The sequence below is a fragment of the Mytilus trossulus genome, chromosome 9 (assembly GCF_036588685.1).
Source record: "Mytilus trossulus isolate FHL-02 chromosome 9, PNRI_Mtr1.1.1.hap1, whole genome shotgun sequence".
NCBI lineage: Eukaryota > Metazoa > Mollusca > Bivalvia > Mytilida > Mytilidae > Mytilus > Mytilus trossulus.
Window position 1 is genome coordinate 41,751,292 of NC_086381.1, and position 72,089 is coordinate 41,823,380.

Genomic DNA, 72,089 nt, shown 5'->3' on the forward strand with positions numbered 1-72,089 from the left:
TTTTCAATAGAGACCTGTCCGTATTATTTGGTTTATATTCATAGTTTTGTTATAAATCAGTTCGTTGTTGGTAGTTTTAATAGTTTCAATTAATGTAATATCGTGAATCTTTACAGCTGAATATACGTTATGTATTTGATCGAAGTTGTAGTTCTTATTGTGATCTAAAATTGCTTTAATTCGTTTCATTTACATATAACAGTTGTTATAAACACGATTATCTAATGCGGACACCTGTATGGCTGTGCAGAATTCATAAACACATTGTACGCAGCCACTTCCGATTCGGATGGACATGTTGAATCTGAAGGCAAAACAACGTTTACCTTTGCAACAATTATAATAAGGGTTTTCAGGAATCCTGTTGCAATGCAAAGTTTCTGTCCCTATATATAAATATATATATTTTTTTGTGTAATTTATTAGTAATTTTCTTTCCGTCCCCCATCTCAGACAACCCTTGCTTTACAAGATTAACCGATTTTATAAATTGTAAATTTGTCCCAATTATCAATGAACTTTGTCACATGGGCATTAAGTAAACAACAATCAATCACTCATATTAAACAGATTCTGGTGAAAAATTCTGCATATTATCCTATAAATCTGTTTCTAAGAATTTTTAGAGTGCAGATTGAGAACATGTTTTATGGTTGGAACATATCCGAATGGAAGACTATTTCTTAAAAAAATCTAAAGTATAAAGCGGCCAAGAGGTCGTTCCGTGTTACTTTTGTTTGACAATGTATTTATATGCCTTTAAATTCGTTTTTTAAAATAGGAAAACTCTTAGTATGTTCTCTCATAACGTCAATTTTGTAACAATCAATACTTATCCAAAGCTCTGAAAACTATCAATTATATTCAATTTAAAATCTGGCTTTTTCTACAAAAACGGCCGGTAGCCATAAAAAATAAAAAAAAAATTGTTTGCGTTACGGAAGGCTTACTTTCAAAAGACACGTAAACCAAATAGTGTAAATACTCATGTTCTTCAATTCAAGTAGCTTCTTATCTAAATAAAACTCAAATCGACGATAAAAAGTCTAGTTTTTGGTCACACAAGATCGTTCTTTAAGATACAAAAAAGTTCAATATAAAATGAATGAATCCAAACTTAACTCGTGAAGTGTAGTCAAAATATTTGTGCAGTAAGCATGATAATTCGTGGTATATAATTATTCTTCACTTATTAGACACGACGGGTGCCATGGTCATGTGAAGGAGAATCTGATTACTATTCTAGAGTTCTTGTTGCTCAGTCTACGGTTTGTATTTTTTCGTTGTGTATATATATTTTTTGTCGTTTTTCTTTTCTCTCCTTAACGTTATCGTAAAAATGAAATTAAGAAAGGAAATGGAGAATGTGTCAAAGCGACAACAACACGACCATAGAGCAGACAACAGTCGAAGGCCACCAATCGTGTTTGATGAAAGTCAAATAATTAACGTGAGATGTTCGTACCAAATGCATATCATAGATCAGATGTTGCATTAGTTAACTGTTATTTTGTGTGGTGGCAGAACTACATATATGCACTGCATTTAATATAATACTCGACTGTTTTAATTTTTCTTAGGATAGCTGGTTTTCATTTTGCATGTCATTATTATTTTGGAACAAAATGAACTTTCATAAAAAATCACTTAACCCGATCTATTAGCTTGTTTTATGTCTTTATATACCACTTCCTTTGAAATATAAAGAACAACTCACATGTAGCGTGTTGGGTAGTCACTGTTGAATTTGCTCAAAGATTGACTACTTTCTGGATTATTTCAAAACAAAACCTTCGACAGTCTCAGCCGTATTTGGCACAACTTTTTGGAATTTCGGATCATCAATGCTCTTCAACTTCGTACTTGTTTGGCTTTTTAAATATTTTGATACGAGCGTCACTAATGAGTCTTAGGTAGACGAAACGCGCGTCTGGCGTACTTAATTATATTCCTGGTACCTTTGATTACTATCAATATTATCAAAACTCATTTGTTTGTAAAAAAGTATAATTGTTTAATTTTTTTAAATCATTTTATTACTCATTATAAAATCAACAATTAACTCATGCATATATATCAACTAGCTAATAAAATCAAAAAAGTATCACAGAATTTATGAAAGGACGGTCACGGCATTAAAGTTTGTTATTCATGTATTTATAATTTGACAGCAGCATTTAACACTGATGTCATTCCATTTGCTGAAACACATCGGACAGATATATATCCAGTCAAATCTCTCAGTGATTTGATCTTTTGAGGAAGTTGGAATTCTAGGAATGTGTTCTTTGTTTCTTGCCACTGTATAATATCAGCGCCACCTAGCGTTGTTCCTGCTGACACCTCATAATACAAAGGTTGATGAACTTTAAAGTGATCTTCCCAAGAGGACGTTATTGTACGGTTATCTAAAACCAGTTGTAAGTGCGGGTTCTCTGCAATTGTTATAATGTAAATAAGTAAACAAAAAATACTGTAGATGAAAATCAAAAGAACCGATACAAAACACATACTGTGAACAAGACACAAAGTAATTGTTCCATACTCTGTAGACTAAGTTGGATAATTTGTGTCGTTGAAAAAAACCTTATGACTGCATATTTGTTTTTTTTTTAATTATTTTACATTTTTGTTGGTACATACGTAGGTCTACTAATTGACACATTTGTTCAAATCTTTATAGAAAAAATTATAACTATGATGGCTGTATTTGACCAAAACACATGGTTCTCATTTCATGCTGTCGATCATATTTTGCACAATCAAATGAGATATACAGAACTTCGAATTGAACAGAATGAAAAATGATGTACATACATTAATTGAAACAGATGTAAGAAAATTAGAAAGTGTTTCTGCGAAATGTATCAAAAGAATATAGTTAAAATAAAGTTATCAATACTGTATTGCTAGTCTATAATACACAAACAAGGTCATGCTGGAATGTGTCATACTGTCTCATGATTGTATGATATATTGTATTCCCAAAATTTTGGTCCTAATACTTATAAATAAGACATTATTTTGTTTGCGTCAAATATCTTAGTATTATAATAGTTATTTTAAATGTTGATGTAAAACAAACTCATTGTAACATCTGAAAAAAATAATACTGTAAACAAGGCACAAAGTAATCGTTCCATACTCTGCAGATGAAGTTGAATCATTTGTGACACATTTGTTTCAACTAATAGATTTTAAGTGTACACACCTATCAATGCAGGAACTTTGGATGAAACTACGACATTTGAAGACACAGGTTTGCTCCTAAGATACATTTTGTTTACAGCTTTTATACTAGTGGTAAAGTTTCCAGTCCTAAGATCTAGTCCTTTTAACACACAAAAGGAGGTATCTTGCTCCTCGGCGATTATTGATTTAGAAATCACAGTTGTCTTATCTTGGCTGTGAAAAGTAAGCTGAAAAAGAAAAAAAGAAATTGTATTGTTTTTAAGCAATATTATATTTGTTTACATTTAAATATAATCAAATCAATATAAACGACATAAAAGTCAAACTGATGAAGGTCATTGCTTTTTCAAATAAATTTTGTTTGTTGTTTAAAATTGAAAAATAAAAAATAAATGCAATTATTCCATGAATAATGTCATTGTTTGGTATCCAAAAGCGTGAACATCATTTTATATACATATCTCAAACAATAAGATAATCTATGGTCACCTGGAAGATTTCTAATTTAACAATGTAGAAGAGAATAAAAATATGAAAATATGCACACTAGCTTATTATAAATATTTAAAAATGTTGAACTACGTGTATATGGGTTGCCGATTGACGGAGTGAATACAAGAAAAGGAACTTCCCAATGAAAACACTGGTTTTGTTTGACTGAATTTCAATTTTGAAAAATCGCAAATCACCCTAATCCACACATAAATATTCCTGACATTTATCATGCTTTAAGTTAGGTTGGTCATCTTTGTGACTCGACCAAAGCTTACTTCCATTCAATCAAGGTCAATATATTTCTTAACTACGACTTACAAGGTAGGAATCGACACCTGTCATATCCTCAAATCCTGTCCATTTTACTCTTACATATGATGTATCACCCTGATAATGATGTCTAGGGTTATACTCTGTTAATGTATGAGGTAGAATTTCTACTTCAGCAGTCGTTGTATTTGGTGGAAGATTTGATATTTTAACACCGTTTGTAGACTTGGAAGACATCAATCCGGCTTTACTTCTACATCGTAAGGTCACGTGGACCATTTGCATTGATATTTGGCTGCTGGGAAACACTTTTGATACCCTGTTTACTCCTTTAACTAATTCTTGAAATGTTTGAATTTCATTGCCGAACGGTTGGTAACCTACAATAAAAACATTGTTTCATTGATTTATTGGTGGTTGACTCGCGTTGCCTCAACACACAAAAAAGCTATATTATTTGAATTAAATGGAAAAGTAAAGTAAAAAATCATGAAGTAATACATTATCGTTTTGTTTTTAGTAAAAATGGACACCATGGTTTTCAGAAATTTCACAAGTTTTAGTTTCTATTAACAAATTGACAACACATTGCAAAATTAAAAGTCAGGACGAAAAGACAAACAACATGTTACAAAAAAAACCCAACAGAAAACTTTAGACTGAGCAACATAAACCACACATAAAAAATACCACCCCGAACTCAGATGTTCTAAAAAGACAAGATTTGTTTGGTTCATTCTATAAATTATGTCGTTATGTCGACATCTATATGTCTTCAATAATAAAATATTTAACAGCGCATGTCATATTGTATACATACACTATCTTTTATATATGTGTAAGTCTTTGTACCATTCGTACAAATACTCACCGACTGCCCATTCGCAGACATCAATCCCAGATTCAGAGTCATGTACCTCCCAATTAGCAGATACTTCATCGGTAGTTTGTGCGTCAATGTCAGATCCTAAAACATATAGAAAAATATGAGTTCTGTATATATTTCAGTTGATAAATCAATACGTGATTTGGTATCATGACTGTTCGTTTTGAGGCTCTCGCATGCTTATCTTCAGTTATGACATATTGAGATTACATCATCTATATTTTATTATTATTTTTACTTTTTTATATATGTCCTTCTACTCGGGATGGGAAACACATGACTTTAATGGTGAAATGATGTTGATTCGCATTGCAAGTAAAAATCAATTTTAAGGAGACGCAAATCCACCTTTTCTCTTCTTTACTCAAAATGACTGAATGGAATTATCCAATCAAATTTGATCAAAATCTTGCTTGTGCATACTTTTATATTAAAATGTCTTGCGTTATTCTTTTTATTTTATTTTGAAGTCGACGTATTTTGATTTAAACACAAATCAAATACATCAAATATTTTACAAAGATCAAGATCTGAATCTATTTTGTTCATTTACAAACCTATTCCATCATTTATAAAATCTATATACGGTGGCGTTAGGTCAACAAGCAAGTCTTCGGCATGCACCTCGTGTCTCAATCCTGCAGCATTTGTAGCGATGACAGTGATATGAATAACTGACGTATGGGCTAAGCTGACGTTGTAGTTGTAAGCAAAATTATTCAGACCGACACTTGTGAATCCTTGGACTTCTGTGCTTCCCTCTGTATAGCCTACAAATACATATAATTTCTTAAATGTGTAAGTGCATTGTATAATGAATAAAATCATTCCTGATTTAGCATTTGTTTTCGGAAATATAGTTTACGTAGCTACAATGCCACCTTGGACAGTTGGTGTCAACATTTTCAGGTTTTATTTTTATCTCTATAAATTTAAAAAAAACCAAATGATTTCAATGAAATTACACATGATATTTTTCAGTGTGTGAAATTTTAAATTCTATGATTTCTATTTACCAATAGCCCACATGTAATCTATGATCGGACTCTCTGGATCAACAAAATTCCAAGATGCATGAATCGACGACCATTGATGCAAGGCAACCACATGTGCGTGAATATGTTTGCCATTTTCATTTTCATCACTGTGATGATGAAAGATGGTCCTCTGAACTTTCAAACCATCGAACAAAATGCCGGTATGACCAGTCATACTTCCAATACTAATTGTTTCTCCGAAAGTAGAGGCACGGAAATAGAATGTGTGGTGATGCCAGTTTAATTCTTTAGAGGAACTACCGTGTTTGTCATGCTTTGTGTAGACCATGAAGACGTGTCTTTTATGTCCAATTTCTACATATCCTTCTTTATTAGCTAAAACAGCCCCAAGTATGGGTGGATGAGCGGTTACAAAAGTAACACGGAATAAATGTCCAGCTTTTAGATTACTTAATGTTTGTGATATTTGGCCTTCAACAAATACGAAGGACCTTCCGTCTATTGCTAGATTTTTATCGGACTTTAAGACACCCACGCAGCTCCCTATTGATGTATTCCATTCGGAGGCACGTACAATAGAATTGCATAAATTGATATTGGTTATATTATCCCAGTCAATAGGTACACCACCGTCTGTATCCTCAAATGAAGGATTTACAGCTTCATTATGATCTAAATGTTCCATTAATGTAGGTTCTGGATGAGTAGAGTCAATCACGATGCCATTTGATTTTACAGTTTTAGATTTATGTCCTATAACATCCATTGCATAAACAAGACTCTCGATTTCTGCATTAGAAAATAAATTGTTTATCATATATACATGTATATTGATCATGTTGAAATTTCTTTATAATTTCTTTATAATTTTTTTGAATCCCAATATAAAAATATACTTGAAATATTGTGAAATAGAACATTTTGTAATTAAATTTTTGTCAACTCAACATCGAATGCCTATTAATTTGCATGGTATTATACACATAGTTTCATTGTACTAGACTAACTTATAGAAACAAAACGTTGTTAATTCTTTATATTTAATCCGTGATTTTACATTAACATAATAAGAAATACGAATATGTGGTACGAGTGCCAACGAGACAACTCTCCATCCAAGTCACAAGTAAAACAGAATAATAGGTCAAAATACGGACTCCTGGCTCACGCTGAACAGCTAGCTATAAAGTGCCCAAAAATGACAAGGGTAAAAACAATTAAAAAACATAGTTAAATGGAGAACGGAAATAATTTGTTTACTGTATAGATGTGTGAACTGTTATAAAAAACCTACAAAACGCCGCCAAGTAGAGAAAAAAAACCCCAGGTAAATGGAGAACGGGAATAATTATTTTACCTGTATCAATGCGTGAGCTGTTAATAATTCTGGACACAGAATGATGAATGCCAACATTTTCCCAGTCTCTAACATCACATGTTGTAGTTTTAGATCTAGTTTGTACACACCACATGTAATGTGTTATTCCAGAATCTCGGTCAGAAAAGCCGTGCCATGAAGCCCCGGTAACATCTGAATTGTTCTGGTAATCAATGTCGTGTATACCTATTGGTGAAAGATAAAGCATAAATAGATATTTGTCCACAGCACACATATTGTCTACGAGATCAATATCATTTATGAATAATTCAAGAGTTAAGTACGTTTTATGGACTGTTTTTTTTTGTGTATTCCTTAATTCTCTCTGAAAGTCCCTTGATTTAGTTCGAAAGCTGCTGCTGAGATCTTCCAGACTAGCGTAGCCCAACAAGATAATGTACCCGTCGGAGACGTATAATGGATGTGGATGATGAATACTAAAAACAATAAATTTAGCCACCAAATTCTTTCAATATCATGTGGTACATGTGGTTAATAAAAACTAAAGATATACACTAAACCAACCTAAACACTGGGACAGATTGTCAACCATGATACAGTCTGATGGTGATTTTGTTTATGAGTTTTAATAATTGGATATAAGTATAAATATATCTATTGATATACATACCAACGTATATTTTCAAATATTTATTGCGTCTTATTGCCGTTCCTTCATGTTTAATTGAATGTATGTACATTATACTCACCTATACCATCGTAGACTGTACCAGTAACTGGTGGAAGTGAGTCTACCATGATACCGTCTGATGATTCAGTAGCATGGATACCAGAGTAGCTGTATCCTACAACATTACTGTAAAAAACTTTCCCTGGAGATAATGGCACTCGGCTGATGTTATGAGACGTAATTGATCCTGGAAGATCCAATTCCACTTCATGGATATCATGACCTTCAAAGATATTTTTGAATTTAATTTAATTAATTAACATTTATGCATACTGGTATTTTTAACTGATAACAATGTTTGAAGGAAAGTAAAATTAAAAGTCATAAGAAAAATAAAACGCCAGCATAAACAAAGGATGAACATTGATAACTTTAACTTTTGTCATTGTTTTTGAAAACTTTGGTTAACTTTTCTGACAATACTGATGAAATTTGTTTGGGTCATAATAGTGCCAATAATAACAAAGATATACCTCCTGGATATGTACTAAGATACACTTTAAACTTGTCAATAATCTTAGTATCATCCTTAAACACGTTTGTCCATCTGATTGTGAAAGGAGCTCCAGGTTTAATATAATCAATATCCTTCTTCCAATGACCGGGTATTTGCTCTACAATCTAAAATCATTAATATGAAAATAAAGTATTATCTCTGTGGTATCTTGTACTTGTCTTATAAATAAAAAAACTAATATTAAATACCAATAGCTAATATCATTAACCACCATTTACAAAATTTAGTTGTTTTAAGATAAATGAAATTTGAACATTGGTTAAACTATGGTAAGTTATTAGAAATAAACACATTTTTGTCATTTTGGTCTTTTGTGGATAGTTGTCCTATTGGCAATCATACCACATCTTCTTTTTTGTATAACAACAATACAATAATTGAACTAAAAATAAGTAAAAAAGCCAGTTATATAAAACATTTGCTGTTTATTTCTTTATGAAAACAAAATAGCTATATGTACTCTCCCTAGAAAGCTTTTTTTAATAATTAATATTAATAAAAGTATATGCTATACTTGTGACTACATATTAATAATAAATATGCTCTGTAATTTTATTCAAAAGTAATATACATAATTTCAAATGGCAGATACATTTCTGAACCGAAAATTTCGATCCAGGAATGTGAAATGAATCTCAGGCAAAGACATTTTCACATTTTATGTTTATTCATGATCACTTAATGCAACTCAAGATACATCTTTAAATAAGAAAATCACAATTGTCTCTTCTTGAGTTTTGTAACCATAGCATTACATTTTTATCACTGAAGTTTGCTTTTTAAATATCAAGATTTTAGTAATGTTGTTGAGAGGGAAAACTGAACAGTGTAAAACATATGTTTTCCCTAAAACAAGAAATGAAGTAAAAATGTACAAACCGCCGATCCTTTAATTTTTCGTTTTGGTAGAGGAGTGGACATAGCTAATATTCCATCTGTTTTAAAATCAGCAAATGTGTCGTCATCATACCATACTCTCACAAACATAGAATACGATACTGGTGATTCCTTTAACCGCTGACCTGTATTCCAATACATATGGCAAATTTAATAAAATGTAAACATAAATTGAAAATGATCACATAGTTGAACAAAGAATGAATTTTTACTATGCAGATTGATATGAGATCTTGGTTATAATATTGACGAGACACCAGTTCAAGATCTCGAGAAAAAAAACTAGTGAAAATAAATAATGGCATTCTTTTCGTTAGGTTTCGAAAAAATCGATTTAAGAAAGTATATTTTCTTTCCGCAGAATCTCATTCAAAGAGGAAAATTTACGAAGGGGGATGATTTCAACTTCACAGTTAAGAACTCTTGGTTTACTTGCTTCCTTGTGAGCAGCAATATACTGATGTTTTTAAGGACACTTATTAATATCCAGGATTTCCTCTTTGGTAAGTGTCGTGAGGGTATATGTTGAGTTTCCAAGTGAGTTGTCAATACCTAATTGGTTTATCAAGCAGTTAATGTAATGAGTTTTACACACAAAAACGATGTTATTTGGGGCTTTATCTGCGGGGACAAAAACGTATTTGTCATGGAGGTAAGATAAGTGTTTTGCAACATTTGGGTTTTCAAAGATTGACTTAGCATGCATATGGGCATTATAGACCTGTTCCGAACCATATGAGTATTTGGACCATACGCATATGGTCACGACCGGATTGGTATATACTGATATGGTCCGAACGTACGTGTATAATTGGGGTAATTTACACTCAGTTACAGTTTACTCTTAAAATTAATTCTTTTATTTGTCTTTTTTAATATTACTTTGAATGTTGAGGATGTTTTTTTAGATGTCCATTTGACGTAACTCTGTGATTATGTACCCCATCATACTATGAACGACAAAATTATTTTATGATGTGACTCTGCCCATATATATCTTGTCATACTTTGAATGACAAAATTATTTTATTTATTAATATTAATTTTAATGTAAAGTCTGGTTTTTAGATGTCCATTTGACGTAACTATGTGCTTATGTATCCCATCATACTTTGAACGACAAAATTATGTTATGATGTGACTCTGTACCTATGGATCTTGTCATACTTTGAATGACAAAATTATTTATTAATATTCCTTTAAGTGTAAAGTCTGTTTTTTGTGATATACATTTGACGTGACTATGTACTTATGTATCCCATCATACTTTGAACCACACATTATTATTACTTTTACTGTTAAGTCTGTTTTTGCTATATCTTTTTTACGTGACTTTATTTATGTATCCCATCATACTTTGAACGACAAAATTATTTTATGGCTACTTGTGCGAATTTCAAACGCGCAATTTTACATTAGTACTTAAAACCCTCCATCCTTTATGAGTGCATTTTACATAGATACAAAAAATCGTATAATATAAGCAAAATGAGGATGTTAAATTTGATGTATGTCTTTTTGTGCCTCTTCGTTACATTTGTTGTTTCTATAGTGATTAAGATGATTACACAATGTTGACTGCTGTGCACCTATTTTTGACATTTTTACCTATTGCGTTTTGTTTTGTTCAGACATGGGGTGCAATATAATTGAATTTGATGCGACTGTCATACAAGTGAGAGGTTTAGCAAGCTATAACACCAGGTTCAATCCATCATGTTTTTCATAAGAAAATGCCTGTACCAAGTCAGGAATAGGACAGTTGTTATCCATTCGTTTGATGTGTTTTCACTTTTGATTTTGCCATTTGATTTGGAACTATCCTTTTTGAACTTTCTTTGGAGCTCAGTATTGTTGTGACTCTACTTCTGACGGACTATCATCGTTACCGTAAGATCATATTCGCAAATGGTGTCAAGGGAAAACCGAAAATTCAGTCTCTGAAATTTTCTCTCCGGAGTCATAAATCATAAAATTTGGTGGTCAAATATCTAATTTTTATAAAATTAGGCAAATCATATCATAGAAAACATGTGTACTAAGTTTAAAGTAGCTTAAACTTTCACTTATCAATAACTACCTTGACCAAAATCTTTAAAATGAAGCGAGACAGACGACGAACGGACACACAGACCGTAAAGTGGGATGCCCCTATGTGGGAATTAAAAATGTGTTTTTCTTTTACTGAAATTCTAGAACATAAGTTCACCGATATAACTGCTGTCATAATGGGGGTACACAATGTTTCCGTCACTGCTTCCCTGTTAACCGGTCAATCCGTTTTTAATCACGTTTTGTGTCAGTTTAGTGCCTGAAACTTTCGTATTCTATATATTCTATGTGTACCATTGTGAATCTGTTTTCCTTTGGAAGTTACAATTTTGAGCCCCTAGTCGATAACATGCATTTTTAATGTTTGAAAGCCCACTCGATTTCTTGTCTCTGTCGGTTCGTCTTTCATATAGTCATTAACATTGTGATATTAATTAATGGTGATAATTATGGTATTGCATACTTTGTATCTAGATGAATTTTATACCATTACCTCTTTTAATGTTCAATATTGCCTGATTTGTTTGTCCTGCATGATGCCAGACATCTTCATTTAAATTGTCAAAGACTCCTTCCGGTTCTCCCTTATCTGAATATCCTGCTGTCCATTCATACCTTGAACAATTTGAATATTTTAAAAACATGTTTTCCTGAGTTGCTCCATCTCCTTTTTGTGAGCAGCTGGTATATTCGAAGATGAATTATTAAGATTTATCGAATTAGATTGCTTGTACTTTTAGAAGGCGAGAAAAGCTATATTCAGAAAACAATGTTATATAGCAAATCACTGAACAAATTATCAAAGGAATTTCAAAATAAACACTATGTATCCCTTTTTGCATATATAAGTTTTTTTATACCAATAAATTGCATTCGTGTACACTAAATTATACGTTTTTCTATAATAATTTATGATTTATTCGGTTCTGTTATTTTAAATTCGAAAATGATTTATGTTATATTTACCATAACGGTCTCAAGCCTTGAGCTTGTACTACATGCCATTTGGCAGCCAGGGCGACATTTGATGGTGTATACTTCACATCACTAAAGGGAGAGGATTCCTGAATATTTGTTGTATCATATATGCCTAACAAGTTGTTATTATTTGCTGAAATACAAATATACTAAGTGCAAACATATATATCAATATAGATTATATATTTTGAGGGCTAGTTGTTGCATTTAAACATATTTGGTCAATTTTCAATATAGTGCATGGAACATAGATATGTTTAACTAGCATCTACTTTAAAAAAAGTGTTTTATATTAAAGTATTACAAAGTGTGAAACTATAAGAACTTTGCAATATAACTTGAAAATGCAATCATATCTTTTAAGTTTGAAATTTTGTCAGTCCGCATCACTAGTTACAATGTTATAATGTCTATCCATTACGGTATTTGACGTCGAAGCCAAATTTACGATGTATGCAGTTTTTGAAAATGTGTCGACAACAACTAGTAGAAAAAATATCAAAATACACCAGGCTTTAAAATGTGTTAGACAGACGCGAGTTTATTCTAAAACTAAAGAAGCAAAGAAGCTAGAACTGAAATAAGTGCCCTGAGTAAAAATCTACAGCATCTCCCATTTAAAGAAACTAATCATTTGGATGCATATTGCGCATTCTTTGGTATAAAAAAAGATATATTTGTTATGAAATTGTAATACCTTTGGTCACATCATAACATGCTCGTTTTGAACAGCGTTGTCCTTGAGCAGCACAAACACAATGTCCTTGACACGTGACCGCTGAACATCTCCTTATCAATTCTAATGAACCTCCGGGTACAAGTTTAAATTGGGAATGTATCATTCTGCTTGGTAACCCAATCTGTAATAGCAAAATTCTTTAATGCAGAATAACCTAAGTTGCAATCATAAATTTAGAAATTCAGTTATACTGCTCAAAGTTCATATCAATTTGAAATATAATACATAACATTCGAGATAAAAACAAATTGGATAAAGAGTGTTGGGTAAATATATGGATGAACCCGTGGATAACAAAAGAAATATTAAATGCGTGTTTTGTTATACAGTCATGTATAACTTAATTTAAATTTAATCCTAAAAATAAGAAAAGTATAGATATAATTAAATTTCCAATTAAAACTTTATACTTTAAATGTCCGGCATCACAACATAACAACCACATATGAAGTGTCGTGTTCTATTCGAGATGTAGAGTTCTGTCTTATATGTTTTGTTTACCGTTAAATGTCTTGCTTTGTGCGGTATGGTGATTTGGGTCGATTATAGCGAAAGCGCAAACGCATAAACTTGTCACCAAAAATCGCAAAACAATTGTTTAAGATATGGTTAGGGAAACGTCTTTATCAACATTTTATTTTATGTCCTCGACTTGATGATGTTACTATAAACGTAATAAAACGCTATGTAACTTGTATAAAGGAGGTAAACACATATTACCTGGTTAACCGCCCAAACGCTTACAAACACATGCTCAAACTTTGCCAAGTTTTTAGTATCTACTTCAAATGTCTGAACATATCCCTCATCATACTTGTCGACTCCCGACTGGTTATGTAGAAATTCCTGTGGTGAACCAGATATCTAAAAAAGTGTTGATTTTCTTTATGCCATACCAAATAGACATAACAAGATGAACAATAAGCAAATTTCAACTTCAAAGTAGTATTGTCATTCTTGTTTACTTCTGCACTGATAAGATTATGCATTATTCTTTTATATATCAGTGACATGTGGTAAAGGAGAAGGTAAGGACCGATTTTGGCCTCAAATATCAGTTTCATCTGACGAAAGATTATGGACACTTTTTAAACACTTTATTTCGTTTGATTCAATTAGTTTCTGTAAAAGATTTTTACTGATTTAGTCAAAAACGCTCCGATTTAAGCTTAAATATGAAAAATCTATCAAAAATGCCAAAAAATTTCACTTTTCAGATAGGTTTTGTCAAAAATGAAAGTGGCCGCATCCGTGTTCATCCTTAACCTTTATATATGTTATTTATTGTCATTAAATACAACTTACATTTCAATATTAAGAATGGACACAAATGCGGCCACTTTCATTTAAGACGAAAACCGTCTGAAATTTAACTAAAATGATAAAATTGTGACGATTTCAGTCAAAATTAGCAAGACTTAATGATGCTAGTACCCGATATAGGTGCTTTGTATTGTCAAAAACAGACCATTTTTATGCAGCATTCCACTTTCCAATAAATGAACAAATAACTTAAAATAAACATTTCAACAATTAAGTAAACTGCTATATTTTTGGACCAAAAAGGGGCCTTACTGGACCTTTTCCTTTAACCTCAGAATATCTAAGTAGTATTGATGAACAATAAACGCTTTATTCTATCAATAGAAAAGAATATTATAAAAACATATGTTTTTTCAAATTTGTTGATGTTGATGATCCCTGAAGAACAATCAGAGGGTACGGGGGAATGGCAATGTTTTGGAATAAAGTTATGGAGAAACCAACAAATATAATACCATGATGATAATAATCGAATCATAGTGATTATAACCAATATTTGTCCAATGAAATCATGCATAGTCAATGTCCATATGTCATCCGCACAAGTAGCTGAAGATCTTGACTGTAAAGGAAAAAGGATCTGATCTCAGAACCAACCGAAAAGTACAAAGATGTTAACAAGACAAGTATTTGTGAGGACAAGAATGCTTTACGATTGAGAGGTAACAGCGTTGAACCTATATCAACATTTGGAGTGCTCCGATATATAACGAAGGAACATACATGTACAGAACAGAACAGTACAATACAATTTACCAAAATATTAGAATTTCACATTTACCTTATTGAAATCATCTGTCATATACTTGCTTCCAAGGGATACAAAGTACTTGTCTATTCCAGTATGAAGATCTGTGAATCCTAACCATGACAACCAAAGCTTATACCTTGACCAATTCATCCAGTCATCAACATGTCGATGAAGATTTGCTGCGTGATCAGTTTTAATTGCAAACATGCCTAGGAAACAAACAGTATATATGCCATTTACTTCACATTTCCTCTAGCTGATAATTGGAAAGAAATGAAAGTTGTGTTTATAATCTCTCACTATATATAGTATTGGCAAAATAAAAAATATAGTAATATATGAAGCTAAACAAAATCAAGCTGTTAGAGATTGAAATATTTTTCACATTTGTAGTAACATATCATCTTTGTACAATGTGAATTCGATAGCACAACTATGGCTTCAAATGTTGCAATCCTTCTGAGCTATAATTGCAATAGGGGAAACTCCATAGTCTTCAGTGCTTTACAGGAAAAAGAGTCACGCATGTTTTACATGTTTCACGCAATTTTTGCTGTGCACATGAAGTATCTCTATTATTAAATCTTTCGTCTTAAATGTATCCAAAACGAGATTTTAAGTTTACAATGAGGCAACAAAAACTCAAATTCAGAAAAATATGGAACCTTATTACAATTATTTAAATACAGACATGTGTTTAACATGTGTTAATACCTGAAGTTGGTGGAGAGCTGTCTATTACAATCCCTTTAGATTCGTCTTCAACGCATATTTTAGCGCCATTACAAACAATGAGTTTTACTGTATAATAACCGCCATCATGCAAATCAATTTGAGAAAATGTGTACTCTCTTACAATGCCATTTAACTACAAAATACAAGTGCAAGTTTAAAAAAAATATATTTACTTTTGATAAAATAGATGATTTGTGTAGTAAGTGGCAATGGAACAACTATTATTCCATGTCACAGTTTGTTAAAGTAAAACAACAACAGTCCGGTTTTGACTGCCAAAAAAAAATAAATCGTGTCAATATTTAGAAAGTGGTTTTATGGAACACTTGGTGGAGCCAGGAACATTAAGGATAATTCGATAACTTAGGTATGAAACACAGTGAAGGACGCTACACGTTCTTCTTCTTCGAATTAAAGTTCAAAAGAACATAGAAAAGACCGTGTTCTCTATGGTAAATGTCGTTAGAGTACATGTTGATCAGACAGTTAATGTTATGTAGCATAGGTGAAAACAATTCATTTGTCATGAAGGGAGTGTTTGAGAATGATTGGGGTATTTAAAGATGGATGTATCATGTTTATTCATACATTCACAAACCCTTCATTTTTCAAATTCTGACTTGAATCATCGACCTCACAGCTTTAAACTATTCGGTACTGATCTTTGCAATAGGAAGGTGTTTTAAGTGCACTGTTTAATGGAAAAAAAACATACTGCACATGCTGATGTCACCGATATATTTGATGACAATGGAAATTAAGTTTATTAAACGATTTTTCCACTCTTATTTGACATGAAAGATAATTCATTTTTTAATTTTAACGGTGGTGTGTTACAGTGATTACCAGTGAATTACAAAATTGAGTATCAAATGAGGTTTCGGAAAATCAAAGTTTAAGATGACTGTACACTTAAAAATACGCTTCTCTCAATTCTACTCATTACTTCTGTGGAAGATGCATTGAATTCGCCTCCTCTGTGCGATGCTATTGATAGATACTGGCGCTGTATAAAAGATTCTTTGTCTTCTACCTCCCAATGTATTCTAATTGTACTTCTGAATACTATAGAATTGTCTTTGATAGAACCTAATTCTGTAGACAAGTAGGGTTTAACCTTCATCAATGGTGGTGTGTCGTCTATGAAGAAACCGTTTGAATGAGCTTCTGTACCAAGTCCTATAAATCAATGAATTATCGTCATATGAATAAGCCTTAATAGAAATAACAAATTGTATATATAAACAAATTTGACAAACATTTAAAAAGAGTGGAAACTCATTAAAAGATATTGGATGTGTAAGTGAGTTCTTAGAGATATTTTCACACCAGCACTCTCTATAAAGTGATGCCCCTTTACACAGTATTATCTATCTTGAATGTATTATAGTATTTCTAGCTGGTGATAATCTATGACAAATGATAAAAACAAGGTGCAAAAAATTACATTTCTTATTTTCATTGCACGAACAATGTATGTATAAAATTTTAAAGAATCATGGCCTGAAATTTTTTGTAAAGCGGCGTTTATAAAGTGATGATTATGGTTACAAATCGGATAACTACTTATGATAATATGTTATATCATATTATCGTCTGAATTCAGTCGTAAACATTGATAACCATGTCCTACGTATCGGGAATGGACCATTGATGTATTATGCGATTCTACTGCAACATAATGAAGTCCTGCCTTGCTTTCATGGTTATTTTTTTTAAATTTCCAACAACAAATCACAGGATCTTGATAAGACTTTTGACAAATTGTCTATCAAGGACAGAATATAACGCTCATATATTTAAAACTTCTTGTAATTAAACGAACAATAAAATGTAAAAATACGTAATCAATTTTAAAAAGAGAAAAGCTAAAATGTCAAAAATACAAACAGATTTCAATTTATATTATATATTATTAACATAAAATTAAGATAGAAAATCTAAGTCAGTCTTTGAAGCACTATCACTTAAACTTTTGTGTAGTATAACAAAGCAGAAAGGTAGTATTAATCATGATTTAATAAATATGATATACATTAACAAAAGAAGATGTGGTATGATTGCCAATGAAACAACTCTCCACAAGAGACCAACATGAATAAGAAATTAACAACTATAGGTACTGTAAGGCCTTTAACATTGAGCAAAGTCAATACCACATAGTCAGCTATAAAAGGTCCCGAAATATCAATGTAAAACAATTCAATTCATTACCTGCTTTATTATATGCTTTTATTGTTACATAAATACGCTGTCCCTCGTGGTAGGTTATGTAGTAAATCTGGTTCCACCAATATATCTGAGCGAGGTAAATGTGTAGATTTAACAATATCATCTGATCCCGGTTGTGTTCCGACTCGCCATGTAAATCTGTCTATGCCGGACTGAGGATCTGTAAATCCATACCATTTAGCAGATATGTAATTTCTGTGCGAAATAAAAAAATAAATACAAGACAATCGTTGTAAAACTGATGCATACAACTTTATATATTGATGCATTGTCTGAACATTTATCTGATGGGTATTAGTCTAGATGCCACCTGTTAAGCTAATCGGAAACACATATCCACTAAAAATTGAATTTATTTTTAATTCACACTAACCTTAAGGACTGATATTCTATGTCATATACATCTACGCCATCTAACACTATTCCTTGTGTTGGCGGACTGTTGTCAATAATAACCCCATCTGACGTCACTGGTGTGCACATGTCAGCAGTATTACATGCTGTGATAGTAGTGAAGTATCGTATACCAGATCCCAAATGCATATGACAGAGGGTAAAATCTGCCGAAAATAAAACATTGTTAAAAGAACATCTGTACAATTCATCCTTAAGATATAGTGGTATGATTGCCAAATACATCAACTCTCTATTTAAGTCACAATTTATAAAAGAAACCATTATAGGTCTTCAAAACGGTCTTTAAAACGAAGCCTTGGCTCACACCGAATAGAAAGAACACTTTCTATCTGGTCATGAGCATAAGACGATGAAAGTTTATTGACAATCTAAATTTAGATTCGTCAAATTCAGACACCTACTGACTTTTTTCTTAAAACATTGTCAAATCATATCATATTTTTTAGATTATCATTTTAAATTAAGTTTTCGACATCGTGATTCAATGGATTAATAGCTGGTTGTGGATCGTATGCAAAATTAGAATTAAACTGTGAAATTCATTTTCAACGTTCCTCCCTCCATTCGACAGTTTAATGTATATATTAAAAGTTGAAAAAGTAAAATCATTAAAATTCCGAAAGCCGAGCCAAATTCAAAACAGAAAGTTTTTATTCAAAAGGTAAAATCGAAAGCTAAAACACATCAAAGAATGGATAACAACTATCATATTCCTGACTTGGTACGGCATTTTCTAATGTTGAAAATAGTGGATTACACATAGTTTAATAGCTAGCTAAACTTTTAACTTGTATGACAGTCATAAAATTACGAGGTGTGAACAGACAGACATAAAAGATAAAATGTCAAAAATTGGGATTCAGCAGTCAACATAGTTATAATCTTAATCACTATAAAAAAAAGAAGTAACAGAGAAACACAAAAAATAACAACTTGCAGACAATGCACATTAGTAAAGATGAAAGACAAGAAAACAAGAATTTACCATAACATATTAAAACAATGACGGGTTTTATCAGTTCAGAGCCTCGTCATATGCAACAAAGAAACTCAATGTAAGATTAAACGCCTTTTTGAAGGAACTTATTGGTGTATAAACTCGACTAATTCACTCACAAATGAAAAAAAAGTCAAAGGGACTTTTATTATATGTTTGTGAGAGACTTTGTCCAGTTCATACACCAATAAATTCCTTTAAAAAAGGAATATTTTTTTCTTTGAAATTGGAAATAGAGGATATATTTCGCCCCACTCGTTACCTCTATCACACGTAAATGATATATTTATATCATTGAATGGGCCTGGCGCATGAATATATTTGTTGTTTAACGCAAAATATGTACTCAATGAAATTTGCCATATGACAAAAAGTAAACGGCAAAAACCCTTATTATCATTCAAACGAATATTTTTGTGAACATGCATTATTTTATTTAACGATTAACGTGCAGTGAAACTAAATTTGTAACGTCAAAATCATATAAGAATCATAAGGACATATTTAAGAAGAACATAAGCAAAAAAGAAAAACAAGAATACAAAAAAATACCTAATCACAATAACACAAATATCGCATGCATCAGCACAAAGCTACGTCAAATAGTTACAACCAAAACAGAATACAAACTAAATGTAATATTTATAAAGACTATTATTCAAACAAATAAAAAAATATTATAACACGTTATTAAGATGATTAACAACGTCAGTAGCAAGAATCTATTCTTCAATATCTTTGTGTTTTATTTGTATTTGTAAAATTGATACGGAATATTTATCAGCAATGTCTTGATACCTCTTGATGAACTGTTTTATATAAAGGCCTACACGTTCCTTAACACACCCAATATTCCGGGATCATGATCTATCTACTCGGACACTATAAAAGCAAAAGAAACCCCAAAGAAACAATAAATACATTGTTTAAACCATACCAAATAATACTTACTATTAGATATTCCTATATCCTGATTGACTAATACATCTTCACATTCTGGACAGGTCCCAATGCTGACATAATATGCCTTAATGGTAGAATGTGGATCGTGAAATCCTTCCCAGTAGGCTGACAGGGTCTTAACATCTGTTTGGTAATCTATATCTTTCATATATGAAGTAGCTGTTTCTTGACTACCATCATACACATGTCCAGCAACTGGGGGTGACATGTCATATACGTAAGCCCAAGAGGAAGCAGTGCTTATTAAATTGGCTCTATTTATAGCCTACAAATATCAAAGGTTGTCGTTTACCATCAAACTCTATTTCTTGTCGCTCTAGAAAATGTGGATTCATTTCATAGACATGGGAACAAGAGTAAACAAAATAATTTTGATACAATCAATTATAAATCAGGCATATTCCTAAAAAAGGATACCATAACCGTATTAAAAGATTAGAAATATATGTGTTACTACATCTAACACAAACACTAACAGCCTTACATACAATGTAAGCTTTGATGTGTTTGTTACACAACATCTAAGCATTGAAAATTTACAAATTAAAAATAGCACTTTTCGCGCAAAAGTTTGTTTTCTTATAGACACTTATTATATACTACTTTTGGTTTTCTATACAATTACCAAAACTGTAGGATAATAACCCAAATTGTAATGTCAAGAAAATGACAGTTGTTTAGGTATTAAAGAGATTTGTAAATGTTACTCGACTTGAAAATATCAACATACAACATGAAGATACATGAAAGTGCTTGAGTAAAAAAAATAATGTTAAGTCACATTTACAAAGTAACTTATCACTCATAGCAATATCATGGTAATCTGAAAATTTGCAAAATGATGTATTCTGAAGTAAATTAAGTTAATTCAATGTTAGAAAAATCAAAATGGCTGCCACTTTGTGGCAATTGGTGGACCAGGGTGACATCCGCTAATGCTTGAAATGGCAATTCTAGTTTTTATTCCTTTTGATATTTGGTTTACCTTAACTGTGATGAAATAAGCATGGCCTTCGTGAATATTGATTGTTTTATCTTCAGCTGATACTCCACAATCTAGTGTTGTTTTTGTGAATGGGATGATATCGTCATGTCCAGGATGAGAACCAACAGACCACAGATAATGATCTATTCCACTCTCTTTGTCAATGAATACATCTCTCCAGCTATGAAGGACAAACCACTGCATTTAGACTATGTCATAAAACAGTGTGTATGGCCCAACTTTTTAACAATTCACATCAAAATGAATATGATTGCACTTTTGACAAAAAAAGAATAATTGGCAGTCGAATAAAAGTTAAAAATTTGAAACTTTCATCAAAAAATTTACAATAAGTTGGCTTGATTATTCTGAAAAGATACATCAAATTTATAAGATACAAATGTTTTAGTTATGATCAGTTAATATCTGTTAAAACGATCGTAAAATGCTGTTTTGTAACCCCTACATTCAATGATAATTTACAAAAACAACTCAAAGATTAGAGGTTATAACTTTCTATTAGATGTTCTTAATCTCATGTAAGGTCAATATACCAAGCATTTATTTCACTCAAATCTGACAAGTGTCGCCCCTTTATAGTTATTGGTTGGATAGTCTTCTCTGGTGGAGTGTTGTCAATCTTTACAGGGTGTGAATCGGCTGTCGAACTTCTTGTTGCAAAGTCCAGCCCTGTAAACAAGAAATTGATTTAGCAAGCATGACTGTTAACGTAAATGAAGTAAAGCATGTTTCATTCGTTTGAATACATTCAGCATTCATTGACGGGGAATAGCTTTCACCGAAGCACATTTTTAATATTGAACATTTTACACGTTAACCGGATTATATATTATGTGTATTTTGCATAAGAAAACAATAACTTAATGCCAGCCAGAAACAAATACATTTGTATTGAGGATACACTAGTTTTTCAATTTATTTAATAGAAGTGTCATTATCAAAAATGGAAATAAGTAAACATATACCATCAAGAAGAGAAATAATAAAATAAAATGAATGAATGAGAAATTATCAAAATGATATTATTAAGATTTCTAGAAACAGAATAAAAAGAAGCTTTAGAATTCATTGTCATAATACCTTTAACTGTAGCGTAATACTCGTGACCGTTCTGTAGCCGTAGTGTTCTTTGTGAATGTAGCCCATCTTGAAATGGTAGTTCGTGTATCGTGTAATGGTTAACAAGTCCTACTGATGTGAACGGAAATATATCTGTTCCGCCTTTTGTTGATCCTTAATAGTAAATACAACAGATAGTTATTTTTACTAATCAAATGTGTGTTTTATACATATCTTATTAAGGGCTGTATATCAGGTAAAAATTGAAGGTACTTTCCAAACATCTACAGTAACTTGTAGTCAATAATGATGAAAAATGTAAATATCTGCTTTGAGTAGATATTGAATGGTATGAGACTTTGTGTGAACAGATTGTATATATTATATTAAAATGTTCACTACATTATTCCGTTTATGGATGAGCAGGCCTAGGGCTCTTCAGGTTTATATGGTACTTTGGCGAAAATGGCTATGTTTAAAATAAAATTCTACTTTGCTTATAGACAATCCTAGGTATCTTTAAAATTATCAAATAAACACATTTCAAATGCATTTTGTTGTATGTATAAGAAAATTTAAAACTTAACTGAGTGTTCTATCAAAAAAATTCAAAATAAAGAAATTTCACAAAGAGGATTGAGAACTTTCCCACAGGTATTGTTTGAAGTAAGCTGCATTGATTGATATCGACAAAAGAGGTACATTGATACCTGTTCATTATTGGAAATTTAAACTGTTACACTGAATAGACCATCTAATGAAACTCAACTACGTGTAAGTTTTAAGTGACGTTTTCTAAAGCAAAAAAAAAAATCATCTTAATGCTATTGACCTAGTGCATGCCATGCCTCAAAAAAATTCCAGCTGCACAGGTTTGTCTGTAGTCAGCATTAATTTTGAGTTAAAAACGCATTCATTTAAGATATAGGGTCCACGTGAATAAATTGAGAAGGGAAATGGGAAAAGTGTCAAAGCGACAACAACCCGACCATAGAGCAGGCAACAACCGAAGGCCACTTATAGGTCTGCAATGTAGCGAGAAACTCCTGCACCCGGAGGCGTCCTCCAACTGGTCCCTTAAAAAATAGGTGTACTAGTTCAGTGATAATAGACGTCATACTAAACTCCGAATTATACACAAAAAACTAAAATTAAAAATAATACAAGACTAACAAAGGCCAGAGGCGGGGTTAAACATGTGAACCTTGTCTGAAACGCATTATTTCAATAATAAGTGTCGTTTTAAAGTCCGATATCAATTTGACTAAACCACGTCATTATTAACATAGACAAACGTAATAAAATGAACCCTTTAGTTGTCTGGAAACATAATAACAAAAACATTTTGTTATTTTTGTTATTTTAGATAAAGGTTCACTCGACTCCAATCTTAATTCACTGGGATTGTCAGTTTTCCTACGAAGGTAGATGGTTCTGTCCGTGCACACCGCTGCGTCCATCAATAATGGCCTTAACTAGAAGTGTCGTTAAACACTAATTAAGTAATCTTTCTAATTGCTGGAGGGTCAATGATATATTTATAGCGAAATAATTTAAATTAAATTCATAAAATAAATAGTGTAAGTCATTTACATGATACTTACCAATTCCAACTTGGTACTCTTTGATTCCCGAATTATGGACAGTCTTTTTATATTCTTCTACATCAGTAAATGAATCCCAACTTATGAAAATGTCTGACGATGAAGACTAAAATGTTATCAAAGGTACCAGGATTATTTACATTAATTTAACAGCTGATCAAATTTATAGATATTAGGGTTTGACCAACAGTATGTAGGTAAAATTTCTTTCTTTCAAGCTTGAAAGATCCACAAATATGAATATTATCCGCTTTGGCGAAGTTGTTGAACTTTATATAGCATATTTACCTGACGATATCAGGAAATAGGTATTTAGTAGGATCTAAACATGTACTTGTAATTTGTTTACAAACCAGTATTGATAAAAATAAACAAACAAATGTCGAAATGTTCAGGACTTATTTAAATCTGTATTTGGGTAAGATAATGCAAGCATATAATTTTTATTGCACTTTATCTTACACTTTGAGAAGCAAATAATCCTTAACTACTTTATCAAAGCATTGTGTAAAAACGTTAATCATGAGCTGTGAAAGTCAAGTGACTCGAGCATTTTTTTTTAGGAAGTTTTCAAAATAATGAACGAAATATGTTTTACAGTCGGTTAGCTTTCATTAGTTTTTACTTTTGGTTATATTTATAATTCAGAATCTTCATTGAAGGTGGATCACGAATGCACAGTCAATCAGTTACATTGATGTGCCATTTGTATGCAAGAGTGACATTCCTTCGTATTATATGCCGATTCGAAAAAAGTTATGCGAGTATTGTCTCCCTTTAACAGGTTCATTTTTTTATAATTAAGTATAGGTTTCTGATATAATTTTGAATAATTACAAAATGTATCAATTCAATATATATCAGTTTGTGTTATTTGTTAATAAAAAAAAAAATTAATGTACAAATATAATTTCATAAATTTGAAACGTTTAAAATGATTACATACCAATATGAAGAACCATTTATTATTTTTTAAAATGACTATAAATCAAGATACAATTATTTATCTCCCCTTCATGATAGATCGATTGAGGAATAAAGATAAAAAAGATTGGGAAATTAATAACAGAAAGGGACTAGCAAGCAATTTTAAATTGTAGTTTATTTAACTTTTAAACAAATTTGCAGTTTAAACGAATGTTACTTTATAAAAATATAAGGACTTTGTTAGCTAAATCTACAAATTTCATTAGATATTATGATTTTTTATTACAATCGATCAATATGCTACATTATAAACTACAAAAGGCTAATAATGCAGTAATAACATTTCTGTTTTTGAAGAATTACAAGCGCCAAATCAGCAAAGACGGTGAAAAACCATCGACACAGTACTGTAATACCTTTTCTTAACAACTACTAGATAACATTAAAATATCCATAAGAACGTCGACTACGATGACAAAACCTTTATGGAAAAGTTCACCGCGTGTCAACCACGGTACTGACGACAGCGTCATCAAATTAAAATAGCACTTCATATTACATTGCACTTAAAATAAGAAAATTTCTCCGTTTTTCCACAAACCTATTATTTTAATTCAAATTAACTATCCGAAATCAAATTTTTAAATGCATGACTATGCTTACTTCCAAATCAATAAATGCTGGATTTTTGAAACCTATATTGTATGTAAATACAATTTTACACGTTTTAAGTTGGCGATTTTTGCCATTTTTATTATTTTTTGTCTTGTTTTTATTTTATCACATATATCATTATGACACACACTCGATGAGTCATGTATGATTCGTGTAAAATTCGATACTTAACGCTTTTTTTTTTATAATATTGATATCTATACTATTAAACTAGAAGACCTCATTTTTGGTGTCGCTTCTCTTCTTTCCACAATAAATTAACCATCATGCCTCTGTGTCCTATGGGTACAGTGCATAATCGCATTTGTCATCCATTCATATGATTATTCAGATTGAGTTATTTTGGGTGAAAAACGAGAAAAAAGACGTCCGGATATGTTTCCGTCATTGGGCAAAATTTTAAGTCAGATAAGACTTCCGGTTTGCGTTTTTCTTTTTCAGACTACGAATAAAGTGTATTTTCTGTCTGATAACATTTTCAAGTTTACTATCCACAGCAGTCACAGGGTTTATTTAATAAAGAGGATCTGTATTATATATCAATGACCGCTGTGGATCAATTATTAAACTGAGAATTGACTGTAAAAAGAAAATACACTTTCGGGACGTCTGTAATGGGTGTTTTTAAGATCGAAATATCAGGATTGACCATTTCGGGATCCGGGATTTCATTTTTTGAATTTCGGGATGTCGAGATATTTAATTTGTATAATAAATTCAGAACCTCGGGATTTCATGTTTTTAAGCCCGGGATATTGGGATCAGGGCCCCTCCGCAGTGGCGGATCCAGAAATTTTCATACGCAGGGGCCCGTTGACTGCCTAAGAGGGACCCGCTCCGGTCATGCTTCAGTGATTCCCTATATATAAGCACATAATTATTTCCAGAAAAGGGGGGCGCGGACCCCCTTAATCCGACTCTGCCCCGACCCTCCCTTTAATGACTGTTCATAATATACAGATAAGCGCTAAAATCATTCATATGCCATTAAAATTAATAGAGAACAAACAAACAAAAAAGGATTTTTTTGTTGAAAAGGAGGAGCCGGGCTAGAAAAACAATTATCCTGTCCCAAATTACCTATGACTTTTGATACCTTTTCTGAAATTCTCAAGTCACTAAATGTTTTACAAAAAAAAGAAGATGTGGTATGAATGCCAATGAGACAGCTCTCCACAAGAGACCAAAATGACACTGATCGAAATTAACATTTAAAGGTCACATTACGGCCTTCAACGATAAGCAAAAGCCGATAATGCATAGTCTGCTATAAAAGGCCCCGAAATGACATTGTAAAACAAAACAAATGAGAAAACTAACAGCCTTATTTATGTACAAAAAATGAACGAAAAACAAATATCACTGAACCACTGGCTGGAATGTTCAAAATACATGTACACTAAATGTACGTTCATAATGAAATTAATAGAAAACTACAAAATGGGAATTTTGGAAATAAAGGAGGAGGGTTAAAAAATAAACATTTTCCTGTCCTCAAGTACCTATGACTTCTGATACTTTTCCTGAAATCCTCAAGTCATTAAATCTTTTACAAAATTCTTCCTACAACACTTAACATCCTTTCAAAACGCTCTGAATGCCCGCGATTTCGCGGGTGTGTTCTAGTATCTTTATATTCAAGCTAGCAACACAACGTTTGTTAATTATCAAATAAGCACAACGTTAGTGATTATGATAACTTTGTGTGCATTGTTGTGTAAAGACAGTTTACCCTTTTGTTATTGTAAGAACTTATGTCTATGTAATAAAAAAGAGTATTATTGATATTTATAACGTATTGTCAGAGTACGCACCTTTTAGGGATTTCAGCAAAGACCGAGTCGGCTTGGAGTCGGAATATTGTGCTCGAGTTAAATGATATGTTGTTCTGCGGACTGTTACCTTGTGAACTTACATTTTATACACTCAACGTGTCGGTCAATACAAAGCACTGTTGATGTGCATAAAACATTACTATTCTTGTCATGAATATGCATAATAATTTGACTCTAGAAGTGAAGCTGTCATCCATCACAAATCAGGAGGGCACATTATTTTCCCTCCTTTAGTTATTTTCGTATTTATATTTGTTCACAACATATTATTCTACATGCTATGAGTTGATCAGTCAAAGTGATCTTTTCATATATCATTCAAATATATTGAATCCAAATTTACAAAAAAAAACCAACAGTTATATAGATTCTCTCAAGGTTTATTTTGTATTCCTATTTTCAAAATGAGCGAACTTTTAATTCAAATTTAGGTATTTGAAGTGGCACTTAATATTACATTATATATAATTTATATAAAGAAAAAAGAGTAAAAATTTGAAAAAATGTTTTGTTATGCCGAATTGTTTGTCGTGTGATCTGTTTTTTTGTTCTGTTTATATGTGTTCAAGTAATGATTGCATCTCTTTATTTATCTATTTACCTAAAGAAAATGTATAACTTGTCCGTTAAAATTGCTACAGAAAGTTACATTAATACAGTAAAACGCCTGAATTAGTTTATAAAAAAGGAACAATAATATTATTATACAATATTTCTCCCAAACAAAGGAAAAGTAACACGTCGGCATTACACAACTGAAAATAGAGATTATGGGTCTTCAATGCAGCAGGGAACTCCCGCAGCCGGTCAATAAACAAAAATGTATACGGCATACTAATGTAGACATGTATTTATGAATAATGTAGAATACAACACATGTGTCTTACTTGGTATTGCCTTTTATGATCAATGCCAATCCAAACATGACCAGGCGTAGGTGGTGTTAGATCAACCGTTACTCCATCACTACAAATATTTGTTTCATATAAAACCTCTGTCCATTTCTCATATTCTACCTCTTTCCTTGGTGCATGGATACACACTATGTATCGCTTACCATGTTCTAGTTCGTCTTTAGTACTGAATATAGCGTTAATGTATTCTTTTTCTATAAAATGTTGGAATGCATAAGTTAACGGTGAGCTATATAATAATTTCCATAACGTTGCACGAATTGCTATTTAAGTCTTCTGATATTTGTCTTCAAACAAGCCTTTTGTAACTAATTATACTGCTATATCTGTACATTATAAATTTATGTCATTTTGTTCGTTTGTGGTTGAGTGTCGTCCGTATTTGATCACATACATTTTCTGTAACTGAATATTACAGTTTTTGTTCTGTGATAGGCACCAATGAGACACAACTGCTCTATGTTTGCTGAAGCGCTGTTATTACTTTAATGTTATTAACTTTAATTTGAGTCGTTAGTTGTTTCTTTTTGAAGTGTTGCTCTACAATGTTTCTAACTTACGGGGGATGTTAGCTTATTAAACCGTATTGAGTTTTCGTAATGTTCAAGTCAGTACATATACAATGTAATAACCTGTAGCTGTTTACGTCAATGTACGTTGGTCTTGTTTGATTATTGCCTTCTTGTATCACTTTTCGTTTTATTCGTATACTGTTTTTTAAATTAATTGATTTACAATATGGGTTCCTTTCCTCACATGAACACAGAAAATGTTACTACATGACTTGATTAACTCTTTGACATCTTTGATATAAATAAAAGGTCATAAATTATATTTGGTCAGCTAAATAGAATACAGAATAGTTATTCGGAAATTAGTTGAATTAGTTTGTACCTGTAAATCCACATTTAACAGAATCAGGGTGCGAACATGGATCCCTCAATTGAAGCTTTGCATCATCCTGGTAATAACTTGTGACATCTAAATTTTCTGAGTTGATCACAGCCCAAGTATAATTTTTGTGACGTAATAATGGCCATGTTGCAGAGATTATGTTTTTATAAGGTGAATAGTCAACGTCAGGTACCTCCCATCTACCGTTTTCCTCTAAGAAGATGTCATGTCCATATCCATCAAGTTTTTCACCGTCTAAAACATTCGACAGTTTTCACTTTAAATTTAAACATCACTTTACATAAGATACAACGTCATTGCGATGTTTAATGGTTGAAACTATTGATAAATTAATTAGAAATATTATTCCACTTGCATCTATCTATACATCTAAGGACACATTTGTCGATCTCTTAATTCAAACAAACTTAGCAAATATTTGTTATTTCATATTTGACCTCAAATTAAACTAAAGAGTACAACATATACAGTTAAGTGAGCTTCATATCTGATCTTACATTACAAATTGACAATGGGATAGGTGCAGAATACACATTAGTATCATTTAATAAGCTTGCATTTGGTGTCCTGTCATAATTTCCTATATGGTTGGTAAACAAATGATATTTGACTCGTATTTCGAAGTAATGATGACGCACGATGTATGTCAAATAACTTGTTATACAGCAAAAAGTGCAATAAATAATGTAAGAGTGTAACACAGAATTTTATCAACCATGAAATTGGAATGTTGTCTTCGTCTTCTGAGCACGTATGCATAAAACCACTGAAGTTAAGAAATCAAATCGTAGTACTAATTTATCGTTTGACATTTATAAAAATCTCTCCATTCGGAAAAAAATATGAACTTAAATAGCTTTATACATACGGGCCAAGAGTTTGAACCGCCATGCACAATATTTGTGAATAAATCTACATAGAGTGGACATTTTTGATACGGATTGTAAAACAAAATAGAAATAATAAGAAGATAAGGCTGCCGTTATTTAAGATGTATTAGGTTTTTTCTTATACTTGTTTCAGACCGATTGTATCCTGTTCCCGATTGTCATATCTTAAAATGTAGATTTGCATGGCGATGGAAACAGTGAAAACATAAGACGCCTACTCTGACGACAGCATTTTCAATCTTCCCAATTAGTTTTGTGATCATGATTTGTATTTTTTGAATCAATTTATGAGATTAAAACGTAGATAACATAGACAAATGATAGCTGGCTGTATAATCATTAAACAAGAAGAAAAAGTAAAAAGTACAAAACAACACTGTATTTATTAATGGAAATTTTCACTACATGCCAATATATATTAAATGAAGATTGGATATGGTTGCTAGTGAGACAACGTACTCTCCGCAACAGACCAAACTGACACAGAAATTAAAAACTATAGGTCACCGTACGGCCTTTAACAATGGGTAAAGTCCATACCGCATAGTCAGCTTTTAAAGGCCTCGAAATGATAATGTAAAACGATTCAAACGAGAAAACTAACGGCCTAATCTATATACAAAAAAAAAATTATAAAAACAACAATTTTAAATATGCTTTGATTAACATATAACTTTTAAACTAGCTGTTTCTGCCGATATAATTTGACAAAAAAAAAGTGTGATGTCAACACATGTACAATTAATGCTGAATCTATATACGTGTTGGCCAATTTCTTTTGTTGATGAATTCTCTTGTATTTATTTTCCGGTATGTAATAAATTAAAATGCTAATTTATATGTATAATTCGTTTTTTCCCAAATAAAGTTGTAAGTCAGAAAATAAATCTAGCATATTGAAATTCAATGATTGATTGGTTTGTGTTTACTATCATTTCAGCACTATTTAGTGGCACTTATATTTTATTGGTTTATTAAAGTGGAGTGTTCGAAAAAAACACTGATTTTCGACTGGCTTGATGCATTATTTATCACATTTTGTAATTCAGTAATTAGTTTTCTGTATATACCTCGGGTATTAGTTAAACACTCTTACAATTCAACTGAGGTTGTGTCTGGTACGAAATGTAAACATGCTTTTATAGTTATACATTCCGATGATATTGAAGATATGCTTTTTAAAGACACCTTATTTTTACTCAAATTATTCTACATTTTCCTCCCAAAAGTTTAGATTATCACGTAGCAATCGTTGTTACTAACTTTTGTAAATTATTATCAATGGTGGCCAAAAACCAATATATTATACACCCTTTTAATGCGAACAATGCCAGTAAATCACAACATGACTGCAACTTCTATTCAATGATATGAACGTACCCAGTGTTTTCTCTTGAATTCCGACAGCATCTATTACAATATTCGGTACAATCAGAGAATCGCCATCCTGGATTGTACACTTCTTAATCTCTTTTGAAATCATAGACCATACTCCAGCTTTATTGTAGCCTCTTATAAAAACCTTGCGGCATTTTGAGAAATCCAAACTGTTGTTTAAAGATATCACAAAACGTGCCTACAAAATAACCCAATACATATGTATAAAATGGTAAACTAAAATTGATGCAAGTCTAGGAGTGAAGTGATAGCAATTTGTATATTATATTAATTCGCATAATCTTGAGATCATATACAAATAGTTTATACAAGTGGTTGATGCAGCGCTAGCTTTAAAACCAAGTTAGATCCACCATTTTCATGCATGTTTTATGTCAGGAATATGACAGCGGCTATCAATTGATGTTTTAAACTTTTGATATTGCCATTGTAAAAGGGACTTTTCTTTTTGAACTTCCTCGGAGTGCAGTATTTTTTGTGGTTTTACTTTTTACTGATATAATAATAATCTAGTTTGAACTAGAAAAAAACATTATAATTAAGTTAAACGCTTTTGTAACATTGTTCATCTATTTATCTTCAAATTCTAAACGAAGTATAGATAGACTTTGACACACTTTCTTGTAATTTGTTTTGGTTTTCAATATTATTCGACTTCGATTTAGCTTGCTGACTATTTTTTGTGCGTTTAGTATCGTTGTTGACTTTTGTCAACATTAAATGCTTTAAATATATAAATCGAAAGATGAATACAAAATAATTACATGCTCCAAGTCTACTGCTGTTAAGTTGTCAATTTCATTCCAAACTGTATGTAATCCAACATTATCTCCTAATGCCCATTCATAAAATGTGACAACACCCTGCGCTTCTTTGTGGTCTTTGATATCAGGATCATACATCTTCTCAAATGTAACATAAAGCTGAAACAGTAAGGAAATACATAAATGTTTTTGTATATTCTTTGCTCTACAACAAAAATACGAAAACAAGATCAGTGTTAATCAGGTCGAGAACTCTAGATTTTCTGACGTCAGAATATATTTGCATGGCATTGAAAAACTGACCAATCGATTCAATGAACTACAATGCATTGTGGGCTACTACGAGTAAACTACTACTAAAAGCACGTGGAATTAGTGGGAAAACAGTCAACTAATATATTGTCTGGGACTCTCATTACCAAAGTTTTTTTTCTGCAAACATATTTAATGTAAAATATATAATGTAATCTTCAATTTGCATGCTCAGATTAAAAAAATATTGTTTATTGGCTTCACGATTCGACTTTCTTTTTCGCCTTGCAAAAGTAGTTGAACCGGTTTTGTGCATTGTAATGAATTGAACCTGCATTAATTTCACGACATGCCACAGTGAAATATCCAAAGAAGTGACCACTGTCCAGTAAGAAAATCATTTGAGCTCTTTTAAACCTGTATAATGTCATTCCAAAATCATTTCTGCCTAGAAAAACACGGCTTGAAAACTTTCATTGATACACTTCTTTCTGTACTAAATGTGTAATCTTTTTTTTATCAGGACCTAAACATATAGTAGGACATCATAATATTCAGTTAACTAAAAAAAAAAGTGTTATGAATGCGGCAGGGACGGATCCAGCCATTTTAAAAAGGGGGCCCTAACCCTAGACAAACGGGGAGGAGGGTTCCAACTACATGTCCCCATCCAAATGCACTGATCGTCCAAAAAAAGGGGGTCCATCACCGGAACCCCCGCCCCCTGGATCCGCCACTGAGCGGGTACGGTATATAGCTCAATACATTTTTTTATAGTTTCATCAATCGATAATATCCGTTTGTTGCTCATTTTATCACAAAATATACCTCGAAGGTTTTTATCGTTCGGCTGCTGTCCTGTTGACATATGTAAAATATCTCCAATGTTAAAAGTCTCTGGATCATAGTGGGTGCCATATTACCTATTATTTTTTTTTCCAAAACGTGCTTTGTATATAGAAATAAGAAGATGAGGTATGAGTGCCAAATGAGACATCTTTCCATCAAAGACAAAATTAAGTAAAGTAAGCTATTAATGACCCAAAAAATTACTTGTGTAAAACAATCCAAACAAAAAAACCAAAAAAAAAACCGGCCTAATTAAATATATAAAAGAACAAGAAATCTATCCTATCAAAACAAATTATATTGTAAAGGAACCTGTCTTTCAGTGATTGTCGTTTGTTTAGGTGTTACATATTTGTTTTTCGTTAATTTTTTTATATAATTTAGGCCGTTAGTTTTCTCGCTTGAATTATTACATTGTCATATCGGGTCCTTTTATAGCTGACTGGCCGGTATGGGCTTTGCTCATTGTTGAAGTCCGTACGATGGTCTATAAATGTTAATTTCTGTGTCATTTTGGTCTGTTGTAGACAGCGGTCTCATAGGAAATCATACCACATCTTCTTTTTTTTATTATAGATCCAACGCTGCAATTTTCACAAAACATATCAAATGTTCAACCTTGTCGCACATACATATAGATAAAATCATTACAGCTTATTTCCTAATGCATGTAGACCAAAACATTTGTTAGCTTGCTTGCTTTGTTTGTATATTGTACAAAATATAAAATATACAAGTTAAACTATGTCTATATATATATATATTGTTTAAAGATGTCAATCTTATTTTCAAAGCTTGTATAAACAACCATACAAACAAAGCAAGCAAGCCAACCAAAGTTTTACTTTGCAGGTACTAGTATAAGAAATCACCTGTAATGATTTTTTTCAGTTTTGCAAATGTCCGAGCCCGTTAAAAAACGAACAAATTGAAACTACAGTTGCTGACTTCACTACCTTCAAAGCAAAAGTAACAGTTTGGAAGTCCCATATACTGAAATGTTACAAAAAAAAATACTTATAGATTTTTTTAACATAGCCATGTATGTAAATATTTTTTCGCCTTTTACGAACACAAAATTCAAGGATCTTACATTTGCCTTTAATTATCTATACGAACATTGCTGTACTCGTGAATATCAGCACCGGCTGTTATCGACGGCTAACTTTACACTAGTAAGTTTGTCTCATGGGTAATTGTGTTTTTCGCTGTTGTTTTGTTGCGGTCTGGTGGACAAATACATGAAATCTCTGTGCCATCATCAAACATGTTAATGGCTATATATCGGGTAATTCAAACCCTTTTTTCTTCGCATAGAAACAACTCTTCGGTAATCTGAGCATGGCAGTAATACTTTATATCACGAACTATAAATGAGGATACACAAAATGGAAAACTAAGCGAAATTGTGAATCCCGCATTGCACGAAAAAATGTGTTGTATTTCAGTAAATAACACGTGTTCTTGGTTTATTGTAAACACGTAGTAGTCCATCATGCATTGTGACTCATTTAGTGGATTGGTCAAAAACCTAGGTAAAAATAAATTGTGTCACATGTAAATAAACAATTACATGTGCGAGAACATAAGTATGCTAATTTATGCATTTCCATATAAGGTAGTGGTCCCGACCTGTTAATGTAACGACAATTTTGCCAATAAGGATCAGCACCACATATGAACACTTCGTACACAAATTAGGCAATTTGTTTTCTCGTATACATGTTTAGACTATTACATTTCGTAAGTTAATGATACTTGTTTAACATACCTGATTCATATTTGTCATATTCACAAGTTGAAGGGTTATGTTACCGGTGGATGGAGGAGATATCAAAACTGTTACACCATTACCGTTCACAGGAGGAAAACATAAATTCTCAGCACATAATTTCACAACAGCTCTGTATGAATTTCCTGGTTTTAAGTCTAAATCACTCAACGTAGCATACTTGTGTCGACCAATATACTCGTAGTCTTTGAATACTTTCCAAATATCTGAAGATAAAAATAAGAATATCATAGCAGTACAAAACTATTGATTGTAGGATTTAAAAAAAAATTCTAACCGAAAGTTTTCCGCCATACACAGTTAGTAGTCATATCAACGTCAATTATTTTATTTAATAATGTTTTAAGGTAGGGTAAAGATATCAAATTCATATTTAAACACTAAAGTTATAAACAAAACAAAGAAAACCAAAGACTGAGCATCATGAGTTCAACCAACAAACCGGGTTTTTATGAATGTGCAACTTATTTTCATCGGGGTAAAACATTATATAGTAATCTGATAACAAAAATAGTCGAGTCCTTAAAATAAAATTAAAGGAGATTATACGATCTGAAATGTTCATGAAAAGTGGGTACTAGATAATAAAATTGAAGTCAATCAGACAAATAATACATTTTACTTGTCCACCATTGCTTCTCACAGTCTTTAACTGTATTTCATGTAGGGAAAAATAACCATGCAATGAAATGAAATATTTTAAACAAAATTAGAGCAGTATACCTCTGCCCATTAAACTATAATTCTGTCAACAAACTAAACCAAATAGTTGTTTAAAATATTTGTTAAGATTCAATTAACAACACGTCCTTCTCTAAAATTAGTTTTATTGATTTTGACAGTGAATTATGAGCAACATCATTTTCTTTTTCGAACGTTTGAAATATCAAGAGCTATTTTGATATTTAATTTAAAATTGTGCCAAATCACATGACATACTTTCCCTTATAAGATCATATCTTCGTTGTTTGGTTATTGCTTTTTTCGTATTGTATTCGTTTGTGAAATAATTACCACATATTTTGTAATAGAAGGTAGTAACTTACTTCCAACAAGTCTTTCTTCTACCTTGACAAAGGCATCTCTTATGTATGGATTGTAAACAGACAATACGTTCCAATACACACTTAAAGTTGTCGTTGAAGTTTGAAATTCATTGTTCTCATGACAAGATGGACGGGTGTCCTTCAAAAATAAAGACAAACAAAAATAAATCAAAGCTAGCTACATCTTTAGAATATATTTTCAAATTCATAATTATTTGCGCACTAAATATGAGGCATCCGTAGTTCAAATAAAATGTGTACATACCAGAGCGTGTCCCTTTGTCTGAAAGCAATTCATACAGGAGAAGCAGAAATAACTGTTTAGAAATTTTTAAGCCTTATTACGCCTTAAAATACATTTTTTGTTAAACGTTACCGGAACAGAATTGTAAAAAAACTTCCAATTAAATTAGCATGGCCTCTTGTCCATCATATTTAATCATTTTGGTCAATGTGGTTTATCATACTGGTAGTTTGTTGTATATTTTTTACTTCGGAATAGCATTATCATAAACAGCTACATGTCTCATATCTCAATATAGTTGAGATCATACCTTATCATTTCAGGTCAAACTGTTTGAAATTTAAAACATAATCATCTCATTTCAATATGCTGTAAAATTACTTAATTTGATTATATTTCTTGGTCATAATTGCTTATTTGTTGTAAAGAGTCCACTCATACTACAAAGTATTTCAGTATCATTTCATAATTTCAAATAAAATTCAACCTACCTGTTTATGATGACTTTGCTGAAGACCCGGAGCGTCTAACAAAAATAAATAAATCTAATGTATGTATCAATTTTGTCTGAATTAATAATGTAAAGCATTACTGTAAACTATTGTGACATTATGGTATTCAAATCCTTAAATGTAATACTATAAGAGCAGCTTTTCTATTCACATTAGCAATCTATTTTATTCTCGTTAATTTGAATATTTGAAGAAATGAGATTCTGAATGTGAAATATACCAGAGCAGTTATTGCCATTCCTCACTACAATCCCTGTAAGATGTTTGTTGATGTCCAGAACTCTGACGCCATCAGAGCTAACATTGACACTCCCTGCAGTAGTTCTTGCTTCTATAGTCACATAATACATCTACAATTCATTCATCAATATAAAATTAAACACATTTACTATTGTGTACATTTAGCATCAAATCTTTCAATAATAGAATAATTGAATGATCAATAGAAAAATTCATTTGAAACCATTTCTACAAAAATTAAACAAGGACTACTCAAAACTATATAGGTCGTCGAGTACAGCCGCTGAGAGATTTGCGACACGGAAGATAGAAGAGATAGATGTTTAAAAGAATAAAAGGTTTGATACCAAAAAACTAGTCAGAAAAGTTAATATCCTCAGGAAATTGATGAAAATCTAACTGCTCTGGTTTTATTATATACAATATATATGACGTCGAAGACTTTCGCCAAAAATTTACGAAATAAAATATCTTTAACACACATTTATAGTGTTTTTTAAACATATAAAAAAATATGATGATTACTGCGGATTCATAATTTTTCGTTGGACACCAATTTTTAAGGATTTCATTGATTAAGGTGAACAACGAATTGAAATATACAACGAATGACAAATTTTCTATTTTCGTTGCGTGAAGAGATTTTTTACACCATGAAATCAAATAGTTAAGAAAATTTAGTTTATCTTTATCCACAAAAATTAATATCAATATAAATACAATGAATCCACAGTTTGTTATTTGAATCAAATATGAACAGAGTTTTTTCCCCAAAGGAATGCAGTCTTTTCTCATTTGTCAAATCATATATCAATGAGAGAAACACTAGTAAGATAAGTAAAACATATAACGATACCTAAATTTTAATTCTGGTCATATACTCATAGAAAGGAAAGAAATGTACTATATTGAACAATATTTATTAGGCAGGCTTATTGTCTAAGCATTTGAAGAAAGAAAAAAAAACGTTCTTTCACCAAGATCGTAAGGTTTTAATATATACAATATTTAAAAACAAAATCATTATTGAGGGACCGGTAGTATTTCTGTCAGTATTTAAATGTGACATTCGATTCATCACTTTCTCATACATAATTTCTAATTATACATTGTAGCTTTGAAAAGAGTGACACTTATTACCTGAAAAGGATGTAGAGTTAAACCATTAAATATTTGGACATCAATTGTAGCTAACTTAGCCATTGATGATACATCACATATTTTGGGAACTGTCCCGATGCAAGCACTGAAATTAACAATTTGATGTGGATGTTCAAAGCCGGACCATGTTACTGCTAATGTTGATCTTTCTAAGGTAAAATCTATATCTTCGTTATCCTTAAAAGAAAAGGGAGAACATTTTGATTATTTACTTCATAACTTCCAGAAAGGATTTAAAAGAAAACAAATTAAGATATGTAGACTTAGATCTAATGAAATCGAAATCAGCAAGCCACATTGAAGTTATAATAAGTTAATTAAATATAACGTTCATAATGTTAAAAAAAATGTCTACTGTGAAATGAAAAATAAACTTTGAAATCTTTAAAACGACAACAACATGAGTGTAAACATTGCACTAATTTATATACATTATAAAAAAAGAAGATGTAATATGATTGCCAATGAGACAACTATCCACAAAACACCAAAATGACACAGACATTAACAACTATAGGTCACCGTACGGCCTTCAACAATGAACAAAGCCCATACCGCATAGTCAGCTATAAAAAAGCCCCGATAAGACAATGTAAAACAATTCAAACGAGAAAACTAAACATTGTTTATTAATACACATATAGGATTTACACAAACATAAACTGATTTTGTAAACCTCAATGTTAAAGTCAAATGATGAACTATGTGTACGCTCCTTGCTTTTGTTTTTTTTACCACCCCCGATGTTGGTATTACCTTTAGCTGTGTTCCAGTGTTATATGTAGGAAATACATCTACAACAACTCCTTCTGCAGGCAGCTGAACATCATGGATGTATCTCGCCGATGTCTTCGAAACTGACAGACCAGCTAAGTTTGTAGCTTTGATGGTAAAGTAGTAGGCATGGTGACCATGAAGAGTCCATTTTATGTTTATGATAGGTAACGCTGTGCAAGTTGGATGTTTAGTTTGATAACAAGGTCCAGCGAACTGTAAGTTTCTAAATGGCTGTATGTCGTACATGTCTGGTTTGTGACCTAATTAATCAAATTATACAGTTAAATATTCATTTAATATAATTTTCACAACTCTCAAACACTTAATGATGAAGCATAACACATAAATCTTGATGCATATATATGTACCAAACACATGAACTATCACCAAAAAATATGATTGACATCACATCTATATTGCATAAACAATATATTATATATATACGCACCACGACATCAATCAAAGTTAATAAAAAATGTTAATGTTTACCTCACTAGTAGCACGATTTCAGTCTGAAACGGTCATTTTGGTCTGATCACATCTTGATTGACTGGATTTACCGCTAGAGGAAATCGTCGAGACTTTTTAGACCGTTTAAGACTCCGTTACGATCGATAGTCACATCAGGTAAATCAGTCCGTTAAGGCATGTCAAGATTATCAAGACTGAATCTCCTAGCGAGCTGTTAAGATCCGTTACGACAGTGTCAGACCGAAACAGACCATGGATACAAAATTACGTTAAGATGTTGTCAGACCGTGTTTAGTCGTGTTCAGATTTTATTAATTTGGACAGAAAACGGGTAAAACTTTCCCAGTGTTTATCAGGGGTTGCTCCCCTTTTAAGAATAAAATTAAAAAGAAGACGGTTTATGTTAACTGAAAGTCTGCCATGTTTTAATTAAATAAAGAAAATAATCAATTCTAATTCATACCTCTTCCTATTTAATTATTTAACATTTTGTATATTAAAAAAAACCATAAGTGGTTCAAAGTCATACTGCTGCGCAAACCGTGGTGAATTGAGTTTAAAATCGATTATTAGTGTACGTCCAGTTGCGTACATATAACATGTATGTCGGAACAATTGTGATGATGACGAATTTCTTCCTTTATTCGAGAACAATCTAATTGATATATAAATGTCCATAAATGAGCCAAAGAAAGTTTTATATCGACCTGTATTTAAATCTCTTCTTCTTCTTTTGGTATACAATAGTCTTTCGACATTTGATGATTACATACTGTTGGCATACGTGGACTAGTCTACTACATGTAACAAAACTTTTACCCCAATTCACACAAAATGTATGTTTCTTTCTTATGTACAATGTATACATGTATATATTTGAATTTGCGCTATAGTTCCGTAACTTTTTATCCTGGCGTATATACGAATGGTCGACAAGTGCGTACATTTTTTTTAATCAAAATTTCTGGTATAGTCTGATCTGTCCTTCACCATTGACAAAAAATATATATATAGATTTTTATTTCATCAAATCTGTTGTTTATTTTTAGGTATTATCTATATTTTTTACATCAGAAATGTTATTCATAAACAAGCGTATGAGTTTAGTAATGACTAGTATATAACAGAGAGCAGAATAAAAAAGGAAAAAACCAATTTTCCTCTTTTTTCACTCTAATTTCTGACAAGTGCAATTAGAGGCCAACATAGGACAAGAACGTAATAAATTTATTCTATAACCCTTGTATTTGAGAAAAAATCATGAAAAACAAAGACAATTCTGTAAAATTAGTATTTATTTGATGCATTTCAAAATAAATTTATACTGAATTCTACACTTTACTGTCCATTTTCATTCAACTCTCCGTGAATGATGCAACTTAGAATAAATTTATTCTAAATGCATGATGCTTTCTGTATATAATCATTTATAAAATAAATTTATTATAAAGAGCCTTGATATCTATTATCAGTTCAAGAAAATCATAGAATAAATTTATTCTACATTTAATGTCATTTATGATTTTATAACAATATTTAAAATAAATTTATTTTGAAAGTCCAGTAATCTGTATGGTGAGGTTGAGACACAGAATGAATTTATTCTATGTTCAATATTATTTTTGTCTTGTATAATAATATATAAAATAAATTTATTCTGAAAGTACAGTTATCATATTAAGGTGGCGACACAGAATAAATTTATTCTACATTCAATGTGGATTAAAAGTTTTATGATAAATAAAATAAATTTATTTTGATAGTCCAGTAATAATGTTAAGGTTGAGACACAGAATAAATTTATTCTGGTTATAAAAATATGTAAAATTTGTTTAGGAAAAATTACACTGATCTGTATGATTACATCAGGCTACAGAGAATAATTTTATTTTAAATTAAACCAGCGGCGTTTTTGATAATATTTGATATGTTCACATAATAAATTTACCATGGCACTACATTTAGGTCATAGAAAAATGAGTTCCTATATAATTTTCTATCTTTCATGTCTATTCAAAGACATATAACATTCATAAAAAAGTATTTTATATTATTTGAAGTTGCAATCTGACAATACAATACAATACATATATCTGCTATCAACAATGCAAAAGGACACTCCCTTGAAATATGAAAATATCAATTTCTTCAGCTGATTTTTTTTATGTGGGACTGAATAGAAATACTGTGCAGCAATTTTAAAAAACAAAATATCAACATATAAATGTAAATAAACAGATTAGAAATAGTAATAGTTCAACAGGTTTTTCTTAAATTGAAAATAAATCTGTTTTTTTTAAACATGTCTCTCTCTGTAGATGTACTAGCTGCGGAATCGTAGCTCTTTAGGTCCTTTTGTAATTTTTTGACTATTTACGGTCCGCAAATAGTCAAAAAATTACAAAAGGACCTAAAGAGCTACGATTCCGCAGCTATAGATGTACGTGCTATGAATTGTCCTTTTTCTGGCTTCTGGATAGGCCTGATCTGAAAGAAGTAACGACAAATTCAAAACAATTTCAAATATTTTTAGTTATCATACCAAAATTCATTATATTTGATGAAGAAACTGCCCGTCTTTCTTTTAATCTAAATCATGATGTCTATTTTGTTTACATTCACTCTCTTTATTGTCATTTATAACAGTCTTGCTCCGTGTTAAAATCCGTACTTTGACCTACAATGATTTACTTTTATTTATTGTGACTTTGATGGAGAGTTGTCTCATTGGCACCCATACCACATCTTTATATATATATATATTGCCTCTGGATACAGCAAGATAAAAATGGCTATGCTATGCACTTGAACAGTAATTGTTGATTTTTTATACAAAAAAGGGATTAACGTACACAGTAACTCATTAAACTTTTACTATTTAAAAGTCAACACTCTATCAAATTAAAATCTCATTATTACATACCTAATCTCAATCTTCAGAAACACTGTATAAGTCAGGACTGAATAAAAATCTAGTCTTTTTTGCTGGTGTTTCATAACATTTTTCTCACCCTACAAGAAATATTTTGAAGTTTAAAATGCAGAAACACTTACTCTATTATCATGGTTATTGTTTTTCTTCAGGCATATTTCTTTATTTTTATCAGAATTGGCATGAATCGTTCCCAACTTCCTGAATATGCATGTAATATTTGTCATTAGACATTCAGCCAGTCATGACCAATCAATCAATCAATCAATCAACCGTAGAGTCTTAAAACAGATGAATGGTTCATGCCTAGGAGACAGCGAACTGAAGACACAAATAACAATTAAAAACAGGTTTCATTAAGTCTTAAACAAAACACAAGACTGGTGTTGACCATACTTTTACCTACACCATTCAACATACCAGAAAACAAGTAAGACATGTTCCAAAAAAGAACAGCAGCTTCCACAGGCAAAAGTATGAGTAATGTACTTATTGTTTTCATGAACTTTAGCAGACTGTCTGATTGACCGTTAACTTTAATGTATGATGCAGCTGTGTTTTAACTGTAATCATTTCTAATTAGAACCGCACAATTAATTTATGTTTCTGTTTGTTTATATTCTGTTCCGATACTTGTGATCTGGAGATGAATGCAATGGATTTGACGCGACTGTCATACAAGTGTGAGGTTTAGCTAGCTATATAACCAGGTGTAATGAACGCAATACTAAACTCCAAATTGTACCTAAGAAACTAAAATTAAAAATAATACAAGACTAACAAAGGCCAGAGGCTCCTGACTTGGGACAGGCGCAAAAATGCGACGGGATTAAACATGTTTGTGAGATCTCAACCCTCCCCTATACCTCTAGCCAATGTAGAAAAGTATACGGATAACGATAGGCATTTAAAATACTACTATAGCAGTTAACTGACAAACAAGAGGCCCCAGACTTCAATTAAACTGATTGAAAGATTATGTCTCCCTCTCGTTAGGGATTTAGTATCATTAGTATAATTCTTTTATGCTGTAGCTGCAATTCCGTTCCCTTTTCACGCCGATGTGACCCACCGAATATTACCGGGTTTGTAATAACATGACCAATACGACGGGAAACACGTGGAGTTCTTTTCGTTAGGGGTTTAATATATTGATTGAATATAATTATCAGTTTTCACGACAAAAATCTTAGATTCTCTCTTGCATTCCGGCTTTCTCCACCTTTACAGTTTGATCACCACGAAATGAACAATATAGTGCTGAAAGTTACGTTAACATCTATATTTCGGTTTTATCACCCAGACTCAAGGTATAGGGTTTGAAGATCTGTTGGAAAAAAGCAACCGTTCCTAATCACAATGTTCATAATCAAAATAATGTTTTACTTTGAATACATGGAAGGCAAGGCCTCACAAGTACGAGGGTCAGGATGTGGTCAAATTTACACCATTTTTCTCTTACTATTCTTTCTATTTTTTCATCATTCTCTTTTCTGTAAACCCCCATCCACAGCCTCAGGTATAGACGAAGTGTCATTTATGTGGCCTGGTCTAGTAATGTCAGCAGTGTGATCTGCACATATATCATTTTGTAGAAAAAGATGAAGGGGTGGCGTTAAACATTGTTTTGATGTAAGATATGATACATCTTTTCTATAAAATCGATTGATTGACAGATTGTTGGTTGCTGAACGTGCAGTGTCAAATAGTTTATGCATGCATGCACGGAACGAAAAGCTATTTTAAAACATTACATACCATGGGGAATACCTGTAATAAAGGGTAGACCAGGATGAAGTTCGGTAAGCTTTTTATACGGGTTTTACATTTTTCTACTTGGCGGATGAAGACAATTCTATTCCCAAGTCACGTTTAAGTGTCCATGAAATCAGCAGCACCCATACATATATATATATACCTACTTTCCAATCTATTAAAACAAATAAAAGACCTTAAGGATAAGACAAAATGGTACACATTCTCAAATGCCTATTTATCGGTAATAATACTTGAGGGTCTTGTTGGATAGTCACGCGACTGGGAAACGCAGAATAAAGAACAAAACATATAGCATATACAACAAAATATAAAGAATAGAAATTAAAAAGATGATCAAATAGAGAATAAGGAGCAAAATTATAAAAATAGAAAAAAAATGTTTTAAAAATTAAAAGAATACAGAATCGATGGACCATCCATCCAGACCATTATAATTTTGTAGTTGTCCATTTTTGTTTAACATATTATTTTATTTGAATGATATAAAATGACCATACATTAATAACCTCTATGAAATGACACAGATTCAAATAATTTACAACCTTCGATTTGTTTAATTCATGTTAGCAAACAAGTGCCGCATATCTATCAGAAGTTTTAAAATAATTATTACTTATTACAACAAACGCGGCTTAAAAGCCTTATCAATTTTATGTAATGCACGCGTACGTTGATTGTAGGCCCCCTAGTGTTACCACACGCCGAGAAGTCTTCAAATGGAAACACAAGATAATTAATGACAAGACGTAGGACACTTAAACTGGACCCCTGCTGTGTTCACTTATCGCTACACTGACGGTGCGAAGCTATAGAAGGAACGACGAACCAGTTTACAGGACAATGATCTGTAATTTTGTATAATATGATCACTTGGTATTTCTCTCTATGTACGTGAAAGATGAAAGACAAGTGGACATCAAAAGGAGGAAAGACAAATTGAACATAGACGGGATAGGTTTCCAGTTTCGTTTATGAAACATTCATCACAGTTCAAGAAATTAGAGGTTAGTTTTGCTCAGTATACTAGAGGTGGGGTTAGGGGTGGGGGTCAAGGATACTGGGATCTCCTCATGGATTCCCGACATATATGCTCAATGCATACTAGACATTTTACAAGTCTCTGCTTATGCCCCTTTTCAAATCCTCGATCGATCCGCATCTGCGAATCAATTTGCATAATTCTTTACGATAGCACTGAATAAGAATAATATCGATCACTCCAAAATAAACGAGAACAATTTGGAATATAACATTTATGGAACAAATTGACTATACTACTCTGATAATTTGTTATATCACTAAGATAAATTTATATACTACAAGTGTGGACACAGATCAGTGTGGATTGTATGTTTGGATGTTTGACAGTGTTTTGTATGACAAAAGAAGTTGTGTTTTCCCCGTTGGTTTCTATATTATTAAATATGTTGTATAATATGACAACCAACCTGATCATTAGCAGAGTTGTTTTTTATTTGATATTTAGTTTTTTTATGTTCAAGACGGGCATAAAAGAGCTCGAGACACTAATTGCATCAGTTACCAAATGATTATGTCAGATAGAGTATGTTCCACATTCTTGATTTTGGATACATTATGAATTTAAGCTAGTAAAAGAGGAACACATACCAAGTTAATTTTTTCATGCGATTTTTTTTTATTGGAGATGGTATCTGAAAACATGCGAACATAAGTTTGAACGTTAAATTATTAGATAAATATTATTTATTATCTTAAGTTTAATTATTATGATATTAATAATGTTTCTAATTGGTAATCTCATTATTATTTCCTACTGGTGGAAAATGGAATAATCTTTAAAAATTAAAAAAAATAATAAGTTCACTTTCTTTACGTTTAGTCTTAGAACAGCTGTTAGGACGCACTAGCTATAAAATTGTTGCATAGAAAGAACATGTACCTATTTTTTTTTTTAGCAAAAAGTGAAAGATACCCAGGGGCGGGACCAGTCTTTTTTAAAAGAGGGTTCTAAACATTTGTTCCAATTTTAAACCACTGATTGTCAAAAAAAGGGTGTTCAAAGCACGGAGCCCTAACTGGATCCACCAAAGGATATTTATACCCATAAGTCTATGAACTGAAAAGTAACACACCATTGCGAAAAACAATAAAAAAAAAAACGAGCAAGAGATTATTTTATGTAAAAAAACTAGTTTTGAACATTTTCATAAGTACCTTAAGAACTGTACTCACACTCTTATGCAATCTGTTTGGCACACATAATAATTGACAAAAAGTCTCCGTCTTCATGGATAACATGACCATTTCAGTCAAAATGTAATACTGTGTTCTTTATAGGTCACCAGACACTTCTATCAAAAGGAATTTTGAAAGAAACACAAAAGTTTAGAAGGCAGACAAAATGGCAGAAGTTACTACAACCACAGAGAACATTTGGGACAGATACATTTTGAGGAAAATCTTTAGAGGTAATTTAAAAGATTAAACTTTTAACTGGCTTGAAAGAAATATCTCGGAATGCTGAAATTAAGAATCATAATTGTTTTTGAAAAGTGTTCTTTCTTATCTCATTGCAAAAGGTTTTGAAAGTGCTATTTTAAATATAATTCATATTTTGACAATTGAAGTTCGGTCGGAATGATTATAAGTGAATTAAAAGTCATTATTTTAAGAATGCGTGCAAAGAATCGGTTACTCTATGAAAAGGAATATATTATGAATTTTAGAGCGAGGGCCTGATATGTGATGTGCGGTTGTACAATCATTTGCACATCTTATTTATACGACGATGAGATCTGGCTGCTCCTTCAGTCCTTGTACATCTCTCTGGCACATTTGCTTACTTTACAAGTTACAGTTCGTTTTTGATAAGGTTAGTGTAAGATGTTGCAAGACTTTTACCATCTTGAGTTATGCCCATTTATAAACATAAAAATAGCTGGATGTTTCGTTTCTGTTCTCTAACTTTAGTTTGCCTCAAGCAAATGTAAAAAATCGTATATACAATGCATATTACCATAAAACACAGATCAAGATTTAAATTGAGTGGCCTAACTTCTACCGTTCTTGATATACAATGTATGAGTTAAGGCCATTTATAAACATAAAAAATGCTGAATTTTTCGTTTCCGTCCATTAACTTTACATTAGTCTGCCTCAACCGAATGTTAAAATCACAAAACAGTCTTAACTACTTGGATCCTGTACATGTATCTCAATGTGGAAGTTGACACGTGCATATTTACGAGCAGGATCATTTGTAGCCCATAGACACATTTTCCATTTTGTTTTGTATGAACTGCATTTTTTTATTTGATCTTTCAGATAGCTTTGGTTGAACGGAATAATGGAAACATGTATTTGGGAATATTACATTTACAAAGATGATTGTTCGAAAAGTTAAAAGAGTTTGAAGACGAATAATTCCAACTACAGATCTGTATGTCACTAAAAGATCAGATTACTTAACGATTAGTACCAGCTGCATTATAACGAAGCTTCAAGTTGTCTCTCGTGTGAAAAGAAAACGACCCCAAATTATTCTAATAGATGACCAGTGACAAAACATTGAACAAAAATGTTCAGGAATATATTATAAGCAAACAAAAACGACTTAGATGTATTTTTGAACTGTTTGTATGCCATCACATGATAACAAAAGAAGGTTTCCTGGTTAATGGACAATTACAAGGTTAAGTTTGGATTTCCATCGTACACTGTTTTTACAGTATGTATATAGAAATGTTGTGGTGATTAGCTGTCAATTTATTTTTTGAAGTTACTATTTTTAACATGCTGATTAAGGAATATTGATGTTAGCCGTGATTTTGTATGTCATTTTCTATTTTAAGACTTTTATATTGTTTTTAAATGGGTAGTGATGGTTGCAAATTCAATAGGTCATTTAAATTGAGATTATGACCATTATGATATCTTAAAGGATTTTATTTTTAAAAGAGGGGGTAGGTGAAAAGATTATTTTTGAGGGGGGGGGGGGGGGGGGGGGTAATTTTCACTCATTACAGATTTCAGAAATTGAAAATGAAATTTCAAAAATCATTTTGCAAAAAAAAGAGGGGCAAGGGTATATTTTTTCTGGAGTGAGGGTTCAAATAGCAACAGCATAGTGTTCTGCACAAATGCATAAAAAAGAGGTATTTTTTTTTTGGGGGGGGGGGGGCAATTCGCAACAGCATAGTGTATTGCACAAAAGCCAAAACTTAAATATTATTCAAATGATATAACCGATTCTAAGTTCTTTGGCTACCGTTAATCTGTGTCAGAAACCTATATTGCATTAAATAATTAATTACAATCCAAATTCAGACCTGTATCATGCACGAACATTGGGTCCATTTTTGTCCCAACTGCTTAGACGGCGTGCAAAAAGCTAAGTCTTCAAACGCCGTATAATGGAAATAATTAGATACAATGTCGTGGATCCTTTTCAGAAAACAGCGTCAAAACGCCATTTCTTTAGATTGTAACATAATACAAATTACGGTGTTCAGTCTGGACTATCGAATCATTCATATGTTGCAGATTTTATTAAACCCCTGGTTTTCCACATTTTGAATACCAAGTTATTTTGAAAATCAAAAGATAGCAATTACATATTTTTTCTTACCGATTCTTCCATTTTGATTATTAGTCCTTCCAAATTACTACTTCTTACACATACCGAAGATCATTCCAAGCATATCTACTATGGTCGTTTTTGATTTTCTTGCGGTAAATTTCATATAATGTCAGTCTGAATCTGTACAATTCTATTATACGAAAATGTGGGATACAATGTTAAATTTGTATAAGTTTTAGGTAAAAAACTCTATTTTATGCTAATTTAATGTTACAAGTTATTCCGATTTTTTGACGTTTTCTATATGTCCGTTTCGTGCTTTATAGATTAAATATTAATTTACCTTACTAGTAATGTGGATTCTTATGGCATGCATTCATCATTTTATCATGAAAAAAAAATCTTCTTAAAAAAATATTAAAATTACATATAAATATTATATGCTTAAAGCTTTTAAAAAAGCGCATTTTACAGTTGCCGTCAACTTTGTGCACAACGTCTTTAAAGGATTTGACCTCTACAGTCGTATCCAGTTTCGTTTGGCAAAGCAATTTATTGTATCAGTTTTCTGTAATAAATAAGACCGTTGGAATTTTCTTTTAAATTATTTTAATTTTGTATCATGTAATACTTTTAAGATTATTTTTATATTGAACAAAATTCATATTGATGTAGAATAAATTTATTCTGTGTCACAGCCTCACCGTACAGATTACTTTATTTCAAAACAAATTGATTTTATATATTATTATACAAGACAAAAATCTCATTGAACATAGAATAAATTTATTCTGTGTTTCAACCTCACCATACAGATTACTTTCTTACTTTACTTTCAGAATAAATTTATTTTATATATTATTATACAAGACAAAAATAACATTCAACATAGAATACATTTATTCTGTGTCTCAACCTCACCATACAGATTACTTTATTACTTTTATTTCAAAATAAATTTATTTTATATATTATTATAATCATAAATGACATTAAATGTAGGATAAATTTATTCTGTATCACAGCCTCACCATACAGATTACTGCATGGACTTTCAAAATAAATTTATTTTAAATATTATTATAATCATAAATGACATTAAATGTAGAATAAATTTATTTTATGATGTTCTCGAACTGATAATAGATATCAAGGCTCTTTATAATAAATTTATTTTATAATGATTATATACAGAAAGCATCATGCATTTAGAATAAATTTATTCTAAGTTGCATCATTTACTACAGTAAAGTGTAGAATTCAGTATAAATTTATTTTGAAATGTATCAAATAAATACTAATTTTACAGAATTGTCATTGTTTTTCATGATTTTTTCTCAAATACAAGGGTTATAGAATAAATTTATTACGTTCTTGTCCTATTTTGGCCTCTAATTGCATTTGTCAGAAATTAGAGTGAAAAAAGAGGAAAATTGTTTTTTTCCCTTTTTATTCTGCTCTCTGTTATATATAATATCACTTTCGGACACACAAGATAGAGATGCATATTATACGAATGTAGGAAAAAAAGTCACAGGAAAAAAGTCACGGAAAAAAAGTCACGGAAAAAAAAGTCACAGGAAAAAAGGTCACAGGAAAAAAAGTCACAGGAAAAAAAGTCACAATATATATTTTTTGCATGAAATAGTCATAGGGTCTGCACATACATGTATTAACAGGAGAAACATTCCCAATTTGTATTTTTTTTCTTATGGAAATGGTCATAAGGCCGCACATATATATGGATATATTAGCGAAACATTCCCAATAGATATTTGTTTGGAAATAGACATTTGTTAATTCATTTTATACGACTAGCTTTGGAAATTTAGATATAAATTGCAAATCATTTAAATGGAACATGTTCATGCTGGTGTACTAGATTGATACATGTTTTCAAGGATTTGTTGTAATTATTTTTGTTTTATATCTCTTAGAGATGTGAGTTTAACAGCAACAATTTCCCCTAATTTTAATAAAAGTTAGAAGTTCAGTATATAACTTGACCACATGTTTTTTTGATTTATATAAAGATAAGTATTCTGTAATTTAGTGTTAAACAAACAACTCATTGCCATTAATAATAGCTTAGCATTTTATACATATATATCTAGGGACTGTTGATATTGATGTGTGGCTTCTTGTGGCACCTCCCCCCTTTGTAGACCTTTTATTTCTTGTCTTCGTAGGAAGCCATATCAATGAAATACAACTTATGCTCAATATTAAATAAAAGGACACAATCAGTTTTCCCTGTTAGTTAAAAAAGTCAATTTTGAAAAAAAGAAAATGATTTATTCAGATACACTTTTATTAGTATATATATCACGTATATAATTCCTTTATAGTTTTAAAAAATTAATCCGATACAAATATATTATGACTTTTTCAATGCATTCGAAAACTACAGTTTAATTATTTATTGCATACATGTACATAGTGACTTTTTCACATGCATTCCAACATATTTCTGACAAATAAGTTTACTTAAACTTAATTGTGACTTTTTTTTCTTGTGCCTTTTTTTCCTGTGACTTTATTTCCGTTATACACCTAATAGTTCAAAATGGAAAGTTATAAGTTACAGGCCGTTTACACTGACCAATACCCCTAAGACGTGAAACGATGCATGAATTTGCAAGCTCGACAGGAAATCGCCTGAATACCTGGACGTGTCACACCCCCTCCAATACCTTTGGGAGTAATACCTTTAGTCATGCAGGTGATCAGTGGAACGAAGATCCTAATTTATTTGAATAAAGTTTATTACATAAAAGAATTATGAACTAATTAGATTTCCGAAAACAATTCAAGTTTCACGGAACAATTATTTATGATTTGAAATTTTTACTATTTAACTTATTCCAATATTATCATTATTGTTAAAAATAACAGATCATGGTTATTAAAAAAAAAAGATAAGAAAATTTTCCGTATCAACATAGTGTGTAATATAAAAGTTAACTAGTCGGATAAAACAACCGTACGATTGACAAGATATCGACACGCAATTACGACTACATCGGGTTACTGTAGTTTTGTTCCTTAGACATATCTTGGGTGCAAAGGTGAGAAGGTAACACAATGGCCGACCGGAGAGAATTGATACTCTAAATTCAAAATCGATGGTGATCTCTTATCTAGCAGAATTAAACTTTAATATTCATGCATTTGAGCATTTTTATACAGAATGAACATAATATCAATTTTTTTTTTGCGAAGTTTCCCTTTAATGAAAATTCCCAATCATCACAATAAAAAGGGTGAAACAGCTTGTATACTTTGAGCTTTCGAACTAAATGGTAACCCCAACCCCCAACATAGAATGGTTCAAATTTTGAGTTGGAGCCGTTAGACTGCTCTATAAATTGATATAATTTGTCTCGGTGGATCCAGGGGGTTCCGGGGGTTAGACCCCCTTTTTTTGGCCGATCAATGCATTTGCATACTTGGACCCCCCTTTTACTCTGGGTTGGGACCCCCTTTTTGAAAATGGCTGGATCCGCGCCTGATTGTAGTACACTGCACTGTGAGTGTTTGTTAGATAATCACGCGCGATTTTATCATTTAAATGAAATGCTTCACGAAATAACTAAGATCAGTTTATGTGTACTCGTAACACAAAGAAGAAAAGATTGGGCTGCTTCTCTTCAATTGTGTCTAGTTACCAAAGTAACATCAAAATTTATAATTCTCTGACAATGCACCTGGTGATATATTGTATATGTCATTCCAACACTTACACTTGTTCTTTTATTTGTGTGGTTATTTAATGACCATTTTAATTCAAAGCTTGGTCAGTTGGATTTGCATCCTTCATTTTCCAGTACTCCAGAATTTCTACATACATATCACAGTAAGTAATTAAAGTTGTGTGTTAAACGTCAATGCGAAAGCAAAAAATCCATAATTTTTTTTAGAGGGCACATATGTTTCTTTCGTCTGACAGCAGGTATACACCACAGTTATCGTAAATTATAAAAACATATATAAAAAAAATCGAAAAGAAACCATTATTTTTTTTAACACAAAACAGAGAAAAGAACTGGAAAGTGCGGGGAATCCATGCGCCTTTCCTCCCTGATGTTTCGATATTTAAAAAAATAATTATTCTTTTATCCATGTTAACACGTGAAAACTACACCAGTGAGTTCCATATATGTCATAAACTTACAGCTGGTCCTGAATATGCATGAAGTATTTGCCACTGGACTTTAAACAACCAACAATCAATCACACTACAACTTATAGTATATATAGTTGTGAAATACAAAATGTATATTATAATTATACAATTAGCCAAATAAATAGAATACAATGATACACACTACTTTATATACTAAGTAACTGACATAATTTAAAGGAATAATCTCTAAACTATACAAGTAGAGAAACGAAAAGTTTCTTTTGAATAGTAAACAAACTTCCGAACAGTACATGTTTTTTAATGATTTTCCCGACGGCGCTCAAATATTTTGCATGGTCTTTTAGTGTTTAGACATATGACATTGTAAGAACCTTTAACGTATAATAGATTCAAATTCGTTATTTTGTTCAATATAAGAAAAACAAAGACATGTATATTAAAAACTGACGGTCAGACATCACTATTTAAATACGTGTATACACAAATTCATTAGTTCTTTATTAACGTTTAGCCCTCCGGCACCTTTTTTTTTTTTATTAAGAATGATGATGAGAGTAATTGTAAAATATAATAGGCATGTTCTTTCTTACGTTATGGATCATTGATTTTGTTACCTGTTGACCCGGTTGATTACTAGCACGTGCCATTGAACTCGACCATTTTAACTAACACAGATTTTTTTTAAATTAACGCCATACATATATACTAAGTACTATATACATATAATATGAATTAGAAAATAAATTTTATAAGGATACAACATTGTTTGAATGAACATTTTTATACGGTGATACTTTAACACGGTCCCGACAGAGACTGAATGCAGTATCATGATCAGCTTTCGGGATCCGGGAAGTCTTTTTTTTGAATTTCCGGATGTCGAGAATATTTTTTTCCAAGTTTAATAGAGTAACTCGCACGAAAAAAACATAAAAAAGCAACAGCTTCCACGGTAAACTATGACATATATCAACAGATAACGAATTAAAGCAACTGTAACACATAAAACAAAAATATGCATGTGTTAATTTGCCTCCGTTGCATTTCTGTGGATTGTCTCATTGGCAATCATACCACATTTCCTTAACTTTTTAAGGTAACGTTTAGGATTTTCCGTTACTTTTTAATCTTCAAATACGAAACACATTTTCACCGGTGTTCACATTTTAAGGTTAAATTGATGGCATACATTTTGGTGTGTATACAATAAACATACGTCCTTGCATTTAATTATCAATATATATATTCATATAAACTAACATTTATTAAAAAATAAACAATTATATAGACGAATAATTTAGTAGTTCCTCAACAAAACAAGAAAAGAAATAAAGAATCAACAGAAGATTTAATCCTTATCTATCTTTTAATTAACCAAAATATACTTCAAATTATAATTATATTAAAATACATGTATATTAATCTAAAATGCATTATCGAGTAGAAGGGGCGCAACTCGTGGTATCAAACCGATATACTGAACGGATCTAAACAGGGTCTGAAAATTTTGAACGTAATTTTGTATCCATGGTCTGTTTTGGTCTGACACTGTCTTAACGGGTCTAAACAGCCCGCTAGACGATTCAGTCTTTTCCGTCTGGACATGCCTTAACGAACTGATTTACCTGATGCGGCTATCGATCGTAACGCAGTCTTAACGGTCTAAAATGTCTCGACGATTTCCTCTAGCGGTAAATCCAGTCAATCAAGATGTGATCAGACCAAAATGACCGTTTCAGACTGAAATCGTGCTACTAGTGCCTGTACCGATGAGTTTATCTTCATACAGAAAATTAAAAAAACATTGCAAGCTCCCCATGAATTAACCATATTCAAATACAGCCATCGCTTTGATCAAAGCGCTCTAGGTGAAGGCAAATATTTTCCATTCAAATAAATGAACGCTCTATTGAATTGATGTTATAGAACGGAGCAAATTTAATTAGTGACATGCTTAAACTATTTACAATAACGTTTTTGGATACGTTTGGATAATTTTAAATGATAATGTTTTTTATATATGTCTAATATGATTTACAAAATGGCTTATAACAAATTTTAGCGTCGTTTGTTAAAGTGTCATTGGTTTGATGATTTTCAGTTTCTATAAAATGCTTATATTCGTCGTTTTTTGACGTCGGGTAGCTCATTCATAAAAAAAACCCCAAAACATATGATGGAATGTTTTGCAAATGTAATAAAATTTATAAAGTAAGCTAGCTATAAAACCAGGTTTAATCCAACTTCTACATAAGAAAAATGCCTGTATCAAATTAAACATGACAGTTGTTATCCATTCGTTTAATGTGTTTGAGCGTTTGATACTGCATTTGATTACGGACTTTCAATTTTGAATAATCCTTGGTGTTCGATGTTTTTGTTATTTTACATTTTTCTAACATAATGTACACATATACTACTTGCCAACTGCGTATTGGAAATGCATTGGAAAAGGGTCATCTGGATCCACGAAAGCACCAACTGACCAATTTGCAATTAGATTTTCATCTACTAAATTAACGTCAATCTGATCACCAGCAAACTGTGGTTTTGTTGTGTCAACAATAAATGGACCAATACTCTGAAATATAAATAATAGTTCTCAAAGGAACTTTCGTAAACTTATACATGTAATAATAATACAAATGAACACCAAATTTAACACTGTTGATACATTCAAGGAGGTTCAAGGGTATTAATCAATTTTTTTTTAAATATAGGATTTTGCTTTTTTTTTTTCAATAAAAAACATTATCATATACTTAATAGAAAAATAAAATACTCACAGTCTGCCTTTCAAAATAGCATGAATTTTTGCTAAAGTTCTTTTTTCTATTAAGTTAAAAGGAGAAATAGAGGTATTATCAAAATGAATAAAGAACTAAATTACAAAACTCATTTTAATTTTACAGTTGTTTTGTTTAATTATACGAACAGCTTCTTTGAATAAAATAATGAAAAAATAGGTCATCGATGAGTTAAAAAAAAATTCAATTTAATGCAAACAATTGTCATCTGGGCCCATAATGAATTGATTTGTTTGGTTAATTTATGCAACATATTATAAAGTTACAACTAACAGTGTGATAAATAATATTTGTAATGAAAACTATACTGTTCAAATTTTTGCTGAAATTTTTGTACCCTCGAGCTTTAAGTACATGTACTTTAATGTACCATTGTTTCTTTATTCAATAATTGTTAAGATATAATTACTATTATTCTGACTGTATAATTTTGAATCATATAATTACTATTATTCTGACTGTATAATTTTGAATCATAATATAAATTAAGTTACCAGGATACTGTACACCATGTGCTACTCATTAAAATAACACACGAGCTCTTGACAAATCTTATAGGATCTAAGGTTATTATGGGTTTTTATGTTGGATTCATGTTGTTAAAAATTTAACAGTAGTATTTTAGGTTGTTTATGACGTCAACATTTCTCGTTGTCCAATGGTGATGTTCGTGCTTATTTGATTCTAATTAGTTACCCTCTCTTATCGTATTGCAATATCTCGCTCATGCTTGATTTTATTTTATTGTACAATGATGATTTCATTATGCCGATCGTTTGTCTGAATTTACAAGTTATTTATCTCAACGAAAATGCATAAGGGCATCATTTTCTGTATTGTAAAAATTGTGAATACGTTAATATAAATACGTTGCAATATAATGACTAATCAAATAAATATAACCTGTATGCCTTCAACTCCAGCTTTACTTATTGATTTAATGATAACGTGAAATTCCTTTCCATCTGGAACATCGGGGTGATTCAGTCTGAAATGTGTATGGTGTTTGGTTGTTCGAAATGGCACTATGTCGGGGGCAGAACTGTGTGTGGTTGAGGACAGTCCCACTTCGTAATCATGAATTAATTTGTAATCAATTCCTGACTTCCAAATCATTTTAAACTGAAAATAAAATTATTATTTAATATAATTTTACATATGAGATAGGAATACACACTTATTTTAGTATACCATAGAAATTTTATAGAAAATATTGATGCAATATTAATGATTTCCAGTGTCAGTTTTCAGATATTGTTGAACTTATAATAAAATGTCTTTAATTGATCAAAGTTGTGTCTAATGAGTAGTCTTCTCATATACAATCATATCATTACATTTCCTTGCTGGCATTTCAGATAGAAACGTATTGATTTAGCGAGTACTATTAACAGGACAGTAACTTTTGCTATCTTAATACAACCCAGAAGAACAAAAGAACCATTGAAACTGCCATACTTAATATGGTCAACGTTCCACGTGATAGTACCGTGCGTTGTTTTAATAAAGAAAGACACACCAAAATGCAATGAATACTCACGGGCAAACATTCTTATTTGATGATTAACCATATCATCTTGGTCACATCATACCAGTTATTGAATTTCCACTTAATTGGTTATTTCCGTCTGACACGTTTGGGTATACATATGATATCGTTTATTAGGATTTGTTTTTCATTCGGAAAACATTTTGACGGTTAATCCCAAATTGTCTATTTTTGAACTTACATTCATCAAAGGTTGTGTTCGTTTATGACGGCATTTTGCACAATTCATCAGAGGACTTTAAAGATCAGACCAATCCAGATTTAGAGTATCGATTCAATATAAACATTTAACCAGTGCAACTAAATATAGATGGAACTAACAAAATTCCCAAGTTTGGGTATACATGTGCATTATATATTTGTACAGCTGTCAAAATTTGCTTTATTTCTTTTCATGTCTGATTAAACATTATGATTTGGGTATTGCTGACAAGCGAATTGTAAAGTTGCTCTTTCTAAATCATGAAATCCAAGTTAACAAGGTTTTCTATTTTTTTTTGCTGCTACTAGAATGACGACATTAAATAAATGGCAGACTATTTACATATTACTAGTAGCTACTCATACAAACCTGAGATGCTTTAACTACAACTGCTAGTATATTTAAGTTATCGGAGTGTTTACAGAGTTTGCTTCCGTAACGTGACAAGGGCTTACCAATAGGAAATACAGTTATATTTTGTTCTTTGGAAACGCTGAAATAAGAACATTAGTATCTTAAAGCCAGATCAATAGAAGTTACAGAAAAATAGAGTTACGTTTTAGTATCGAAAACTTCTATACATCTTGTTTGTAGTTGGCTGTTAACCGTGAAAAATGTTTCAGTAGATCAATGATGTAATATCTAAATATTTTGCTTTTTTATTCTCTACCATTATTAGATTGACACTATTTTAGTTGTTGATGTCGTTAGAATAATTTCAATTACTGTTGGTATTTTTTTTAATTTTTTGTGGAAATTACTGAAATCTCCAGTTAATGTGTACTGTTTATATCAGAAGAGCACAAACTGAAGCACGAAATAACACTTGTGTACTTTCCTAGATTACCGGAAATTTATTCAAAGGTTTTACTTTTGAAATCGTAAGATATGTTATGGTTTGTTATGCAGACTGCAGAGAATTCATATTCTCTTGCTCATTGTTTTGTTTGTTTGTCGTAATTTTTATTGCTACTTCTGAGATGTTTCTTTGACAAGGTCACAACGTAGTAGAATATGAACAAAAAATGTTTTGAACAAGACTTATTTTGGAAAGATCTGTTTGTAGTCTTCGAATACGTATACGTATATATCTTTCGACTTAATGCAATATTCCAATGGTTTTGTTATAATGTTTATAATAAAGAGTGTTTTATTCTTTAAAATTTGTTTTGAGAATAGTTTGATAAGTCACATGGTCGACTACATAACTTGATCGACCATTACCCGGTTAAAATTGACGAAATACTTTATCAAAAATCCATTATCATTTCTATGTTTATATTGGGCCTCTGCGTGACTTTCGGTTGTAAGAACACATATATCATCGTTTTATTTCCGGGGATAAAGGACTTCCTTACATTTCTGATAGGTTTAAGAGCCATTTTGTAGTGAGATTCACGTTGCTCATTCGATTGAAAACTATTTAAATACGATTTTCCTTTTCTCTGAAATTTAAACTTAATTTATGTGTTATTGTTTCTTACTTGCAACTAGAACTGATATTCCCAACTAAATGTCTTTGTAAAACGTTATCAAGCAACCATACACTTCCAGTATTATCTTGTATAAGTATTGGCCTCGTTTTGGAACCTTCCAGTACGAAATCTTTCACATATGGCATAGTTGTCATTACAGTGACACCATCAGAACAGACAACATTTGAATGTTCCATCGCTCTATTAACAGCAACGACTGATATAAAATATGTTCCTTCATCGGGAGCATCAAAAGAAGCAAATGTATTATATGTTTTCTGCGTCTACAATAAAGCATATAACTTCCTTTAAAGTCATTCCATTGGTTTATCATTATCAACAGGACATGTAAAGGATATTATAATAATTTATTGGTGATCTATAGTTAGAAGGTATCACACATATTTAATTTTCAACAAGTCTTTTACGCATACACTTATGGCGTCAACAAAACTTAACCTGACTAAAACATACAGGGACCGTATCAAAATGTCGAAATATAGGGAATAAATGATCACGTTAAACTTGATTGGATGTAAAAGATATAATTTTTGTCATTCCTCTTATAATTTCTTTTATTACTAATGGAGCTATTAAAACTACATTCCGATGTATGTGAAGTGAGCTTCCGGTTCGTTATTCGATATTCAATATCCAACCGGCTGCTAGCAGTCGGTTGGATATTCAAAATTTAGTTGAAAAATATAAAAAAAAGGGAATACTTAATAACATTAAAGCATGATTTTAATAGTTAAGAGGAGGAAATCGTGTCATGACCTCTTCTAACTGCCGTAAATTCTCGTTGTTCTCGAACATAAACCCTTTTTTAACTGGCATATTTGTTTTTATGTAATACAGATTTTTTTCAATAAAAGAACTTCAAAGATGTACTTTCATATATGTTATTTCAAAATAAAATCGAACATTGGCCTGTGCCCTTTGTCCTGAAATTGTGACATTTTTTTAGCTGACAAGTTACAATATAAATACTCCGTAGATATCGAAGATGACATTATTCTGGAAAATCCATGTGATACAACCTGTAAATATACCGAGTCTATGATTTTGTTGAATTTGATGGACTTTGAAAGGCCAGGGGGGTCTCGTCCTTATTTTAACGTTCTCAGGTATGTTTTCACTATATAATTTGAATATCCAACTGTCACTTCGGACGCTCCGTAAACATGGAAGACAAGAAGTGTAGCCAAATTGCTTTTAGTCAAGTTTGTAACTACCTATAATCTAAATGTCTTCATAACATTAGAAAGATTGATAGATCACCATTACCCTGTGCCCTTTGTCCTGAAAATTTGACAATTTTTAGCTGAAAAGTGACAATATAAGCCCTCCGTAGATATCAAAGATGACATTATTCTGAAAAATCCTTTTGATACAACCTTTTTATATACAGAGTCTATATGTTTAGTGTACATTGAAAGAACAGGGAGGCATAACCGTGATTTAAGCGGTCTCAGGTAGGTTTTTACTATTTTTTTCTGTTTTTTCCCCTAGATCTATATGTTTCAAGAGTGATCGGTTTTTAATTTTTGTTTTAATACATATCATATATTAAATTACATTTTTGGCGTCGTTTTATTGATAAAAATCCATATAACATTAAGACAAATACATGTATGCATTGATAAGGGTTTATACTCGAGAACAACGAGAGGTTAAGACAACTTGATAAGACGATTTCCTACGTATCTTTTTGCTCCTATCAACTATAAAAAACCTGTTTTTAATGTTATCAAATTTTGTATTTTTTAAGGATTTTCAAATAAAATTTAATATCCAGCCGACTGGTAGCAGCCGGTTAGATATTGAATATCGAACAACGAATAAAGAACCGGCTACTAACTTCACATTCATCAACTCTCTCATATTTCAATCTTATAATGCGGCAATATTTTACACTTCTGCAATATGTTATCAAAGGTATCAGGCTTATTATTTGATACGCGCGTTTTGTCTGCAAACGACTCACAAGTGACACTCAGACCAAAAAAGTTAGATATCCAAACAAATACAAAGTTGAAAAGTTTTGAGGACTCAACATTCCAAATACGGCGAAGGATATATTTATGCTTGCGATAAGAAAATTTCGAATAATTCATACTTTAACAAACAGTAAATTTATAAAAAAAGACTGACTACTGCTGACTACTAAGCTTGTAATACCATCAAAAACGAAACGTCCAACCGCAGTGGCATCGATTTAGTGGAGTGAATAGTTATTAGGGGTACCAGGCTTATAACTTGATACGCCACATGTGCGTTTCGTCGAACCGTCCGTGACGCTCAGATCAAAAACCAATAAAATGCAGGACAACTTATTAGATTTTTACGAATACATGTCACTTTTAAGGTAAAGTGCATGAAATGCATTAGACTTTTAATGTAATACTATTATGAATGTGTTACGGTATAGCATACAATTGGCGTAATGAATGAAGTGTTTTAACTCATTCTAGACAATTTGCCTAGACAGTTTTATATCACCTATACATTCACACGACAAAAATGCTTTATACTTTTGTGTTTCTATATAACCTCCTTTATTTAACACTGAAAAAGTCGGTCACATCGCAGCTGCAAAACAGAACCAATACAAAACAAATTTTAGAAATATGTTTTTTACACGGTGTTTAAATTATAAATTAGAAACAAATATATAATATGAATGATTAGTAATGCACGCCTGAGATGGCAATTATCAAAACGGTTCCCTGAGGTCCTATGCACAGATGTCAATATCTAAATCGAATTGTTTTCAAAAAAGTTTAATTAGGAAAGGAGTACCTTATTACTATTCTTGAATTCTTCATTTGTAAAACAGTAGTCAGCAAAGATAAATCGATAGAATTCTACGCCACTCTCTCTATCGAAAAAACCTTCCCAATGTGCGTCTAAATGTAAATCTGTTTGGTAGTCCACTTCTGTGTCACCTCTGATACCGTCATGCACAGTGCCCTCGTGAGGTGGCGAAACATCTATTGTAATCTTCAAAGGAAAGATAACGACATCAAATATTGTTTAAAATTGAATTATATTCAAAACAAATTATATCTAATTGACTTGCATATTTAAAGACCAATTACTAGTATTTAATAATGTACAATAATCTAAGTATAAAAAAGCACTGAAAAATATATATGTTCACAGACAAGTTGTCAACAATGTTTAAGCTTAAACGGATAATTGAAATGACACTCAAAGATATTTGAATCTAAACAAAACGAACATTACTTTACCTTTTTAACTGCGGTAGTTTTTATCAGAGCATTATTGATGACTTGGATCTCAATGAAATAATCTGAATCATGAACTCCTTTATCCTTTCCTGTTATTAATCCAGCATCTTTTCCTATTTCTGCTAATTTCGGTTTAACATGGAAATGTTTATGGTAGCAACCATGAAACATAGTACAGTAACATGATGAGCCTCTTGGTTCGTTTTCGTATTTACTTTCACATATTGTGAGATTCTGAAAAAATGAATAAAAAAATATGTTTTTTTTACAAAAAATGCATTATAAGAACAATTATAGCCATGCTTAAAACGAAATTGCGTATATGTTATTAAGAAATCAGAGAAGGGCAGAAATCATAAGAAAATAAAAATGGCCAGTACACAATTGTTTGATTGGCAATTTATATCCAATTTTCAGAACAAAAAATATAACTTGAAGCTTTAAAGAGTCGATATCGCTTACCTGCATCTTCAACAATGATCACTCTTTAGTTAAAACTACATTATAAGGGAACAACTCTTCTAAGATTTTACGGACAATTGAAGTTAGGTTAGCGAATTTACATATCTTATACTGCTGATGATTTTGTTCTGTTTGAAGTTTCGATCTTTCATAGTTATTATTTATTCAGAAAGTGCTAAAATATAGATCTTGTCTTGCTTATATTTAAAGTTTCTACTGTCTGTTATTAGTTTCAAAACATTTGGCAAAAGTGTTAAAAATTCGTCGTTTTAGTGCAATAACTCCTAAAAGTAGTCATCTAACAGTTTAGATGTCAATAGTCATTACGTAGATTTCATGCATCACAGTGAACATTTTCACCCCTGTCGTTTTCGCTATCTGAAGGGGAGTTGTTACCGCTTTGTTGTATTTTTAACCACGTTTGTCGGCAAGCGTGGTCATCAGATACCTAGTTTCTAAACTTGATATGCCTTTGATGTTTGTGGCTTTCGGGCCATTTGAGCTAAACGGTTGTATCTTTTAGGCATATTAACATCGTTAATGTATTTTATGATCACGTATGTTTACTACAAATTATACTGTGTTATTTATAACTATTACTTGAAGATCATATTGTTTATTTTGCTCCAAAGATATTCTCAATAACAGATGTATGTTTCAACTTTCCATGTTTTGTTTATAAATATATATATTCAGTTTGTTATAAGATTATCTTTTAGGGGTATGTGATGTTTAGACAACAATTTCGTTATTAAAAGAACTGGAAACTTACAAGATTCGCAGTGTGTTATGAGATCTTGTTCCGTCTTGAAGCCCTAAACTTGTCTACAATGCGGGTATAAATATTTACATAAAAAAGAGCAAATATGTTCAGTTTTGTTTATTTCAGTCAATAAAATCTGGTGTACAAGTCAGTGTAAGGTATCAAAACTACTTAAATTTTGTTAATTAATTAATTTATTTATTAATTTATTTAACGAAATTCCCAAGATTGTAGTCATTTGCTTTATACATTAAATCTTTACATAACAATTATGTTTTATTTACTATGCAGGAATATAGATTTACATAATAAAGTGCAAAAGGTCAGTTAAAGTTGATGCGGTCAAATAATGTTGTTGTACAAGTCAGCCTGAGCTATCAAAAATACTGAAATTTTGTTACGTATCAATATATTTAATAAAAGAAGACAATGTTGGCACCCTAAATGTATGGGGACACAATTTATTAGTTAATATATTCCAAGATTGCTGTCATTTGTATTATACACTGAATCCTGATATATAGATTTACAAAATAAAGTGGAAATATGGTAAGTTTTGGCTGATTTCAAAATTATTTATTGTACAAGGCAGCATAAAGTATCAAAACTACTGAAATTTTGATACGTAGCAATATACATACATGTAATTATTGAATAAAAGACATGCTGGTACCCTAAATATGCGGTATTTTTTTTAGTTATTGTATTCAAATATTGCTGTCATTTGTATTGTACATTGAATTCTGATTAAAAAAAAATGGCTGATTCACTATGCGGGTGTATAGATTTACACAATAAATAGCAAATATGGTCAGTTTAGGTTGATGCAGTCAAATAATTTTGTTGTACAGATCAGTCTGAGATATCAAAACTACTAAAATTTGGTTACATTTCAATATATCAAATAAAAGGAGGACTTGCTGGCACCCTTAACTTATGCAGACACAATTTTGTAGTTATTGTTTTTCCAATATTGCTTGCATTTGTATTATAAATTCAATCCCGACATAAAAATTTGACTGATTTACTATGCCGCTAAATAGATTTACATGATAAAGTGCAAATATGGTCAGTTTTGGTTGAAGCCGTAAAATAATTTTGTCGTACGAGTCAGCCTGAGGTATCAAAACTACAAATTTTGTTACGCATCAATATATTGAACAAAATAAGGACATGTTGGCACTCTTACTATGTGCAGACAAACTTTTGTAGTCATGTATTCCAATTATGCTTTATTTTGTATTATAAATTCTATCCTGACATTAAAAAATTGCTGATATATTATGCGGCTATATAAATATACAGTATATAGTGCAAATGTGGTTGAATTTAATAGGGATTGCAATGTATATGCAATGCCCGTAAGCATTGTAACTAGGATCATATTTTAATATATAGAAAGGCAGATCACGGATACATTTGTATAACAAGCAACTTTTTCTGCGTACTTTATTTACAAATATATGTATTTAATCTTGTTTATATATCGGATTTATGATTTTACTTTTTGATGTATATTCCAAGAAACAAAGATATTAGAAAAACATTGTTTTTAAACTATGAGCGGTCCTGGTTACAAATTAACTTAGTGTTGAGCAGACTAGTCAAAAGTTAACATGAGAACAGGTCTGGTTGCAATCGGAATTGTCAAATTAAAGTTAACTTAATATGTTAACTTTATGACAGGACTGGTTTCGAAGTTAACTTACGTTACCTTTATTGCAGGACTGGTTTCGAAGTTAACTTATATTATAGATTTTTGTCCTAGGACCAGGTCCGCTTTACAAGTTAACTAGATATTGGTCATAAGACTGGCCTAAACAGTTCTAAATCCTGTCATGGCTAACTTTGATCAGTCCAAATGACTGGTTATCAAGTTATCTTGCTTTGGGCGATTGGTGCAAAGAATGAATTTAGCTTATTATTTGTTTCCAATTATATTTTTAAATGAAGAAGTACCTGTGCCATGCCTTGAGCATGTAGTTCAGCCTTTCCGTGAAGAATGGAATTGGAAGTGTAATTATCAAATAGTCGCCATTCAACCTGATTTAATCCACTGTCGAAATCAAACGCCTCCCATTCAATGCTGTAAAATTTCATAAATGTGATAAAAAGCATCAATTAGATTTCATTAACGTATCGACAGAGTTAAAACGATTAATTTAAAAAACAACATAAAGGTAAATAAAAAACCGTAAAATCACCCATATACATGTACACATTTAAAAACATGCTAAAATTCCTTGTTTTGTATATACAAAATATTGTCTGTAACTGGTAATATCAATTAAAGTTATGCACATGTAAAAAGGTATGCAGCAAAAAGTTATCATCAAGTTTATACTTACGTCATTTTAGAAAAATCCTCTATACTGTGAACAGATATATTTACGTTATCCCCACGTGATAACCATAAGTTTTCAATGCGAGGAGGGCTGACATCTTTGTAAACAACTACTGTTTCTTCTGCAAACTTTTCTAATATGTCATAAGCCCTTACAGTTATGTCCAATCTATTTCCGTCATTCCATGGTACATTGATATGTCCAAATTGTGATAGCACATCCACTGTTGGCGTAAACGCTTGTTGCGCAGAAAGTGCTGGACTATATACTTCATATTTCACTTCAAATCTCACCACACCTATGTTAAAGTATCCCCCAAAAATTAATACTCAGTTATAATGTTCTTACTTTAATATCTGTTTCTTGTTATTCCTGAGTTATTTTTTTTTTAAAGTCAAATGACTGCGTACAAGTTCGAGAAAATATTTAAAAGATGCAATTCAATAAACTTAGGGTTTAAACTAAATTAATGCATGATTCTTTGAGCATTATTTCATACCAATTTGCAGCTTTATGAAATAATTCGAAAGGAATAACTTATGTTCAGCTATACTTTTTAGGCTTTACTATTGAAAAAGATTAATCTGAACGTCTTTTCCCGTTGATCTGTAATTTATTTTCCATGTAATAAAAACGTTTTGATATGACATGGTATTATTTTTTTTGACATTGTTGAAGGCCGTAAGGTGACCTGTATTTGTTCGGTTTTGTGTCATTTGGTCTAACGTCGAGAGATGGTTCGTTGATAATCATACCACATATTCTTATTGTTAGATCAACTGCAAAATATTAACAATAATGTTTTGTTCTCTTATGCGGTTAAATTGATGTTGTCAACTGACCTGTATCCTGCGAGTCACACTCGTGAATTTCACCCCATACGATGGGTGGTTAAATAGCTCGTAAATTATTGGTTTTACCAAAAATTATTGATCCCTGAATCGAAACAGTTTTAAAAATAAGCAAAATGACCACAAAACTATATGTGGTGAACTTTGTAAAAAAGATCTATCGGTTCATATCCAACAGCTAATGGATTTCGGGTAAAGACATAATTAACAGTCAAAACAAATATGAAATTGTTCTAAGTAGCTTAAATTACCATGAGCATTAGGAATTTCGTCTACACTACGTTTCCCATAATGATCATCATATTCACCGACAACGTCAGATAGACTTCCTACACTACCCAACCAATGATTCTGTTTATGTCTAAAGTTTATAAAACGATCCCTCCATGATACTTTCAAAGTTTTGTCGCTAACAGAAATCCAAGTATAATTTGTGTCTTTTGATGATTGTTCAACAATAGTTCTTTTCCCTGCCATTATATTAACTTTGGACTGGTTGTCGTAAAAGATCACACATCTTGTAGCTTTATAATTGAGCGCTTTGTCATAGACAATGAGTGTTGCGGAGTATAGTCCTGGTGACTTTAAAGTTATGACAGCCTATATAAACACAAATTTATAATAAAGATATAAAAATAAAAAATGAATTTTAATTATATTTGCATCTTATGTAAAATCTGGGTTTTAATTTACTTTTTTCAAATGAATATCGTTATTTTTTAACGCAACCGGTGTATTTGCAAAAAGAAAATGCCCTTTTTACCCTCTTTGCCGTGGTATTTGCCAAAAAATACTCTATCCGACTGGACGCTTGTAACGTCATGATCATCAATGCGCTTTTAAACATTTACATTCGGTGATATTAAACAGATATAGCATGTTCGTGAGGGGTATTTGCGAAAAATACCAGCCTTGAGAATGAATTTCCTTCGCCTTACGGCTCGCGAAATTTAACATTCTCTCGACTGGTATTTTTCTCAAATACCCCTCCTTGACATGATATATCTGTTTAATGTAAGTCAAAAGGAATATGCAATATTTTCAATTTTCAAATATCAATTAAAGATTATGCTATTAAAAGCTTTTGATTAAAGCCGTCCTTTGACATGATATACAATATTTTATGTTCTCGAGTATTGACTCTCCTTATGGATCATGAATTTTATGATTTTATCTGCTCTTACACGTATGACATATGTTTTTGATTTTTAATTCTTTTGGACCTCTAGCATGTCTAGTATCACTGAAAGACTACAGTTGTTAAAATGCATATTTGCTAATGAAATATTGATATCGCCAGTATAATCCGACTTATACATGTTATAATTCTAAGCAATGCAGTGTGTATGTAACAATTTAAGGTAATTTTGAAATTCACTATTTTTCTGTTGACATTTTATTAAGAATACTTAATGTCAATCTCCATCTTTTGAATTTCAAATATTAAATTTCAAATTTACATTTCCTTAATCAGTGTTGAAAAATGTTGTCTTTTAGGCGATTACAATTGATTTGTTATGTACTTGCATTTGGCTGACTTATCGCAATGTTTAAATTTTGTGCCACCATTTTTGTTCCTTGAACTAATTTTGAGCCATCAGATGCTAATTCGAACACTTGATATTCGTAGTGATGAAGACCAGCCATGTCATCTTTCCATCCATCCCAAGAGATTGGTACATTTGCCTGAACAAACAAAAATGGACAATTAGCTTGATATACTAAACTGAAGAAAATAGAAAAAATTCAAAACGGAAAATTCATCATCAAATGACAAATTAAAAATCTCAAATACATCAAACGAAGGGAAATCATCCGTCATATCATTAATATAGAAGAGGCATTTTCTCATAGACCATGGTGGTTTAAATAAGACTTGTATTGCTAGCGTAACCTCACTCTTGTAAGACAGTCGCATAGAAACTTATTATATTGCCAATAATGTATGCGCAAAACAAACAGAGATGATAAGAAAAAATGTCAAAAATTGGGAAACACTAAGCAGTGTGTCACAACATGAATCACTTTAAAAGCGAAAAACTATGTCAACAACGAAAAAAGGCACAAATAAAATCTAAAGACAAAGCGCAGCAACAATAAAAGTACAACAAGTCAATAGTCAGTTAAAAATGTAACGGTTGCTTAGAACTTGTTATGATGATATACAGTTTGAAAACGAAGTGCAAAGGAAACATAGCTTTATTTATAGTGCACTCGTTCTATTTCAGCAGTGAAAATATGTTGACTGTTTATTTCTATTTCATATACAGTCACTGACCCGATATTAAGTTTCCTCATGAATATCTAAATAGAAACTGCCGCAACTATGTTTAATTATCCATACGACCTCTTTATCCTGCTCTTGTCTCCAATGTGTACAAGTGTAATGTTATGTCCACTGTAATTATTTTTGTCATATGACCGTTTTTGGTTATCGTCTGTTAACGTCATTAAGTCAAATGGCTATCCTGCTATAAGAGATTAACATAGCATGTTCTCCAAGGTCACGTAGTAAATACTTTTATTTGATTCATATGTTTTATTTTTGTAAACAAAGAGTTGGAGAATATTTGGAGAATATTTGGAGAATATTTGGAGATTATTTAGGTCAGTTGGAGAATATTTGGTGATCAGTGGTATATAAGAGCTTTCTGTTAAGAACGATACAATGTGAAACGTTAAAAAGGATTTTTGTTATTCTAGCCACTACATTATTTTTGATACATCTTAGCAGATTACTGATAGCTTTGGAATTATTAATAATTCTTTATATTTTGTCCGCACAGTATTGGACACTGTTGCGTGGTTCCTCTTAGTATTGGACACTGATGCGTGGTTTTGTTCGCACAGTATTTGACACTGTTGCGTGGTTCCGCTCAGTATTGGACACTGAAGCGTGTTTTTGAACGCTATGCGTGGTTTTTGTGTGTGCACAGTATTGGACACTGTTGCCGATTTTATACGGAGTGCGTGGTTTTGTTCGCACAGTATTTGACACTGTTGCGTGGTTCCGCTCAGTATTGGACACTGAAGCGTGGTTTTGTCCACACACTATTGGACACTGTTGCGTGGTTTTGTCCGCATAGTATTGGACGCTATGCGTGGTTTTTGTGTGTGCACAGTATTGGACACTGTTGCCGATTTTATACGGAGTGCCGTTTATGATACCGTGTGAAAGTAATTTGCTAATGCATATTTGAACTATACATTTTGTAAACTGTATATATAATGTTAATAGTGTCCTGGAAGGGAATTTTAATAAATAGATTAGTGAATTTACTTGTATATTTCTTTGACAACAAGACTACAGATTATTGGATTATTTTGTTCTTGAATTCTCTATGATTTTAATATAACCGGCCTGACCAGAACGTTTCATGTTACTCGACCGCCAGATGGCAAATGTATACAACGATGCTTGGAACGACTCAAACTTATTTCTTATACAATTTTTGAAAAACTTATTTGACTTGTTAATATGTTTTTTTTAAACCTATAAATCATTATTTGTTATGCTTATTGATGATTTTTAGTCCATAGGCAAACGAATCCGTTATGTTGTATATTTCTCTGCCTGATATGAGGCCTTTTTAAAGGGTGATTTTCCCTAATATTTAATAAATCATAACATTAACACATTTAACAACGTTAACAATTGAAAATGTACATATAATGATTCGGCCCGAAACTTGGAAAAAGCTCGACAGAGCCTTGCATTTACCCGTTCCTAAGCCTCATCCTTTTATCGTTGATATATTAAGTCATTGTACTATAATTATCTATATAGCAGTGTATGGCAGATAGGGTTATCAATATTTTATTTATGTCTAGGTGAAGAATTGAAATTCACAAATGCACCTCTTTCACATGACAATCTGATAGACGAAAATCTATATAGCAATGTATGGCAGATTGGGTAATCAATATTTGACTTATGTCCAGGTGAAGAATTCAAATTGACAAATGCACCTCTTTCATATGACAATCTGATAGACGAGAATGAAAGTAACACATATCTTAAAGCTCGTGGTTTTTTTCAAATAGAAAAAAAATCGACAATATTCAAAAATGCAGACAATTAAACATGTTAAATAATCGATGGAGTTAAGAGGGCTTCTGAAAAATTGAAATTGAAGAATAGTGCATTGTAAATAGTGAAAATAGATATGACACATATTATCAGGACAGCTCGAACAGATAGAAAACAATATTCTCCCTTATAAAATACATTTGTCTGCCAAAACTTCATATACATGTTAAAGCCTTAGATCATGTGTCGTTCAATAAGATTTATGTTCATCTTTAACAATGGCCTACGCTCCGATTTTGTATTAGAACACATTGAATGACTTAAACATGTTTTTACGTTTACAGTTTCTATCTATGTTTCTCTATCACAAAAATGGATACAAATCATCATTTAAGAGCTTGACTTGTTGATCACATATACTGTCTAAATCCCTCAATATGTCAGATGTTTTTTGCATACTGACAAAATCGTTATTAAGATGCAGAAACTGTTCTCAGTACATGTGTGACAATTTCGGATATCCTTTGTAGATCTTGTCTCCGTAATGCTGTTTTTATTTTGCTTTATATGTGATTGGTTCCCTTAAAATGCAAAAAAGATAAATATATCTCCGTTGTTATAGAAATTAGAATAAATGTATCCAAGCATGTATTTTTATCCAAGCATGTATTTTTGTCATTTTTCCTAATGAGTTTTGCCTCAATGGGGTAAAAAACAGTAAAATCAGAAAAATACTGAGCTTAGAGGAAAATCAATTCGGAAAGTCCATGATCACATGGCAAAATCAAATAACAAAACGCATCAAAAACGAATGGACAAGGACTGTCATATTTCTGACTTGGTACAGGCATTTTCAAATGTAGAAAATCAGCAATTTCAGTTTGATTCAGGCGTTATTCCTATCATTTAACATGTATAGGATATTGTTCCGGCTAGCCTGATAAATAGACAATCCGTACAAAATAGGTTTAATCTTTTTTTCAAATTATGTATGTAAATGATAAGTGCACTAACGTTTTACAGTCTACATTACACTTTTACATGTTTTACACCGCAATCGAAGGCAAGGCACATGGTTCCGTAGAACCTT

At 31.5% G+C, this 72,089-nt stretch overlaps 2 protein-coding genes and 1 long non-coding RNA gene across 3 annotated transcripts; all 3 read right to left on the minus strand.

Moving 5' to 3' along the window:
• Positions 1-2,073: 2,073 nt before the first annotated feature.
• On the minus strand, positions 2,074-39,617 carry LOC134684630 (uncharacterized). The gene is made up of 34 exons (XM_063543931.1): positions 39,351-39,617; positions 38,574-38,771; positions 37,414-37,543; positions 37,173-37,207; positions 36,438-36,576; positions 35,371-35,597; positions 32,499-32,657; positions 31,717-31,912; positions 29,426-29,680; positions 28,505-28,725; positions 24,181-24,286; positions 22,598-22,750; positions 22,051-22,186; positions 21,497-21,677; positions 20,500-20,776; positions 18,508-18,694; positions 18,133-18,329; positions 16,825-17,081; positions 15,882-16,035; positions 15,198-15,376; positions 13,814-13,957; positions 13,052-13,214; positions 12,343-12,487; positions 11,870-11,991; positions 9,307-9,449; positions 8,384-8,531; positions 7,930-8,133; positions 7,199-7,405; positions 5,860-6,630; positions 5,401-5,613; positions 4,829-4,924; positions 4,006-4,337; positions 3,212-3,419; positions 2,074-2,435 (listed from the first exon to the last, which is right to left on the minus strand). The coding sequence occupies exons 1-34, from the start codon at positions 39,615-39,617 to the stop codon at positions 2,158-2,160; spliced, it is 6,828 nt and encodes a 2,275-aa protein (XP_063400001.1). The 3' UTR covers positions 2,074-2,157.
• A 16,060-nt stretch (positions 39,618-55,677) lies between these two features.
• LOC134684631 (uncharacterized) lies at positions 55,678-59,491 on the minus strand. Its single transcript, XM_063543932.1, has 4 exons — positions 59,304-59,491; positions 58,189-58,312; positions 56,972-57,190; positions 55,678-55,842 (listed from the first exon to the last, which is right to left on the minus strand). The coding sequence occupies exons 1-4, from the start codon at positions 59,489-59,491 to the stop codon at positions 55,678-55,680; spliced, it is 696 nt and encodes a 231-aa protein (XP_063400002.1).
• Positions 59,492-62,690: 3,199 nt separating this feature from the next.
• On the minus strand, positions 62,691-66,267 carry LOC134684160 (uncharacterized). Its single transcript, XR_010101184.1, has 3 exons — positions 66,122-66,267; positions 65,733-65,859; positions 62,691-62,782 (listed from the first exon to the last, which is right to left on the minus strand). It is a non-coding gene; the product is annotated as an uncharacterized LOC134684160 (long non-coding RNA).
• Positions 66,268-72,089: the final 5,822 nt, after the last annotated feature.

Bases quoted from the DNA above. Each gene is read 5' to 3' on its own strand.
- LOC134684630 (XM_063543931.1), bottom strand. From the start codon at position 39,617: ATGTACGACATACAGCCATTTAGAAACTTACAGTTCGCTGGACCTTGT. The intron at 36,577-37,172 runs GTAGGTTGAATT...TTATTTTTGAAG, and splicing joins AGCAAAGTCATCATAAACAG to GACACCCGTCCATCTTGTCA. The intron at 21,678-22,050 runs GTATATTGACCT...TGTCCTTCATAG, and splicing joins TTGAGTGAAATAAATGCTTG to CTGGAGAGATGTATTCATTG.
- LOC134684631 (XM_063543932.1), bottom strand. From the start codon at position 59,491: ATGGAACATTCAAATGTTGTCTGTTCTGATGGTGTCACTGTAATGACA. The intron at 58,313-59,303 runs GTAAGAAACAAT...TTCTTATTTCAG, and splicing joins AATATCAGTTCTAGTTGCAA to CGTTTCCAAAGAACAAAATA. The intron at 55,843-56,971 runs GTTATATTTATT...TTTATATTTCAG, and splicing joins CTGGAGTTGAAGGCATACAG to AGTATTGGTCCATTTATTGT.